At 45.6% G+C, this 72089-nt stretch overlaps 1 protein-coding gene across 1 annotated transcript; it reads left to right on the plus strand.

Moving 5' to 3' along the window:
* Nucleotides 1–29958: 29958 nt before the first annotated feature.
* On the plus strand, nucleotides 29959–31487 carry LOC119298913 (heavy metal-associated isoprenylated plant protein 35-like). Its single transcript, XM_037576218.1, has 2 exons — nucleotides 29959–30175; nucleotides 30274–31487. Exons 1-2 carry the CDS (start codon nucleotides 30088–30090, stop codon nucleotides 31197–31199), a joined length of 1014 nt encoding a protein of 337 aa, XP_037432115.1. The 5' UTR covers nucleotides 29959–30087; the 3' UTR covers nucleotides 31200–31487.
* Nucleotides 31488–72089: the final 40602 nt, after the last annotated feature.

The raw sequence follows: 72089 nt of genomic DNA on the forward strand, positions 1-72089 counted from the left end.
TTTTTTGTAGTTAAAAGTTAGCCATCGCTGCAACTTCGTGTACTTCGTTAGTGTCCAACGACTAGACCAAGACCATTATGAAACCCCACTTCTACCAATACTTCATCCATATTCGCAATATTCAGATTGCTTATTCATATTCTTGCTTGTTCTTCGATTTCTTGCAGGAATAGACCTTCGTGGTCAGGTTGATCGCGCTCTGGCATGGTCAATAACCTCTCCGAGTTGGTTTAGCGATTGCTAAGGCACAATGCCATTGCACGTTTGTAGTCGGATCGTCAAAGTTGACTCCACCAAATCGATAGTTATCATCTCATCAATAGAACTAATACCACTTGATAGAGGCGAGGGTGTCCCGATCTTTCGATGATATGATAACTATCGATTTGGTGGAGTCGACTTTGACGATCCGACTACAAACGTGCACGACATTGTGCCTTAGCAATCGCTAAACCAATCTCCTGAGGTTACTGACAATGCCAGAAGCACGATCAGCCTGACCACGAAGGCCTATTCCTGCAAGCAATCGAAGAACGAGCACTAATATGATAAAGCAATCTTAATATTATGAATATATATATATGAAGTATCGATAACGGTGGTGATCCATAAGCGGTCTTGGTCTGGTCATTGGACACAAACAAAGTACACGAAGTTGCAATGGCTAACTTTTGACTAAACAAATCTCAAGAAAAAAGCTACTAGATGGATCTACTTATATAGGAGCAAGGGAGGCAGCCAAGGAGGTGGGAGTACGTCCCAAGTCAGCCTAAAACTAACCCTAGGTCGTAAAAGGCTCATGGGCCCAAGTGGAGGTGATGCAACACCTTTGGGCTTGTAGTTTGACTCGAATTCTGCTGGAATGTCAGGTTGTTTCATCCATTACTCAACACTCCGGCGATTTGAAGGTGAATCTAACTCTGTTAGAAAGATCACGAAATCTACTCTCAAACAAAAAAAGAATCACCCAATTCGGAGTCCGTATGAAAAAGTTGTTGGCGTTTTGAGTCAGGTATATTTGTGCAGTCCGAATCTGAATCCAGAATGTGAGAGACTTGGACACTATCTTCTCTTGGCCCAAAAGTGACGTGAGAGGACTTTTTGAACAGCACATAAACTTATACTTTTCCCCTATCTTCATATGTGTATTGTATAAATGTCCCATACACCTGCAATTAGACATGGCACAAAAGTCTCTCAAGTATTTTTGTCCCGGATGACATAAATAAATTATTGCATAGTTTGCATTAGAAATCACCTCACAAATATATATGTATGCAATATTTTTGGTTGTATACAAGGTAGTCTGTCCTCATCACCATGCCGCCATCTATTTATATATATATATAAGTAGTAGTCATCCATTCGTGTGTCGGGTGCGCGTGCGACTTGGACTTAGACTTGGATCCAGCTTCACTGGATCGAGCTAGTAGATCAAGTTGGTAGGGAACAACTTTGCCGAGCACTTGTTGTCCGCTATTGTGTTGTGTTGTGATAATGGTGAGACTAAATCCAATCAAACCCACTAGTTGTGCAGATATATAGAAGATTTTCTTAATGGGGGGCACCTCACCATATTCCTCCACTCCATTCACCACGGCGGAAAGATGTACTAGGTATACCAACGAGCGGATCCAGGCAGTGGTGGAGCAGGTGCCACAACTAGCCAGTCCAATCTAACCCACAGGTGAGCAATCTGATTATTTTCATCCAATGATTTTGTTCACATCAGGCAGGAAGTAAAGAATCAGTCTCATCTCAGAAAGCAGGGGTTGTATGACTGCAAAACTCTGTATTCCTTTTGCCATATCATTTGCCATGTAGTACAAGAAGATCACACCTTAGGTGACATGCCGGCCTCTCCACAAAATTGTGAGAACCAGTACTCCTCTTCTTTTTTCGAAAAGGGGGGACTCCCGGCCTCTGCATCAGAACGATGCATACATCCATCTTATTAAACAAATAAATAGTTCCAACAATGTCTTAAAGTCTCAAAATGAAAATAAAGAAGAGCTCACACAGAGCCAAAAGTACTAGAAGACAAACTAGCCAAACGAAGGACGCCATAACCGGCTGGCAAAAGAGAGATAGGTAAACTAATTGCCTATCCTATTACATGACCGCCATCAAAACCGGTTGAAGATATCCTGTGCTACCATCTCCCAGCGGATAGATCCAGTAACCAAACGCTCCCTAGCCTCCGTCGGAGTGAGTAGCGACCACAAACGGATCAACATCGTGGCTCAGAAAATAACATGCAAAAAATGAATGTGTGTTATCCTGTTAAAAACCAAATCATTTCTGCAATTCCAGACTGCCCACAATAAAGCACAGACTCCTATGCGAATATGTCTCGCTGTTTCAGGATCTATCCCGTTAAGCCACGTTCCAAATAACGTGTTGACAGAACTCGGTGGAGTAATATTAGAAGCAATATGGACTGTCCGCCATAAAACTTTGGCTAGCGGGCAATCAAGAAAAAGGTGTTTGATCATTTCATCCTGATCACAGAAACTACACCTAGTAGGTCTTGTCCAATTACGCTTTGTCAAATTGTCCTTAGTTAATATAACTTGTTTATGGACAAACCACATAAACACTTTGATCTTCAAAGGGACTTTGACAGCCCAAACATGTTTGGTACTAGGAATCGAGCTTGAGTTGATAACATCAACATACATTGATTTAACTGTAAATACTCCAGACCTAGTAAGCTTCCCGGGTAATTCATCGGGTTGTTGAGAAAGTTGAACCTCCATCAGTCTACTTACCAAATGGAGCCATTCTTCCCAACGATTGCCCACTAGCGTCCTTCTGAACTGAATATTAAGGGGGTGGATTGAAGTACCATTTCAACGAACGCCTCACGTCGTTGAACAATATGATACAGAGACAGGTATTGAATGGCTAGGGGTGTCTCTCCGAGCCAAGTATCCTCCTAGAATCGTGTAGTAACACCGTTACCAATAATAAACTTTGTCCTGTTAAAGAAGGTTAGTTTGACTTTCATCAGCCCTTTCCAAAAAGGTGAGTCAGTCGACCTTACTGTCACCTAAGACAAAGTTTTGGTGTGAAGATACTTGCTGCGGAGGATTTGTGCCCAAGTGGCATCAGTCTCACTCGATAGCTTCCACAGCCACTTGCTGAGAAGACATCTGTTCTTGACCTCAAGATTCTCAATCCCAAGACCCCCTTGGTACTTCAGTCTATAGATGATATCCCATTTGGCAAGACGGTATTTTCTTTTTAGTTCATCACCCTGCCAGAAGAATCGTGATCGATAGAAGTCCAGTCTTTTCCTAACTCCAACTGGGACTTCGAAGAACGACAAAAGAAACATAGGCATACTCGTCAGAACCGAGTTTATCAGAATTAATCGGCCTCCATATGACATGAGCTTGCCCTTCCAGCAACTCAGTTTCTTTTCAAATCGGTCTTCGATGCACTTCCATTCTCTGTTTGTCAGCTTATGATGGTGGATTGGTATTCCTAAGTATGTGAAAGGTAAAGCCCCCAATTCACACCCAAACAATTGCCTATATGCCTCTTGTTCGTCATTGGCTCTACCAAAGCAGAACAACTCTCTTTTGTGAAAGTTAATCTTTAATCCGGTCAATTGTTCAAAGAGGCATAACACCAGCTTCATATTTCTCGCTTTGGCCAAGTCATGCTCCAGAAAGATGATTGTATCATCGGCGTACTGAAGGATGGACACGCATTCGTCAACGAGATGAGGTACCAGGCCACCCACTTGACCAGCCTCCTTAGCCCTTCCTATCATAATTGCCAACATATCAACTACAATGTTGAACAGGATAGGGGACATCGGATCCCCTTGTCTCAGGCCCTTATGTGTCTGGAAATAATGACCTATTTCGCCATTCACTTTAATTCCAACACTCCCTTTTGCGTATATGATTCAACCTGGTGGCGCTAGGCTTCATCAAAATCTTTCATACGCAATGCCTGTTGAAGGAAAGGCCATTTGACTTTATCGTACGCTTTCCTGAAATCCACCTTAAAAACAACTCCATCCAATTTTTTCGAGTGAATTTGATGGAGCGTTTCATGAAAGACTACCACCCCTTCTAGGATGTTTCTGTCCGGCATGAAAGCAGTTTGGGATTGCTGCACCACAGAATGCGCAATCTGTGTGAGCCGATTAGTCCCAACCTTGGTGAAAATTTTGAAACTAACATTGAGAAGGCAGATCGGCCTGAACTGCTCGATTCTCACAGCATCCGTTTTCTTAGGAAGCAGTGTTATTGTTCCAAAATTTAAGTGAAATAACTGAAGTTGTCCAGAGAATAGATCATGGAACATTGGTAACAAATCCCCCTTAATAATATGCCAACACTTCTTATAGAACTCCGCCGGGAATCCATTCGGCCCGGGAGCATCAAACACTTCCTTCTCCGAGAACGGGCCAACCAAAATGTCATTATCATTAGCAGTTAGTTGAGGCACATCCTCAATCCTGGACTCATCAAGGGACACACAACTATCCTCCTGAGGCCCAAATAACTGCTTATAATACTCGGTTATGTAAAGTTTTAGGTTGTCCTGTCCTAAAATAGTTCCTTCATCATGTTCAAGCTGAAAGATTCTCTTCTTTCTGTGCTTGCCATTAGCAATCAAGTGAAAGAATTAAGTGTTCACGTCCCCCTGGACAACTTTGCGGACCTTAGCCCGCAACGCCCACTTCAATTCCTCTTCACGGAGAAGTTCTTTCAACCTCATCTCCGCATCTAGTTTATCCTGAAGCTCTGTGGCTTGTAAAATCGTGAGTTCGGCTTTTATATCTAGAGACTGAATAAGTGAAAGGAGCCTTTCCTTTTCAACCTTATAAATCCCACTAAGGTGCTTAGCCCACCCCTGTAGGAAACTTCTCAAATGCCTAATCTTATTCTGTCAACGCTCAATAGAAGTCCTACCTCCTGCATCCTTAGCCCATTCCCTGGCAATCATATCCAAGAATCCTTCCCATTCAAACCATGCCAGCTCGAAAGAAAAAGTGTTTTTGTTTCCAACGTGGTTTGGCTCACCAGAGTCCACGAATAAAGGTGTCTGGTCCGAGATTTCACGCGAGAGAGCCTGAACCATTACCAAAGGGAACTTCTGTTCCCACTCGACACTCGCGAGTACTCGATCAAGCTTCTCAAACATCGGATTTGGCAAAGCATTAGCCCAAGTAAATTTTCTACCGGAAAGCTCTATCTCTCTCAGATCCAAGCTTTCAATAATGGTATTAAACATGAACGACCATCTGCCGTCAAAATTATCATTATTCTTTTCCTCTCTCCTCCTAATGATGTTGAAATCACCCCCAACTAAAATTGGGAGATGCTCGGATCCACAAAATCGAACAAGGTCCGCCAAAAACTCCGGTTTAAGCTCGAGCTGTGCGGCACCATAAACCGCCACCAGAGCCCATTTAAACCCACCAGCTTTGGACCTGACCCGAAACTTAACCGCGAAGTCACCCATCAGTACACTTCGGACTTCCAGCGAATCGAATCTCACTCCAAGCAAGATCCCACCCGATCTTCCTCGCGGAGGAAGGCAATGCCAATGGAAATCGACACCGCCCAATAAAGTGTTGAGAAACTAGGGCGCAAAATTATCTCTACCAGTTTCCGAGAGAGCAATAAAATCTAATCTATGCTCGAGAGACGCCTCTACAAGAAACCTTCTTTTAGCCAAGTCTTTCAGACCTCTGCTATTCCAAAAGATTCCTTTCATATTTCATCATGAAATTTTTTTGGTAGTCTGAATCCTAGCACTCCTATGAACCGTTGAAGCAGGATAAATCTTCCGCTTCCACTTGCGTTTGGGTTTACATTGGTCCTCCATCCAGTCCTCATAACTGGGCTCAGTGGGTCTAGCTATTGCATCCTCTAGAGTTACATCCTCTTCCTCAGACTCAGAAGTGGATGGTGCAAGATCCGCACAAAGATTATCGAGCACTCTGACCCCCAATGCATTAATCTCTGCATCGTTCATGGGTTTTACCGCCGCTAGGTTTCGAATTGTTTCTAAAGCGCGTTCCGCTTCCAAATCTAGGAGATCATTAACTGAGTTGGATATTTCACTATCATTACTCCCTAGCGAAACTCCTAATTGGTTTGCATTATTAATAATCTCCTCATTAGAAAAATGCAAGATTGAATTAGAAATGTTGACAGACATACCAGTAGTGACCTCAATGTCATGAAGCTTGGCCACCCTCATAGCGCACCTCTGTTGCATGTCATCAACCTTAGGGTGCTCCTGGATACGACAACTCATCCGTCGCCCCGCAGAGACCGGGTCTGGGATCCCACCAAAGGCAATGACCTCCTCCCGAGTAATACCTCTCGCTGAATCACACGAGGGGTCAGCCAGAGTTACCGGAGGAAGCGGCGGTGGGCTCCCAGGCCCCACAGACGAGTGCCTCAAACCGAGGTCCTGGGCCGCCGGTATGCCAGGAGATGGGAGCGCGGGGGCCGCCTGCCCGAGCACTCCTCCCGCCCCAACCCTCTGGCCAGAAGGTGACACCGGTGCCGCAGGAGACGGGCCCTTCCTGACCGCCAAAAGGGAAGGGGGGTCGAGGCCACCTGCCCCAGACCACCACCCCGCGCCACTGGAGAAGTGGCCACTCTATCCGCTGCCTGAGAAGAGGGGACCGAGGCCACCTGCCCCGGACCGCCTCCCCCACACCCGGTCGTCGTCGGTGTCGCCGGCGCCAGGATAGGAGGAGAAGAAGTTGAGGACACCCGCCCCAGACTCCCTCCCCTAGAAGCATCCTCCATAGTACATGTCATCTCCCGGAACGAGGCCGCTGGGAGAGCGGGAGAAAGAGAAGCCACCTCAGACTCCACCTCCCCTCCCCCAATCAAGGTCGTCGCCGAGGACGTCCTCCCCAAGCCTCCGATCATGGGACTATCAGCGGCAACAAACTCCAACACAGGCAGCGTGTGCTCAAACACATCATCAGATTCCACCCGGTCGCTCCAGAGTCTGGGAGGGGCAGAAGTTGGCTCAAACAACCCAAACCGCAGAGAACTCATAGGCACCGAGGATGATGGTGCAGTCCCGACCCCGGGCCCGTCCCCGGGCAGCTAAGCAACAGGGCCCGATCCGTTGGACACCTCTCGTCCAGCCTCATCAGTTGGTGCCCCCTTGGCACCCACGCTGTCATCACCCTCGTGCATATCCACATCAGTCCCATTGATCGCCTCAGCAAATAGATCTGCATCCTCAAACTCTATCTCGAGAGGAAAAACCTCTCCCATGTAAGTCCAGTTGACCACATCAAGGACGAACTCAATGTCCAGAACGCTCACTAGAAGTCGGGCCACCCCATGAGCGTGGGTAAAGGCCATATCCACTTTCTCAGTTTTTGCAACCATAATACCCAAACTAGCCACAACACGAGCATCCTGCATTGGCTCAGAGGGAGCCCCGGAAAACCCCAACCAAACCTGAGTAAGGGGCTTTCCCTTTGGCTCCACCTTCTTCCACTCGTGAAATTCCAGAATGCATTTAGTGCCAGGAACTCTGCACAACCCAAAGCTCAACAATCTCTGTAAATCATCCACAGTTGGGAAGTCAACCTTGAACAACATTGGCCTCAATACTGACAAGCTCCCACTATGAAGTCACCTGGAGCCAGTTCCTGAAGCCTCTACACAATCTGAGCCTCAGAAACCACTCCCTAGGTAACTTTCACAATCTCAGTGGTCAAACTCTGCGTCGCCACCGGAATCTCTCTCGCAGCCGGGGACTCAAAGAACATCAACTCAGCACAATATACTCCATACATTGTAAGAGCCGGAACCTGATCATGCAAAATCGGACAATCCCCCGTGGCATGTGCTGGCTTACCACAGGAATCGCAAAGCTCCGCCACACACTCAGCAATGAAGTGACCCTTCTCACAACATCGATAACATAACATCTTCTCCTTCTTACGCGCCCACTTAGACGCTCTCTCTGAATCAGTCATGTTGCCTGCCTCGGCTGTAGCCCCAGTCCCCGGTATCTCCGCATTGGCCAGCACCGTCATGACATCCATCGCCTGGCTAGGCAGGTCATATGGTCGGCAACAGCCGGTGGAGGAGGTTGTCTGTTACGGTACCGACCACGACCACCACCACGACCACCATGGGACCCACGGTAACCACCTCTCTGCCGGTAGTCCAGGCCAGAAGCTCCCTCGACAAAACCACCCAGAGGACAAAGAAAAGGTCTCTCAGTAGAACCATCACTCTGCCAGGCAAAACCACGACCACCTCCCGTGGATGACAAGCCACGGTGTTGGCCATCCCCATATGCATCGTAGCCATCATCCCCCCACTGTCCCCGGGGCGGATCATAAGTCTCTCCAGCAACTGAGTTCTGCCTCGTCTGCGTTGGGCCCGAACGTTTTTGTGCCGACCTCGCGACATAGTGAGGTGGCGGCGCGGCACGTGGCTGAACTCCGGCAAAAGCGACCTAGTTGACCACAGCCGGTCTCGGGCCATTGGCTCCGGCCCGCCCTACAGCAGTAGTCGTCGTTGTAATCGGCCCTCCCGGTCGGGGTCCACCATGCCCACCTCTACCCATCGAGGCGACGGGCGGCCTAGTCGTCACTGGCTGGGGGCTAGGAGGCATCCCGCCCCGACCTGCAGCGGGCGTTGGAGGCTGAGACCCAACGAGGCCACCCTCCCGCCCCACAATAGGAACTAGAGCGGCGGCACCACGCCCAGCACCCGCAGGCGGCGGCGGCTCAACCCCGGCACTGCCAGTCGCTACCACCGCCGGGGGCTTGTTCGCAGGAGGCAGTCCCGCCCCTCATCCCACCATAGCAACAAGGGGGAGGATACGTCGCGCACGTCCAGAACCGCAAGACGGGAACCCCGGCGTCCCGTTCCGATGAACCCTAGCAGTCGGGGCAACTTTGTACGTAGGGCAGAGACCGCTCGTGTCTATGCATGTATCGATGGACGCAATCCTGGTGGGTTTCGGAATAGCCTGGGCCTCATACCCAGCTATCTCCGGCCCATCCCGTTGCGGCCTAGAAACTGACAGATTCGACCCATCTCGGCCCAGAATCAAATTCAAACGTATGTCCAGAGCCGCCCTGATCCCGATCCCGGAGATCGATGGCACGGTCGCCGCGGCCGCCGCCGACGGTGGTCCGGCCACCTTCCAGGGAACTTGCCTCTTGTTCTTAACCTCGGCCCATGAGTCCGGACGAATTAAATCGAAACGCGTAAGATTCGGAAGACGTACCTTAGGTAGGGGGCCCTGATGACCCACAAGTATAGGGGATCTATCATAGTCCTTTTGATAAGTAAGAGTGTCGAACCCAACGAGGAGCAGAAGGAAATGATAAGCGGGTTTCAGCAAGGTATTCTCTGCAAGCACTGAAATTATAGGTAACAGATAGTTTTGTGATAAAATAATTTGTAACGAGCAACAAGTAACAGAAGTAAATAAAGTGCAGCAAGGTGGCCCAATCCTTTTTGTAGCAAAGGACAAGCCTGGACAAATTCTTATATAGAGAAAAGCGCTCCCGAGGACACATGGGAATTATCGTCAAGCTAGGTTTCATCACGATCATATGATTCGCGTTCGGTACTTTGATAATTTGGTATGTGGGTGGACCGGTGCTTGGGTGTTGTCCTTACTTGGACAAGCATCCCACTTACGATTAACCTCTATTGCAAGCATCCGCAACTACAACAAAAGTATTAAGGTAAACCTAACCATAGCATGAAACATGTGGATCCAAATCAGCCCCTTACGAAGCAACGCATAAACTAGGGTTTAAGATTCTGTCACTCTAGCAACCCATCATCTACTTATTACTTCCCAATGCCTTCCTCTAGGCCCAAATAATGGTGAAGTGTCATGTAGTTGAGTTCACATAACACCACTAGAGGAGAGACAACATACATCTCATCAAAATATCGAACGAATACCAAATTCACATGACTACTAATAGCAAGACTTCTCCCATGTCCTCAGGAACAACCGTAACTACTCACAAAGCATATTCATGTTCATAATCAGAGGAGTATTAATATGCATATAGGATCTGAACATATGATCTTCCACCAAATAAACCAACTAGCATCAACTACAAGGAGTAATTAACACTACTAGCGACCCATAGGTACCAATCCCAGACTTGGACACAAGAATTGGATACAAGAGATGAACTAGGGTTTGAGATGAGATGGTGCTGGTGAAGATGTTGATGGAGATTGGCCCCCTCCCGATGAGAGGATCGTTGGTGATGACGATGGCGATGATTTCCCCCTCCCGGAGGGAAGTTTCCCCGGCAGAATAGCTCCGCCAGAGCCCTAGATTGGTTCCGCCAAGGTTCCGCCTCGTGGCGGTGGAGTCTCGTCCCGAAAGCTTGCTTATGATTTTTTTTCCTCAACGAAGGACTCCATATAGTAGAAGATGGGCATCGGAGGGCCACAAGGGGGGCCATGAGGCAGGGGCGCGCCCAGGGGGATAGGGTGCGCCCCCCACCCTCGTGGCCAGGGTGTGGCCCCCCTGTGGAACTTCTTGCAGTCGGTATTTTTTATATATTCTGAAAATGACTTCCGTGAAGTTTCAGGAGTTTTGGAGTTGTGCAGAATAGGTCTCTAATATTTGCTCATTTTCCAGCCCAGAATCCCAGCTGCCGGCATTCCCCCTCTTTATGTAAACCTTGTAAAATAAGAGAGAATAGGCATAAGTATTGTGACATAATGTGTAATAATAGCCCATAATGCAATAAATATCGATATAAAAGCATGATGCAAAATGGACATATCAACTCCCCCAAGCTTAGACCTCGCTTGTCCTTAAGCGAAAACCGAAATCGAAAAATATTTCCACATGTTTAGAGATAGAGGTGTCGATAAAAATAAAATACGGACATGAGGGCATCATGATCATTCTTAGAACAACAACTTATATAATTCTTGTCATATGATCTCTTATGCTAGAGTAACAATTCAATCACAATTTCAAGTATGAATCATAAACTTCATTGAAAACTAACAAACTATAATCTCAGTCATTGGAGCAATTGCAATTTATCATAACATAGGAAAGAGTCAATATAAGAGCTTTTCAGCAAGTCCACATACTCAACTATCATATAGTCTTTCACAATTTCTAACACTCACGCAATACTTACGGGTATGGAGTTTTAATCGGACACAGAGAAAGATGGGGGCTTATAGTTTTGCCTCCCAACGTTTTACCTCAAGGGTAATGTCAACAATAATAGTTCATAAAAACTCACATGCAATTAGCCATATATACCAGGATCTTTCCAACATGTTGTGCTTGCCAAAAGATAAAGTGTAAAAAGGAAGGGTGAAGATCACCATGACTCTTATGCAAGGTAGGAGATAAAAGTAAAAGATAGGCCCTTCACAGAGGGAAGCAGAGGTTGTCATGCACTTTTATGGTTGGATGCACAAAATCTTAATGCGAAAGAACATCACTTTATATTGCCACTTGTGATATGGACCTTTATTATGTAGTCCGTCGCTTTTATTTCTTCTGTATCACACGATCGTATAAAGCTTATTTTCTCCCACACTAATAAGTCATACATATTTAGAGGGCAATTTTTATTGCTTGCACCGATGACAACTTACTTGAGGGATCTTACTCAATCCATATGTAGGTATGGTGGACTCTCATGGCAATACTGGTTTAAGGGTGTTTGGAAGCACAAGTAGTATCTCTACTTGGTGCAAGGAATTTGACTAGCAAGAGGGGGAAAGGCAAGCTCAATCATGTTCGATGATCCATGACAATATAATTTATCTCAGATGTAAGAAAACATAACACATTACATTGTCTTCCTTGTCCAACGTCAACTCTTTAGCTTGTCATATTTTAATGAGTGCTCACAATCATAAAAGATGTCCAAGATAGTGTATTTATATGTGAAGACCTCTCTTTCTTTATTAATTCCTATTAATTGCAACAATGACCAAAACTATGTTTGTCAACTCTCAACAATTTTTATTCATCATACTCTTTCTATGTGAGCTCATTACTCTCCATAAGATCCATATGATCTCTTTGTTTCTTTTTATTTCTTTCTCTTTTCTTTTATTCACTCAAGATTATGGCAAAATAATCAAGCCCTTGACTCAACACTAATCTTTATTATATATAGCTCACGGACTCGATTACATAGAAGGATCATAAAGCAAAACTCACAACTAGATCATACTAAAAATTTATGCTACTAGATCAAGATATTACCAAAAGGATCAAACTAAGAAAAATGATAAAGATAGAGATGTGATGGTGATACAATACGATACCGGGGCACCTCCCCCAAGCTTGGCAGTTGCCTAGGGGAGTGCCCATACCCATATGATTATGTCTCCTTTGTTGGTGAAGAAGATGGTGGTGATGATGAAGTAGGCTTGTCGTCCATCTTCCAAGGCATAGGCTCACCATCATAGAAGGATGAACGAGTCTCCGGGATCCTCAAATCTGCAGCGAAACTCATCCTCTTGAATCTATATTCATACTCACAGTTTTGGTTTTGCGGGTCATAGATTTGGGCTTGGAGGTGCTCAATCTTCTCGTGATGCTTGAAGATGGTCTCCCCAATGTTCTTGGCATCCAGCTTGTGGTTGTTAGTGAACTCCGCGATCATCATATGGTTGGCGTTGAGTCCGCGTTCCACCATCTCCTGGCACTTGAAAACTTGTTGCTCCATTGCCTCGAGCCTTGTCCACGCTTCCGGTCCTCCTTGGTCCCTCAACATCGCGGATGTGCAGCACCCCCTCATGCATCTCAATAGTTTGAGGGTGTTGCAGCACTTCCGTGAGGTAGGGGTTGATGACCTTCTCGAAAAACTTGTCCTTGGGGGCACTTGGAGACGTCATGATGATCTAGATCTGTCAGAAAAACAGCTCGAAACAAGAATAGAGGACAATTGCATGATACAGGAGTCAAAACCTTTGGGATATTATATAATCAATTTTTACCGACCAAAATACGGAACGTGCAAGAAAACGGAGTCCAGAGAGCGCACGAGGTGCCCACGAGGCAGGGGGCACGCCCAGAGGGTGGGGCGTGCCCTCCACCCTCGTGGAGTCCTCGTGTCCTTTCCGGGCTGCTTCTTATTTTTCTATTTTTCTAAATATTCCAAAATGGAGAAAAATTGCCATTAGAACTGTTTTGGAGTCGGTTTACTTACCGTACCACATACCTCATTTCGGAGTCTGAAACATTTCGGAAAGTGTCCCTTATGTATTCCTCCAGGGTTACGGTTTCAATAACATTGGTTTCAACATTTATAGGATTACCTGAGATATAATGTCTGATTCATTAACCGTTCACCACCTTCGGATTTGTGCCTTCGAAGTTGTTGATTTTTATGGCACCGGAACGATAGACCTCCTCGATAACGTAAGGACCTTCCCATTTAGAGTGAAGTTTTCATGCAAAAAATCTTAAACGAGAGTTGTATAGCAATACATAATCACCTACATTAAACTCACACTTTTGTATCCTTTTGTCATGCCATCTTTTAACTTTTTCTTTAAACAATTTGGCATTCTCATAGGCTTGGGTTCTCCATTCATCAAGTGAGCTAATGTCAAATAACCTTTTCTCACCGGCAAATTTGAAATCATAATTGAGCTCTTTAATAGCCCAATAAGCCTTATGTTCTAGTTCAAGAGGTAAGTGACATGCTTTTCCATAAACCATTTTATACGGAGACATACCCATAGTATTTTTATATGCAGTTCTATAGGCCCATAATGCATCATCAAGTTTCTTGGACCAATTCTTTCTAGATCTATTAACAGTCTTTTGCAAAATTAATTTGAGTTCTCTATTACTCAATTCTACTTGACCACTAGACTGTGGGTGATAAGGCGATGCAATTCTATGATTAACATCATACTTAGCAAGCATTTTACGGAAAGCACCATGAATAAAATGTGAACCACCATCAGTCATTAAATATCTAGGGATTCCAAACCTCGGAAAAATAACTTCTTTAAGCATCTTAATAGAGGTGTTATGATCAGCACTACTAGTTGGAATAGCTTCTAGCCACTTAGTAACATAATCAACAGCAACTAAAATATGTGTATATCCATTAGAGGCAGGAAATGGTCCCATATAATCAAAGCCCCAAACATCAAATGGTTCAATAACAAGTGAATAATTCATAGGCATTTCTTGACGTGTACTAATATTACCAATTCTTTGACATTCATCACAAGATAAGACAAACTTACGGGCATCCTTGAAGAGAGTAGGCCAATAAAAACCGGATTGCAATACCTTATGTGCAGTTCTATCTCCAGCGTCGTGTCCTCCATAAGCTTCGGAGTGACACTTGCATAGGATTTGTTCATGTTCATGCTCAGGTACACAACGCCTAATAACACCATCTACTCCCTCTTTATAAAGATGTGGGTCATCCCAAAAGTAATGTCTTAAATCATAGAAAAACTTTTTCTTTTGCTAGTATGTGAAACTGGGTGGTATAAATTTAGCAACAATGTAATTAGCATAATCAGCATACCATGGAGCAGTATGAGAAGCATTTATGACATTTAATTGTTCATCAGGAAAGCTATCATCAATAGGTAGTGGGTCATCAAGAACATTTTCTAACCTAGACAAGTTGTCTACAACGGGGTTCTCAGCTCCCTTTCTATCAATAATATGTAAATCAAATTCTTGTAGCAAGAGAACCCATCTAATAAGTCTAGGTTTAGCATCTTTCTTTTCCATAAGATATTTAATAGCAGCATGATTCGTGTGAATAGTTACTTTAGAATCAACAATATAAGGTCTGAACTTATCACAAGCAAATACAACTGCTAAGAATTCTTTTTCAGTAGTAGCATAATGTCTCTGGGCATTGTCTAGAGTTTTATTAGCATATTGAATAACATTTAATTTCTTATCAACTCTTTGCCCTAGAACAGCTCCTACAGCATAATCACTAGCATCACACATAATTTCAAAAGGTAAATTCCAATCAGGTAGCTGAACAATAGTTGCAGAGATTAATGCTTTCTTAAGTATTTCAAAGGCTTCTACACAATCATCATCAAAGACGAATGGTATATCTTTTTGTAATAAATTAGTCAGAGGCCGAGAAATTTTTGAGAAGTCCTTAATGAACCTCCTATAAAATCCGGCATGACCAAGGAAGCTTCTTATACCTTTGATGTCCTTGGGACACGGCATCTTTTCAATAGCATCAAATTTAGCTTTATCAACTTCAATGCCTCTTTCAGAAATTTTGTGCCCCAAGACAATACCTTCATTAACCATAAAGTGGCATTTCTCCCAATTCAAGACAAGGTTAGTTTCTTCACATCTCTGCAAAACTCGATCAAGGTTGCTTAAGCAATCATCAAAAGAGGATCCATAAGCGGAGAAATCATCCATGAATACCTCACATATCTTTTCACAAAAATCAGAAAATATAGCCATCATGCATCTTTGAAAGGTAGCAGTTGCATTATATAAACCAAAAGGCATACATCTATGAGCAAAAGTACCGAAAGGGCAAGTAAAAGTGGTCTTAGATTGATCATCAGCTGACACAGGTATTTGGGAGAAACCAGAATAACCATCTAGAAAGCAAAAATGTGTATGTTTGGATAATCTTTCTAGCATTTGATCAATAAAAGGTAAGGGGTGATGATCTTTTTAGTAGCCTTATTTAATTTGCAGAAATCAATTACCATCCTATAACCTGTAATAATTCTTTGCAGAATCAATTCATCTTTATCATTAGGAACGACAGTAATACCTCCCTTCTTAGGAACACAATGGACGGGACTTACCCACTGACTATCAGCAACGGGATAAATTATACCTGCCTCAAAGAGCTTTAGTATTTCTTTTCTTACCACTTCTTTAATATTAGGATTTAGTCGTCGTTGGTCATCAATAACTGGTTTGGCATCTTTCTTCAAATTTATTTTGGTGTTGACATAGAGTGGGACTAATGCCCTTAAGATCATCAAGAGTATATCCAATAGCAGCACGGTGCTTCTTCAGAGTTTTCAATAATTTTTCTTCCTCATTCTCTGAAAGGTTAGCACTAATAATAACATGATATATCTTATTTTCACCAAGATAAGCATATTTAAGAGTATTAGACAATTGTTTAAGCTCAAACACAGGATCACCCTTGGGTGGAGGAGGATCCCCTAAGATTTCAACAGGCAAGTTGTGTTTCAGAATAGGTCCCTGTTTAAAGAATACTTCATCTATTTCCCTTCTTTCATTCATAAACATATCATTTTCATGATCTAGCAAATATTGTTCTAAAGGATCACTAGGAGGTACGGCAATAGAAGCAAGACCAATAATTTCATCTTTACTAGGCAATTCCTCTTCACGGTGTTGTCTACAAAATTTAGAAAAGTTGAACTCATGAGACATATCACCTAAACCAATAGTAACAACATCCTTTTTAAGAAGGGTCTACCAAATATAATGGGACAAAAGCTATCTTGTGGGGAACCAAGAACAAGAAAATCAGCAGGATATTTAGTTTTCCCACACAAGACTTCAACATCTCTAACAATCCCAATTGGTGAAATAGTATCTCTATTGGCAAGTTTAATTGTGACATCAATATCTTCTAACTCAGCAGGTGCAATATCATGCATAATTTCTTTGTATAAGTCAATAGGTATTGCACTGGCACTAGAACCCATATCACACAAGCCATGATAACAATGATCTCCTATTTTAACAGAAATAACAGGCATACCTACCACATGTCTATGTTTATCTTTAGCACAAGGTTTAGCAATTCTAGCAGTTTCATCACAGAAATAAATAACATGCCCATCAATATTATCATCCAAGAGATCCTTAACAATAGCAATATTAGGTTCAACTTTAACTTGCTCAGGAGGTGTATAGGTTCTAATATTGCTTTTACGAACAACAGTTGAAGCTTTAGCATGATCTTTTATCCTAACAGGAAAAAGTGGTTTCTCAACATAAGCAGTAGGAATAATAGAATCATTATAAGTGATAGTCTTTCCTTCAACTTTAATAGGTGCAGCTACTTTTACTTGAATGGGAGGATGATATTTAAACCACTTCTTAGGGAGGTCAACATGAGTAGCAAAAGATTCACAGAAAGAAGCTACTATCTCAGAGTCAAGTCCATATTTAGTGCTAAATTTACAGAAAACATCGGTATCCATAAAAGATTTAACAAAATCAAACTTAGGTGTCATACCTGACTTCTTACCTTCGTCGAGATCCCAATATTCAGAGTTGCATTTAATTCTTTCCAATAAATCACATTTGAATTCAATAGTCTTCATCATAAAAGAGCCAGCACAAGAAGTATCGAGCATGATGCGATTGTTATCAGAAAGCCGAGCATAAAATTTTTGGATAATCATTTCTCTTGAGAGCTCATCATTGGGGCATGAATATAACATTGATTTAAGCCTCCCCCAAGCTTGAGTGATGCTTTATCCTTTGCGAGGCCAAAAATTATATATATAATTACGATCACGATGAACAAGATGCATAGGATAAAACTTCTGATGAAATTCCAATTTCAACCGTTTGTAGTTCCATGATCCCATATCATCACATAGCCTATACCATGTCAATGCGTCTCCCTTCAAAGATAAAGGGAAGACCTTCTTCTTGATAACATCATCGGGCATACCTGTAAGCTTGAATAATCCACAAACTTCATCCACATATATTAGGTGCTCATCAGGATGTAATGTCCCATCTCCTGAAAAAGGATTAGCTAGCAGTTTTTCTATCATACCCGAAGGAATTTCAAAGCAGACATTTTCATTTTTAGTAGGTTCAATAGGTTCAGTAGGTTGGGGAGCAACTCTTTGCTCTACTGGTTGAGGTGAAGTTACCCCGAACAAGCCCCTCAAAGGATTAATTTCCATAGTAACAAGTGACAGTAAATTTCAGCACACTATATAAATTTTTCCTTACCAAATTTCACCTACCAAAGACGCTTCACTCCCCGGCAACGGCGCCAGAAAAGAGTCTTGATGACCCACAAGTATAGGGGATCTATCGTAGTCCTTTCGATAAGTAAGAGTGTCGAACCCAACGAGGAGCAGAAGGAAATGATAAGCGGTTTTCAGCAAGGTATTCTCTGCAAGCACTGAAATTATAGGTAACAGATAGTTTTGTGATAAAATAATTTGTAACGAGCAACAAGTAACAACAGTAAATAAAATGCAGCAAGGTGGCCCAATCCTTTTTGTAGCAAAGGACAAGCCTGGACAAATTCTTATATAGAGAAAAGCGCTCCCGAGGACACATGGGAATTATCGTCAAGCTAGGTTTCATCACGATTATATGATTCGCGTTCGGTACTTTGATAATTTGGTATGTGGATGGACCAGTGCTTGGGTGTTATCCTTACTTGGACAAGCATCCCACTTATGATTAACCTCTATTGCAAGCATCCGCAACTACAACAAAAGTATTAAGGTAAACCTAACCATAGCATGAAACATGTGGATCCAAATCAGCCCCTTACGAAGCAACGCATAAAGTAGGGTTTAAGATTCTATCACTCTAGCAACCCATCATCTACTTATTACTTCCCAATGCCTTTCTCTAGGCCCAAATAATGGTAAAGTGTCATGTAGTCGACGTTCACATAACACCACTAGAGGAGAGACAACATACATCTAATCAAAATATCGAACGAATACCAAATTCACATGACTACTAATAGCAAGACTTCTCCCATGTCCTCAGGAACAAACGTAACTACTCACAAAGCATATTCATGTTCATAATCAGAGGAGTATTAATATGCATATAGGATCTGAACATATGATCTTCCACCAAATAAACCAACTAGCATCAACTACAAGGAGTAATTAACACTACTAGCGACCAACAGGTACCAATCCCAGACTTGGAGACAAGAATTGGATACAAGAGATGAACTAGGGTTTGAGAGGAGATGGTGCTGGTGAATATGTTGATGGATATTAACCCCCTTCCGATGAGAGGATCGTTGGTGATGATGATGGCAATGATTTCCCCCTCCCGGGGGGAAGTTTCCCTGGCAGAACAGCTCCGCCAGAGCCCTGGATTGGTTCCGCCTCGTGGCGGTGGAGTCTCGTCCCGAAAGCTTGCTTATGATTTTTTCCTTAACGAAGGAATCCATATAGTATAAGATGGGCATCGGAGGGCCACCAGGGGGCCCACGAGGCAGGGGGCGTGCCCAGGGGGTAGGGCCCCCCCCACCCTCGTGGCCAGAGTGTGGCCCCCCTCTGGAACTTCTTGCACTCAGTATTTTTTATATATTCTGAAAATGACATCCGTGAAGTTTCAGGACTTTTGGAGCTATGCAGAATAGGTCTCTAATATTTGCTCCTTTTCCAGCCCTGAATCTCAGCTGCCGGCATTCTCCCTCTTTATGTAAACCTTGTAAAATAAGAGAGAATAGGCATAAGTATTGCGACATAATGTATAATAATAGCCCATAATGCAATAAATATCGATATAAAAGCATGATGCAAAATGGACGTATCAGGCCCTTCCATGGCCTGATCGGCGTCGCCGCCGTTCTCCGGTGAACAACGCGACGGACCATCTCCTTCCTCTCGCCCGCGTGAAGCCCAACCCTCGCTTGATCGTCCACCGGCAAGACCTTATCGACCATCGTGGCTACCCCGTCTTCGTCATAACCAGAGTTGAAAAAGTCACAAATCAGATCTGACGGAGTCGGCGACGTAAGTGAGGCCGACGGATCCTCTCCGTCACCGTCCACATCCTCCTCATCCGATCCGGCCAACGCCCAGAACCGGCCGCCGACGCACGAGCAAGCCATAGTTGTCAAGGGCAGCGTCCCGGCGATCGCCGCCCTGGTCGCCCACGGAGTCGCCTGCGTCCGCGCCCCCATCCAGTTAGCCACGGTGTGCGCGGCGGTGCTGTTCCTGGCTCACTAAGTGAGGTCCTGACAATTGGTTATCTGATAGGAGTAATGACGATAAAGAATGACAATATCCTATCTGAGGTGGAATGCTTCCAGTAAATTGATTGCTACTTAGATCCAGATGTGACGGAAGAACAAAAGATCCTACTTCGAGAAGGTTGAAGGGATAGAACCACTTATTTGATTGTTGACTCCTCTTCTGTCCTGGCAAATTCTTGAAAAAAGCAGCAAGACCCAATCCGGTCAAGAATTCTTACCGTGACTGCTCCGAGGAGGTTCTTGTTCCACCGGTACCCACAAGTACAAAAATATGTGGTACCCACAAGTACAAAAATTGGCAATTCCGGTGGCATTTCCACCCTTGTGCAGTTTTTGCTTTTGTCTTCAGTTGTAGTTTTCCTACTCTGGGTTTTTATTTGCTTGTGCAGATGGAGGCTTTTGCATCGCTTGATGCAAACCTGCAGAGTTGATTCACCCACTCGCAGCTAGTGAGTGTCGAACCTTTGATCTCCATGCGACTTGGACTTGGGACGCCGGGCGACGGGAGGAGGAAATGATTTCCCTGTGACCGTTGTGAGGAGGTTTGTGTCTGAGACAAGCATATGAACACATCGATGCCTCCCTTGGTAAACAATTTTGGTTCCAGATTTCGGTTGTCTTCCCGTCACCAACCCTGATCAAGCCTTGCAGCAAAACATCTCTACCCTCAACGACACATCGCCAAATCTGGGATGGGCCACTTCCAAGTTGTGCATGTAAGGTATTTGTATTAGGATAGTATTTTGCTTTCAATATTTTGGCACTCAAAGTATCTGGTTGCTGCAAAAGGCGCCATGCCTATCTTGCAAGGAGAGAGAGGTTGAACAATTATATATCCTGAAATCCTGGACCAACGTGTTGCCTAATGAGACCGAGATATAGATACTTATTGTTTTTGAGCTAGAGAGTTACATGGGCAGGCCCCTTGTAGCTCCTCACCTTGTTTTTCTGGCTTGTGTCTTTGTTTTTTTTTACTTCGGTTTTGTTTGCCCGGTTTTCTTAGGGTTTTCTATGTATTTGTTTGACCGGTTTTTCTTAGTTTTTATTTTTTTTGTTTTCTTTTTCATATTTTTCTCGTTTCTGTTTTCTCCCTTTTCGTTTTTATTTTTCCTTTTTGTTTTTAAATCTATGAACTTTTTTCTGAATTCATGAAATGAGCGTACCTTTCTCAAATTCATGAATGTCTTTCAAAGCCGTGATTTTTTTCCATGAACTTTGTATGAATCCGTATTTTTTTCTCAAATTCACGGTTGTTTTTCAAAGCTACAAACTTTTTCCAAATTAGTGGGCATTATTTTTATTGGAGGGGACGGTGTTGAGGTAACATACTTTTGCATTAATTTTATTTCTCATGCTATTGTAAACGACTTGTCCATCATTTGAGGAATAAAATGTTATTGCTAGCTGTAAAAAAGACATACTTTTTGCGTTGGAAATCATGTGGGTTCGACATATTGCCAGGACACAGGTACCCAAAATATGGTGCGGTACAAACAGGTCACGAACACAAAGCATTCCGCTGAAACGTGTCACGTATGAGTTGACGCCACGTCCATCAGACTTTAATAAACACATTAAATCAATAAAGTTGCAGTTGGGATAATCATGTGCACTTTGGTCACTGCTCCCTGATAATGAAAATCACACACACGGGATGAGGTATGAGGTAAGAAGTGGAGGGCAGGCAAACAGTGTGATAATAAGCTAGCGGCTAGCGAGCTAGGCCGTCAGGTGTGCAGATATAAAATTACCTGACGGAGGTACATGACAGCCGACCTTCAGATATCACGACTGGATCTCATGTCTCACCCATCCATCCATCCAGTGGTACGTGTTTAAGTAATTTGTCAAACCCTAGCTATGCTATGCTTAGCCTAGGCATCAAGGCGAGCGAATTACCGTGCCTAATTAGACGATCGATGGACGAGACGGATAAGATTCATGTGTCGTAAAAGCTGGCGACAGGGACAAACGGGCAGGTCAAATCTCCACATATCCTAGTCAACTCGGCGCCCTTTTGGCCAAACTCTGAAAATACCGGCTGGATGTGCGCCGCAAACAGTAACAGTTGGAAGCTTATATTAATCAATGGGCGGTCTAAAAACACCAGAGGTTATCTAGCTAAGGGCCTGTTTGGTTTTAAATAAATCACCAATTTATAAGTCAAAAAGTAAAAAAAAAAAGTGACTTATTTTATCAAACAGATCCAACTTATAAGCACCCCAAATTATAAGTCATAAGTTGCTCCACTCCAACTTAAAACTTATAAGTCACCCTCTTTTGCATGGGTCCCATCATCTTTACATAAAAAAGCAAGGTGGGAAGGTGTGCTCAGATGACTTATAAATCAGGTGACAACCAAACAGGCATGACTTATAAGTCACTAGTTTTAAGTCACCTGACTTATAAATCAGATGACTTATTGAAACCAAACAAATCCTAAATGTCGCAATTACTATATTACCGCGGGTGATATTATGAGTGGATGGATGTGGCTCCCAAGTCCCAAGTGCCGCCGCTGACCCTCTGCTGGGGACAAGTCTGCGTGCGGGCACTGTGGTTAAAGTTCCGTCCGTAATAGCTATAGGAATATGATCTGACCTTCTTTTCTTCTAGAATGCGCATTGATGTGTGTATCATATAGTATTAAAAAAGAAGAGGGGTCAATCGATTAGAGCAACTCCAACGCGGCGATCCATTTCATCCGTCGCCGTCCGTTTAAATCGCCGCGGACAAACGTGATGGCCCAACCCGCCGACTCATTCTCAAATGGCGTCCGCACAGAGCCATTTTCAGCCCAAAATTGGGGCTAAAATGCATCGACGCGGATGCGCCGCGCATCCTCTCAGTGTCCATCCTCTGCTCCCCCGTCGGCGACAACCCTAGCCACCATGGGGATCTTCTCCGGCAAGAACAAGGGCAAGAATATGGTGCGTTCTCTCGGTGTCCACAGCGTCCCCATCTGGCGGCCGGCCAACTACCTCCCACATCTTTATTAATGACACGGGATGACCGCGGGCCCATGCGTCAGCAATGGCGGGCGGCCTTTTTTAATCCTAGTGTGCGGGATGAGGGGAGGGGGGCGTGCTCATCCTATTCCAGACGCCCGTCCCCAACTAGCCACCCTCTGCTCTCTCGTCGGCGACAACCCTAGCCACCATGGGGTTCTTCTCCGGCAAGAACAAGGGCAAGGCCCCCGTCGGCCCTTTGCGCGCGCTCCCCCAGCCTCCGACGGCGTCTTCCCGCCAGCCACAGCATCGCATTAGTGTCAAAGTGCACCAGGCGAAGTGGCACTGGGAGCACTGCATCCCCCTCCCCTACCCCGACGCCACGCTGCCACACGACTTGCACTTGGATCTGAAGAGGATTCCAGTGCCGGCGGTGCCACGGGCGGCGCGGGCGCACGCTGAGGAGGTATGGCGTGGCACCAGCGGCAGCAGCTGACGCCGGAGCAGCGCCTCAACCCCACGTACGCATAAAACTCTCCTGATTGGGAGGTCTAGTTCGCGTTGGAGCATGAGGAGCAGCGTCGGTGTGGCGTCCGCGACGTGAAGGTTGGCACCCTGCCTCCCCTCGTCGTGCGCGACGAGGACCAGGAGGTGGAGGACCAAAGGAAGGAGTGGTCTGGTCTCTAGATGTTGGGCTTCAGCGCGGGGCCGACAAATTCACTGTTTTGATCATTTTGGTTAACTTGAGCATAATATGATCCTATGTGCAAAAGTTTTTTGGAGCTGATCATTTTATGCCGTCATTGTCTTTGGCGGTAAGATAGCACATCCTACCACCAATGCTTTTGACAGTAGGACTTACTTACATTGTCACGTCCATTCGATGTGAAAAGACCCTACAACCATGGTCTTTGTCGGTAGGCACATGCATGCAATGATAATAGAGGCACGCATGCAATAAAACAGAGATGAAGACCCTACTGACATAGGCTATGGCGGTAGGGTAACACATCGTACCGCCATAAGGCATGGCGGTAGGATCTTTTTACGCATAAAATGGATGTGACAGGTAAGTCCTACCGTCAAAGGCCTTGACGGTATGATACATTACCCAATTGTCAAAGACAACGGCGATAGAAAAAAAAATCAGATCTGAAATAATTTTGCACCTAGAGTCAGATGCTGCTAAACCAATGAAAAAGGGTCTAAACAGTGAATTTGGCTGCGCGGGGCACTCCCCTTGTGTGTCCCAACAGAACTAGCTAGGTTCCAACTCACAACAGAAAGAAAACAGAACTACTAGCTAGGTGAGCAACAAGCTGCGGTTGCGAGAGTCGAGAGGCAGGCAGGCAGATGAGATCCACTGCTAGCCAACGACTTGGCGCGCAAATGCTAGCGTCAAGGCCGCAATCTCTGCGGCGAGCAATCCTCTCTTTTGGCTGCTGCTACTAGCTGGCTCCTACGTAGGACGTAGCTAGGACTAGTAACCGCACTATGTAAGGCGCAGCCCGCAGCGTGGTGTCTGTTGGCGCTGACGCCGACGCCGCGGGGCGTGGAAGCGCAAACAGTCGAGAGGAGACCATCCATTCCATGGATCCTATGGGCACTGTCAGACACGTGTTTCTCCCCTGGATCGATCATTACTGCAAGAACAGGAAAAAACTTGACAAGAATTTGTGATGGTGCCGAATTGTATTCGATAGCTCGTTGCGTACAGGTGCTTGCTTGAAGCTTGGTCCGTCGTGATCGGCGAGCTGCACCATCAGATCACGGTGATTGAAGCTTGCGTGCATGGCAATGGTTGTGTTTTTACCTGCTTTGCAGATGCCTGGCTAGGTCATGCTGCATCCGCGTTTGGGACAAGTGCATGCATGATTGATGCACGAAGGCCGCGATCAAAACCCTCGGTTTCAGATCAAGAGCTCACGGTGAAGTCCCCGATCCATCGAGAGTACGTCTACCCGGCTAGCATTTGGCGTTGCAATGCGTCTGCCAAGCGCGCATCTCTGACGGAGACATGCATCAATAGTCGATAACATCATATTATCACGGAGGAAATAAGATCGATTGTTCGATCAATAATATGATATAAAAGACAAAAATGAGGTAATAATTGATCCGGCCGGGCGGGCGGCCCATGCAGCACCGCTGCACGGGCACGGTATGGGGACGACGTGGCGTCGACGTGGAACGTACATACAGCACCTAGAAACAATTAAAGCTATGAGATGACATATGTACGTGCATGAACCCGATCGGTCGGCATGCCGTCCATACACGCAGCAACACATGGAAGTATGCATGTATACTCAATGACGAACCGCATGCATGTATACGCAATGACGCGAGTACGTACGTATGGCTGCCGCCTTGTTCGGTGTTGCATCCCGGACGATTTGTTTAACGTTATCCTGCCGCGCCGTCTCTGCTTCAATTTTGGCGGTTTCATTTCTACTTCTATTCTACGTGCGGTTTCTTTCTTTGACCACCAACATCAACATGGTTGCTGCTTTTCACCAGTCAGGATGTAAAAAAACACAAGTCGTATGGTGCAGTGAGTGCGTGGTCCTTGGCGACAAAACCGTAGCTGCTCCTCCCACGTGGCCGGCACACGAGCGTGGGGCCCAAACGTACCACTGCTGCTGCACCATCCGGCGTGGTTTCCCTTCCCTTGGCCAAGGGTGGCCCAAGGCCAAGGGAGGTGCATGGGACTGGGAGGGAAAGGAAAGGACACACATGCATCTCGTTTTACATTCCCCGTCTCCGTCCGCCAACCGCACGCACGGCCGCCGGCTGACTCACTTAATTTTGACCCGGCAAAGCACGAGGAGGTCCGGCACATATCAAGCATGTCATCATGTCGTCATGTCATCTATATATCCGGCTTGGTCTGCTTTTTGTTTTCTGTTTTCGAACAAAGCTTGGTCACGCATGAATGCGAGGAGAGGGAGACGTGCCCTTCTCCCCCTTTGAACAAAAACTCCAACTAACAAAACAAGAGCCGCAAGTCCAACAGTCATTAATTTCCTAAGCACCCCAGTCCACCACAGAATGCTACGTGCCCATCGGAGCCACAAAAGGGGAAGCGATAGAGTGCAACAAGTTGCTGATGAGTGTGTAACACTAATGCTACGACTGAGTGCACCTCATGAATCATTCATCTGCATCCTGATGCTGGTGTTTCAAGAAAAAATACTACTCCCTTCGTTCCTAAACATAAGTCTTTGCAGAGATTCCACTACGAACCACATACGAATATATGTGGATGCATTTTAGAGTGTAGATTCACTCAGTTTGCTTCGCATGTCGTCTATAGTGAAATCTTTAGAAATACTTATATTTAGGAACGAAGGGACTACTACGTAACAATCATGCAGGCGGAGGCAGGCGGCTGCTCGTCACGCAACACATGAGTCCAACAAGACGTAGTACAAAGAAAGAGACCAAAGAGATGGACAGTTTATTATCTATCTGTCAGATAAGAAAGAAAGAAAACATGTGGCTGGCTCCCCAGTCTCCAAAGGCCAGGATAGAAAGCTTGCGGCTGTGAAAATAACTCTGCGCCACCATGGATGGGATCCACCGAAAACGCCCTCCCGGTCCAGGCCGGCCTTGGAAGTTGGAACTTCTCGCCGTCACGGATGGCAATCAGCGCTGTCCGTCCGTCTTGCTTGCGCTGATGCTGCTAGCACAGCACCAGTACTGCCGCTCCTCCATACTAGCTGAGGCCGTATGTACATCTGTCTCGGCCTCATCGAAATCGCAGGGCCCAAGGATAAGCAAAGCCTTTTTCCTTCCTCATGAAAAATGTGCATGTAGTAGTGCGGCCTAGCCATGGTGCAGTCCAACGTCTCATCATGTTTCTCCAAAGCTACTAGCACTAATATTTCAAAAGCTAATAATTCTTCCAAGGTCGTACTACCTTCGTCCTGGTTTATTCGTCCTCATTATACCATGTGTCAAATTTTGATCATATATTTAACCAACAAAATGTTTATGCGCGTCATAAGAAAGTATATCTTTGAAAACTATGTTCAAATATGAATCCAACAACATAATTTTTGTTGACATGCATTAATATTTTGTTAGCTTCATATTTACTCAAAATTTGTTACAAATTACGGAAGGGGCCAATAAACCAAAACGGATGTAGTACTACCATTTCTATGCTCCTGCCAAAGGTGGACCTGCGTCCTCCACCACGAGTCTCGCACCAGCGCGGATGACGTAATCGACAGCCAGTCTACCATTTCTCTACCAAGCAAAAAACAAAGGTAGCAATAATTCAGGGATGAACCTTTCCACTTTTAAAAAATAAAAAATTCGAGAGTACGTCAATGGCGCAGGCTTACGGCAGATTCCACTTCCATCTTTTCACTTCATATTCATGTGCATAACCATGCGGCTATCTTTTTTATTTAGAGCCTTGAGATTCCACGAAATCAGCTTCTAGTCAACTATTCAACCTCTCCCGCGCCCTTAATTTAAGTATGCATTTAATTTTGACTCCATTTCCGACCGAGCGTCAAATTTTACGACCAGAGGAAACCCAGCCCATCAACGTGATTGTGCCAGTTGCCCCACAAAAAGCTCAATTTTCACTAGGACACACTAGCCCATCAACGTGATGTATTTTGAAACAAAAAGATTATAATACCAGAAAATGTCATACATGAACTTTCACAAAATGGCCATGCATTAGAAGTAAACTTGTCATATCATGAAACAAAACAAGGAAACTTTACAAATTATTCTACAAAAGCACCGGAAATCTAATTCGGCTCTTGGGAGTATATGCTCCCGCGCATCAAAAATGCTTTTTGCAAATGTCAAAAGAATTTGAGTAAACATGGATGGGCATCACTCAAATGCTACCTGCAATTTTAGGGGAAAGCTTAAGCATCTTGTACTGTGCAAAAAAAAAAAGTCAAACGCCAAATGTTACCTCCAAGTGTTGCACTTAATTTTCTTTAAACACTGCTATCCCGCTTCACATGAAAATTATGAAGCACCCTTGGTATACTAACAAGAACATCTAGAGAAATAATCATGATTTTTAAATTTAAGGGAAAGCTTAGGCATTTTGCACTGTGCAAAAAAAGTCAAACGCCAAATGTTATCTTCAAGTGTTGCACTTAATTTTGTTTAAACACTGTTATCCCGCTTCGCATGAAAATTGTCAAGCACCCTTGGTATACTATAATAGGATGAAACAATAAAAAATTATTGATACGTTGCAGATGTATCATGTATCGCTCTAGGTTGTGGCAGTTACATACTGAATCTCATCTAAACATCCATCGCTACTCCATGCCTACACTTTAATACAATTGCCTTTGTTCAAGTTACTCTGCTTGCTACAAAAGTGCTACTTGTACCGTTACTATTGCTATCATTGCTACCATATTGTTGTGCTACTACTAAACTGCTGCAAGGAAGTGATTCACAGGTGTGGTTGAATTGACAACTGAGCTGCTAAGGCTTATAAATATTCTTTGTCTTACCTTGTGTCGAATCAATTAATTTGAATCAAATACTTCCCTCAAAGACTATTTTGACCCCTATACTTGTGGGGTCATCAATGAAGTACCGAGCTTAGGGACATGGTGTTTTTTAGCTCAAGCTCAAATGAGCTCGAGTGAACAGTAAAATCCGAAAAAATTTAAAAAAACTTCTGACTTTTTTAGTGCAAGCATTGACAAAAGTTCTCAGTGCTCACAAAATTTCATCACGAAATAACATTCGTGGAAGTCATACAAAAAAATGATCCTCCAAAAGTGTTATTTTCGAAAACATTTTGTGAATGTTTCCACCAAAAATGTTCACATTTTTTTGAAATATTTTACATTTTTTTGGATTTTACTATTCATCGCGAGCTCAAATGAGCTCGCGAGCAGAAGATGACTTCCACTAGCTTAGTTGTTAATGTTATATGCTTAGCTAATTTTTATATGCACAATATGAAATTGGTGGTGTTGCGCCAACATGGCATGTCATTGGTGATATATATTTCTAGTTGTGTTGGACACGTGGCACGCCATTAGCACATAGTTATTGCTCATGTGCGCACAAACGCCATCAGTAAAAATTATCACTCACGCTATATTGGTGGTGTTGGGTGCCAACGCCACCAAGGCTCTTTTTGCCACACCACTACTAGGCTTTTTCTGCACCAGTGCTACATGAAACTCATGTGAAATATACCCAAGATAATTGTCTTTAGGGATGGAAGAGTTTAGAACAAATGGGGAGGTTTGTGATGTGAGAATTTGTGCACATTGTGCATTGTACGGTAAATCGTAAAGTAGAAAAGAAATTGCAATTCAGTTAGAAGATTTCTTTTTGGAAAATTTAAGTATGAAAAGTTCTAAAACAAAGAAGAATTGCATGCATTTTGATGTTTCTGTGTATGATGCATTGTAAATCGTGAAGTAAAAAAGAGTGTCATTTCATTCAGAAGAGAAATATATGGATAGTTAAAGCATGAAAGGTTTTAGAACAAACGAGAAACCCTTGTGTTTTGGGGTTTGTTTATTGTGATTAAGCTCAACCATGAAATATTTTCAATAGTACATGTGGCAGAATTTGTTGTTGTGCAGATGATATCCAACGGTCAATAGTGTCCGAATTTGCTATATTTGCACTGGCAGATTGGCTTCATCCAAAGACCTATTTTAAAAATTATACATATGCTACAGAGCGATCATAATCATTGAAGAGCGTTTTGATGGCAACTTTAGTTATCGCGTGGATGTCAGTACGATAAATTTTGATGAAAAACAGAAGTGCAGTGGAGTTGCCGTGCTCGACCGACCAACATAAATTGTCATCAAAATCACTCTCAAATATCATGCTCCCAACAATACGGCCGCCGGAACGGATACCTAGGAACGGAACGGATACGCCGCCGCCGCCTGTGTACTAACAATACGGCCGCCGCAGCAGAGCACCCGGCCGGCCCACATGTCAGCGGCCCATGTGGTCGTACTCCATCCCCGCGTCCACCTCTATAAGTTGAGCACCGCATCTGCTGCCTCCCCTGAGCTCCCAGCGTCCTGAGAGGAGAGCCACAGACTCGAGCGCCCCCCCATCCTCATCCTGCTCCCTAACCAAGAAGCGAGACGACGGTGACCAGTCCCCAGAGCGCACTCCCACACCATGGATCTCCAGACCTTCGTGCTGAGGGTGACCATCCACTGCCATGGCTGCAAGAAGAAGGTCCGGAAGGTGCTCAAGAGCGTCGAAGGTACCAGCGTCGCCCTCCTTAATTCTCCTCCCGCCGCTGCATTTTCGGCTTAATTAGCTTACTAAGTGGTCGTCGCGCGTTTTGGTTGGGGTGCTCAGGCGTGCAGGACGTGAAGGTGGATGCCCAGCTGCACAAGGTGATGGTGACCGGCACCGTGGACGCCGAGACGCTCATCAAGCGGCTGCACAAGTCGGGCAAGCAGGCCCTGCCATGGCAACACACGCCTGCCAAGAATCCCGACCCTGCGCCGCCAGCCCCAGCCGACGCCCCCGCGCCGGCCGAGGACGGCAGCAAGGATGCTGCTGTAGCGGAGAAGAAGCCGGCGGAGCCTGTGAAGGAGCCGCAGGCCGACAGCTCGGACAAGAAGCCGGAGCAGGAGACGGCCCCGGAGAAGAAGCCTGAGGCGGAGAAGGAAGCAGAATCTGAGAAGAAGGCTGACAAGGAGGAGGAGGCGAAACCAAGCGACGAGGCAAAGCAAGACGGCGGCGAGGGCGAGCCCAAGGCAAAGGGCGCCGAGCCCGCGAGTGAGCCCGCTGCCGCCGCAAAGGAGGCCGGCGGCAATGACGAGGCCGAGGCGAAGAAGAAACAGAGCAAGCCCAAGGACGCCGATAGGTCCCTGTCCCATGCGCCGATGCACGCGCGCCACGAATTCAACCCATACGGCGCGCCGCAGCCGGTGATGAGCTACAACATGGCGCAGCCGAGAGCGAGCGTGTCCCACTACGCGCCGCGGCCGGAGCAGGGCTACTCGCTGCAGCAGCAGCAGGCCGGGTACTCCTCCTCCTCCATGATGCAGCACCCACCGGCGCCGGCGCAGCAGGCCTACTCCCAGCAGGCGCAGCCAATGCAGCAATGGTCGCCGTCCTACCTCTACATGCCGTACCCGCACGCGTCGCCGGAGTCCTACTACCAGGACTACTACAGCCCGCCCGGGACGCACGCGGCGCCGCCACCCCTGCCGCCGCTCCAGGACTCGTACCGCCTGTTCGACGACGAGAACCCCAACTCGTGCAGCGTCATGTGATCGATGGCGGCTCCGGCCACCGCCGGAAAAGTAGCCAGAGGCGGCCTCATAATCGTATCGTAATAGAGACCTCTCTGGTTGTAGGTAGAGACAGTAGCTTGTTACTCTCTTCGATTGGGAGGTCAAAGCTCTCCTTGACCAATCCTTTTTCTTTTTCTTCTTCTTCCTCTTTAATTTCTTCTTCTATTATTGCTACTATTACTGTTCTAAATAGAGCATGTAATTGTAATGAGAGAACCTTTACATGTAGTAGTAGCATCAATGAGATCTTCCACCCTACTAGTACCACTAGCATTTTGTATAATCTAAAAAGACATGAGAGAGAGAAACATAAAAGAAAACACGGATTATATATTATACAGCTAAAGAATCTTCTCTAGAGAAATTAATTACTCAGTCCCGTAATATGCGTTTTTGACACTATTGTAGTGTCAAAAAACGCTCTTATATCACGGGACGGACGGAGGGAGTAGTAGAAAGGTTGTGGTCTGTGCTCCAATCCAATCATGCATGTCTAGAGGATATCCTTGCCGATTCTTGTGGCCAGCTCCCGAGCAGCCTCTGACGATCACCTTCCCTTTGCCACCGATCAAGTTAGCACGATAATGATGTTTAATTAATTAGTGTGATGGCTCAGCAGCCCAACTTGTTTAGGTTGGTGCTCGGGGTGAGGCCAAGCTGGCCGGTTTGTCTGAAGCCTTTTCATATAGCTAATCGGTCGCTCATGCCGAATGGTGTGGTGCTGGCCGGTTTGTTTGAAGGCTCTTGAATATAAGCAAGAGGGCTGTGCTTGCCCACATGTTAATGATTTGATTTACCCATGCTGATCTCAGCCTGGGTGATCATGCATGATTTATATATAATGCTGGTACAGTAATAAGATACTGTTATGCTCATTAGAGTCAGCTAATCTGGTTTCATTATTGTGGGTTGCGGGGGTACCATATATATAATAATGGAAAGGTGGTGGACAAATCGTGCCTTGCTTCGTTGTTAGTTAGCCACTGGGGACGGATTAGGACAATGCATGGAGGTATAGAGAGAGAGATGCAGGACAGATGGTGCACATGGCATGCCGAGCACCGAACAGCTAGCGAAAGGTCCCTCACATTTCGCAAGTTTTGATATATTTTTCTGCATTTTATTTTGGGGCGAAATAAAATGTGATATGCGAAATGTCTTGCACGAAGATGCTCTCCATCCATCTAATAGTACAAATAGCGCCAAAACATTGCATACATAATGCCTGGACAGCGGTTCAGGTAGCGAAAGAGCGTCCACCGCTACCCACCCAGTTCATCATCATCATCGTCGTCCACGAGCATCGTTCGGTTCATTGCCGTCTGGATTCTGATCGTGGCACGCGGACAAGCGCAAATCCGAGCCATGGGGCCACTGAATCCATCCCGTTTCGGTGCACATTCGGCACGCATCACTGCTTCCTTCCTTCCTTCCACAGCGTTTATCTGCTCGTCGTCACTGGCGCTGAATGGGTGTGGGTGTGGGTGCACAGCGAGTGGTTGGCGCAATAGGCTCGGCCACCATGCATGTTTCCTGGGATGGAATGGACGCAACTTTCTTTCCAATTTCACCTCTCCGTCTTCTTTTTCTGCGCGCGCTCCCCTTGATTTTTCTCTCACTGTCACACCCATGGAAAATGGACGCTCTCGTGTATATATGTACGTACAACACTCTACGTGTCATAGCGTCAGTTTCCTTGGGCCGCCCGCGCAAACGAGTCAGGTCAAATCCGCTCCCCGAGAAACTCGAAAAATGTTGAAGCTGCTGCTGGAATGGCAAAGAAGATCCTTGGAAGCAATCTCATTCTTTTTCTTCACTTTCCGTGGCTTGCATCATGCCAGCCACCACATGCTCGTGAGTCGATGTGGTTGAATGGTTAGAGGTATTGTGGTATTCTCAGCCCATCAGGGATTAAATCCTGATGCTCGCATTTATTTCTCGATTTATTTAGAATTTTTGGTGATGCGCATTCAATGAAAGGAGACGTTTCCGTCTACGACGAGGTGCCTACTGCGATTTTATAAATTTCGAGATGATATGCCGGCTCAGTCTTTCGAAGGTGCTCACAGAGGTAGGGTGTGCATTCATAGGAATGAGTGTATGCGCGTGTATGTGAGCGCTTGCGTCTGTACCGTGTTAAAAAAACCATCACATGCTCCATCGGCGCCATTCCGGGCCTCCGATGCACGAATCATCTTGGTTTCGGTTAGAGCATCTACATCCGCCAGACGCTAAGAAAAACTGAGATGGACGGGCTCCTCAAGTCGCTCCTACACACTCGAAGCAACCGACACCTCTCATATCCAATCCAAATCTGAAACAGATATGGGATGGCTGGGCGCGCCAGGTGGGTCCACCATGTTGGGTTGACAGCGGGTTCCCACACAGAAACCCATCAGTTTGACGGGCTTCTCCTCCGGGGCGGGTGTGGACGTATTCATGCCTCCGCGTGGCACCGTTCCAGCTCACCGTTCGAGGGCCAAAGTCCGGCTATTTAAGCCGGACAGCGACCCCCAACCCTAGCCGCATCCATTTCCATCCATCTCCTCTTCATGTCGTCACCCCTATATTCACTCGCCGTCCGCCGATAGCTATGACCCGACAGAAGGCGACGACATACGCCATGCTCACGTCGGAAGCGGCGCCTTGAGCTATTTGAGAAGATTCAGGCGTGGCACGAAGCTCGAATCAAAACCGGCCTGCCTCTGGACTCGCTGGAGTCGGGCAAGGAGGAGGCGGAGGCAGAGGTCGAGGCAAAGCAGGATGCGGTGCCGGAGGAGGGCGAGGACAACGACGCAGGAGAAGCATATCCGGCGCCTCCGGCTGCGAGCTTTGCCATGGCAGAGTACGAGGTGGCCCAGGCGGAGGATGCAACGGAGCAGTAGGCCATCCTCGACTCCATCCAGTCGGAGGCTGAGGTGGAGGCCAACCGCCGCTTCCTCTGCCAGCGGGGCGCAAAGTTCCATGAAATCTTCGCCGGGATAGTGTCCGACGAGGAGCTGAAGATGCGGCAGGAGGCCATCCACCCAGAGATAGGGCCATGCAACATTGCCGGCATGGAGGCCGTTGGCATCTTTGACGATGGCGAGTACTGTAGGCTAGCTTAGATTACCTATGTAGTACATAGATTTTATTTTGCATGCTTTGTATGGATTTTAGGTATCTAATATGAGGTAGTTGAATGCAGCGAATTTTTTTTAGGGATGACTGGTTACTGCCCGCGGCTGGGTCTGCGCATGCATTGTATAGGGGTCAGATTTGCCAAGTCCGGCTCTAGGTGCTCAGAGCATCTAAAACCGGGCGCCTCAAACCCACCTCATACGTGAGCCGCCCGGTCACTGGTAGACCATGTTTTTTTTACCTAGACGCCCCCCCTCAAACGGGCCTCATACGCTCGGTCTGACCGGCACCCCTCATATCCAGCCCAAAAATGGGGCAGATATGGGGGCGCCCGGGTGCGCCCGGGCACACCCGCCACGTCGGACCCGGCCCATGCTACCCCCCGACCCACATAAATTCCTCTTCATTCGCTCGTCGGACCAAACCGTGGCCACTTCACTCCCCTCCACTCCACTCCTCTCCGCCACCTAAGCTCGTCTCAGGCTCCTTTCACTCGTCTCCGACATGGCGGGCAGCGCATCTGAGTCCCTCACCTCCAGATCCGTCAACCCCGAGCTCATCCCACGCGGGAAAATTTCTAGTGCTACAGGAGCACCTAAGTTTAGGTGCTCCAGGAGTTCTCCAACCGTTGATTTCAGATCCAATGGTCATCTATGGATGTGTTGGAGCTGGACCAAATAATTGGACTTCTGAGGGTTTTTTGGCAAATATGTGTCAGGTCGCACTGTGGCCTTTAGATCTCTGATCCAATGGCTGAAAAGCTCATGGAGCACCTCCCGTAGCACTGGATACTTCCCCCATCCCACACGGCCTTGAGGAGAAGACGGTCGTCCGGCTTGCGCTCTGTCGCGCCCGGGGGGAGGCCCGTGCACGTCACCGGTCGAATTCCTTTCATCGGGAATCCATTGCGTCCACCCAAATGGTGCACGGATTTGGCGATAGGCCAGCCGTAGATGCCTTGCCGGAGGTCGTGCGTTTTGTGTAGCGTCTGAACACGTTGGGGGACGCACAACCTTTCGTTGGCTCTCCGAGTATGGGGATGCACCATGGGCGGGCCCGCCGTGCAAGGCACCAGGCGCGGGAGGTGGTGGTAGACGTCGGCGAGGCGAAGTCGCATTCTCTGTCGTCCCGTATGGCGCATCAGTCCGGACGCCGCAACCGCATCGTCGTCAACATCCGCGGTTCGTCCCAAGACGGACCTGTCATCGATCTGACGTCCACCGACACCGTTCGGGTTCTGGGCCCCCACGAGGAAGAGTAGGACATGGGAGACGGCGGCCCTTGAGTCCCGTGAGCCGGCCCGTGTCCCATGCCCTACTCTACCTTGCCGGCTACCAGACCAACACTCTGAGGAGCGTAGCGGCTGCCGTACATGGCCAGGGCGGAGCCGGACGAGGGGGAGCATAATAGGGCGAGTTCCGCTTAGATTAGGTTTTATGTTGCATGTAATAATATGGATTTGAGAGTTCTAATTTGAGGTATTTGGATGTGAAATGCATTTTTTAAGAAGTGACCGGTCAGTATCCACGTCCGCGGACATTTGAGAGATTGGATTTGACAAGTCCGGTAGTCGTAGCAACCAATAAAAAAAAGAATATACAACGAGGAACAATAGCATCATCATCATCATCCAAGGTATTAGACCTCTTCCAATGCATGGGTGCTTAGATGAGGTGCTAAGTGCATTAAAAAACTTAGAACTAGTCCCCCAATGCATAGGTGCTTAGTTTTTGTAGCTAAGCTTCCCTCATAGAATTGTTTAATAATTAATCTCCTTCATATATTGGTTGATAGTCACTTTACATAGGTTCACATGCTTAGCACCGTTTTTTTTGGGGTCACCATAATGCTCTCTCTCCTCTTTAATTGCTTTGCCACATCACTATTTTGCCTATGTGGCATCCTTAGCACCTGTATACCTTAGAGCATTGGGAAGGGCCTTAGCGGTTTGGGCTAGTTTCGCCTCATGACTGTTAGTTGGCGCACGCCTTTTCCGGGGCTCCGTGGCCGTCCAGTCCAATAACTAGCTAGCTACTAGTAGTTTGGAATCATGAAAAATATGCGTTGGGAGTTGGAACCAGGCCAAAGTTCACGTGTCTCATGATACTGTCTTGCGTGGAAATGGAAATGGGGCAAGAGAGTAGCCGTAGCAAATGGAAGAATCTCTCGCAACTTTCTTTTATATTTCTGATGATTGAAACAAATCTCTCACAGCTTTCATGATTAAGTTTCATGACTTCCTTTTGATTCAGCCGGAGTTATCTCCTAGCCGTGGCGCGCCAAACAACACCCCCTCAAAATATGACTCCCAACTCCCAAGTGAGTACCAAACGCTGAAATCACATGATTTTGGACCTGTGCTGGTCTACTAGCTGCCAAGGAGAAGAAGAAAGAGGAAGAGTTTTGGTGCGTAGGGACATCGGCCAGAATGATTTGCCACATACTTAACCGGCTGGTCCCTCCCAAATGCACATACTTAGCTTTCTGCACCGGCTTTTATTTGTACTAAGTACTCTCTCCGTTTTTATTTAGTTCGCGTATTAGCTTTGGTCAAAGTCAAGCTTTGTAAACTTTGATCAATTTTATAAACAAAAATATTAACATATACGATAACAAATCAACATCATTAGATTTATTATTGAATGTACTTTCACATGATATAAATTTGTTATGGTAAATGTTTATATTATTTTCTATAAACTTGGTCAAACTTTACGAAGTTTGACTTCAGTCAACTATAATATACGGAGTAAATAAAAACAGAGGGAGTACTATAGTAACTAAAGCGATGATCACTCGCAATTCAAGTACTATACTAACTAAAGCGATGATCACTCGCAATTCTCTGGCTCCGAAAAAAGCCGAAACCTCGCAATCTGCTAGAAGAAGACCCGTACGTGGCATCCCTGTCGTAGACGCCTTGCACGCCACAAATGTTTCCGCTGTCTTTAGCATGTGCGGAATATTTCCATCAGTGTAATTTTCCGTGATTTGGCTTTCAGAATCGTTCGTGATGTTGAGAACACCCTAACAATAGGTTGTGCGTGTAACATCGGGATGATTGGTCGATCACGATGTCTGAGTAGGAACTCTGTTTCAGATTACTACTGTAGCAGAAATGCTTGGAGTGGAGGTGGAGCTGAATTTTGTATGACAGTTTTTTCTGTGTGTACGTCTATAACGGTTAGAGCAGCAATTCTAGCGGAGTTTGTCATGCTTGCAATCGCCATATTGGATATGAAAAACGTTTCATATGTATATGTATGTGAAGGCCATGACGGTTGTGTGCAAACACATAGTCGCCATAATGTGGCTTCCATATCTTTTTTCTGCGCATCAACTCGATAGTTCCACACTCGACTTAAGAGGTTAAAGCAGAAATGCAAAATAACATTGCATCATGAAGTTGTTACACATGGGCAGAAAATTCGATTAACGGCATTTTCATACAAGTAAACTGATAACTCTTCACATCTTGGGAGAAGCACTGGTTTCCTCCATCAATTTCTCTTCTTCTTCTTTCTTTCCGAAAGAAACCGTCGGTTCTCTCGTCTTTTTCTTTCTGAAACAGGTATATATAACTCAAGTCTTTCCTAACCAAGCACTACAGAGGTCATAGAGATGAAGCAGCAGGTAAGATGTACTCCCTCCGTCCGGAAATATTTGTCATCAAAATAGATAAAAAAGATATATTTAAAACTAAAATACATTTAGATACATCCCCTTTTATTCATCTTGATGACAAGTATTTTCGGATGGAGGAAGTACTTATCTATTTCCCGAATGAAAAATAGAAGACGAAGACGAACGAGGAGAATGAGAAAGAGTTTGGGGGCTGGAAGTTTTGGTAGGAGATCCTTTCAGGGATGAATCTTGAGATGGACGGGCGTGCATGCATATTCCAGAACAAGAAGTGGTATGGTAGGTGGCGACTTTACGCCTGATGAAAAGAGGCACAGGGCTGACATGGAGCCGTGTAGGCAGCGATAGCGAACCACCGGCCTCCGATCCATGACTGGCGGCCACGATGGACGGGAATGGAATAGATGGACCTTACTTTCTTCTCCCTGCCTTAACAATTAAATTTGCAAAAGGACCTTTTAGAAAGAGATCTTGCCGGGGTTTTGGCCGATCGGAGCCCTCTGTTTTGTGAGCCTGCTCCCTTCTTCCTGGCTGTCTTCACGAGTCTTAGTCCAGAAGTAAAGCAAGATCAGAAACTGATGGGAAGATTTTACTACTATCATTATGCATTTTTTACGTTGGGCCTAGAAAGCCACGACTTGATCAACGAGCGAGATGTGTCGACTTTTGAATTCTTCGCTTTTCAAAACTTCACAACCTTTTTAAAGAAAAGTCAACAACTAGTGCTCAATGCCTGCGACTCAGCTCACCTGGGTTTTTTTTTACAGAAAGTGACCTGGCTTTAGTGAGCTAGAAAGGAAAAATGGCCACACGGGCGAACAACCAAAAGCGAACTATTATTGGGCCGCGGGCCGCGTAAGCACGCGAGCGTCAGCGTGCAATCGGGCACTGAAGGCACTGCATAGGTGCTCCCACGGTAGGTCGAGAGCTCCTCTTTGGCGAAATCATTAATTAAGGAGCACTTTTTATAAAAATGCCACTTCCACCTCCCTGGGTTGTGACAAGTGGTGTATTACATGTGCGCCATTTGTCGCAACTTAGGAGATTTTTTTTTCATAGATTCGTTTATTCAAAATATTTTATCTCTTAACCCATGTATCCAAATTTCAAACCATTTTCATCATTGGATTCCTCGCGCCGAGATCTTCACAACTAGATCCCATGTTTGATAGATTTTGATGAACTTTTTCTTCATGAAAAAAACCAGACAAAAAACCAAACACTTTTCAATCATATAGCTCATCGCTCATGCCGAATGGTACTGGCCGGTTTGTTTGAAGGCTTTTGAGTATAAGCAAGGAGGTTGTGCTTGTCCACATGTTAATGATTTAGTTTACCCCCGCATGCATGCTCATCTCAGCTTGGGCGATCATGTACGTATGATTTAAATATAATACTAGTACAGTAATAAGATATCAGTATGCTCATTAAGCTAATCTGGTTTCCTTATTGTGGGTTGCGGGGTACTATAATAATGGAAAAGTGGTGGACAAATCATGCTTTGCTTAGTCGTTGGTTAGCCATTGGGGACGGATTATAGGACAATGCATGGAGGTAGGGCAGACTCCACTGGAGGTAAGGCAGTCTCTGCTAGCAGTAGTAACATTTTGTATAAGCTAAAACATGAGAGAAACATTTATTAAATAGTCAAAAAATTTGGTTTAGTATTTCTCCAGTGGACGTACGTAGTCCTACTGCTCAAGAGGAGGGAGAGATAGATGCACAGACAGATGGTGCACATGGCATGCCGAGCACCGAACAGTGAAATGTCAGGAACATCTTGCACGAAGATGCTCTCCATCCATCTAATACTAATAGCGCCAAAACATTGCATAGATAATGCCTAGACAGCGTTCAGGTTGTGAAAGAGCGTCCACCGCTACCCACCCACACCAGGTTCTTCTTCGCCTCGCCCTCGTCATTCACGAGCATCGTTCGTTCATTGCCGTCTCGGTTCTGATCGTGGCACGCGGACAAGTGCAAATCCAAGCCATGGGGCCACTGAGTCCATCCCATTTCGGTGTACATTCCGCACGCATCACTGCTTCCTTCCACAGTGTTTTCTCTGCTCGTCACTGGCGCTGAATGGGTGTGGGTGTGGGTGCACAGCGAGTGGTTGGCGCAATAGGCTCGTGCACGGATACATGTTTCCTGGGAAGGAATGGATGCAACTTTCTTTCCATTTTCACCTCTCCGTCTTCTTTTTCTGCGCTCCCCTTGATTTTTCACATGTGGTTACCCTGTCACACCCATGCAAAATGGACGCTCTCGTGTATATATGTACATACAACACTCACCGCGTCAGTTTCATTGGGCCTCCCGCGCAAACGGGTTAGGTCAAACCCGCTCCCCAAGAAACTCGAAAAATGCTGAAGCTGCTGCTGGAATGGCAAAGAAGATCTTTGAAGCAATGCCATTCTTTTTCTTCACATTCCGTGGCTTGCATCATGCCAAGCACCACTTGCTCCATCGGCGTCATTCCCGGCCTCTCGTGCACGAATCATCTTGGTTTCCGTTAAAGCATCTACAGCCGCCCGACCGGTAAGAAAAGCTGAGATGGACGGGCTCGTCATTGTCAGCGCCCAGAAGGACAGAGCGAGTCATCCAGAAGCGCGAGGTGACAAGGACTCGACTCGTGGGCCAGCAGCCTCGTGGCCCACTCGCGATTGACGACTTCCCCAGTGGCTTGCAGGCCCAGAATGGGCCCGTTAAGGGTGTACGCTGATATATGCGGTGTGTGTGCGTTGCGTGGGGATTGGGAAAGGAGTTGGTGGCTTCGGCCATGGCTAGTGTGTGGCGTGCGTGAGCTTGTGCATACATTCATGGTGAATTAGCTACAGATCTGAGATCAAATACAAGTTATATCCTCACATCTGGTATCAGAGCCGTTCCATCCTGGAGATTCCCCACCACCCACACCGCACCAGATTCAGCAAATTGCGATGGCGGCAGGTCATGGAGGGGTTGTCGGCAGAGGGGCGCAACATCCACGAGCTCGTCAAATCCGCCATCTCCGATGATCTTGATCAGCGCCTCAAGGTACACAACGAAGACCTCCTCAAATCCATGACCAAATTGCTCCAGGAATCGACCAAAACCTTGGATGGCCTTATCACGGCACGCGTTGATGGTGCCCGCTCCGAGCTCCTCCTCGATATCGACCAGATCCGCGTGGAATTGGAGCGAGGGGACAAGGCCGACGGTGACGGTGACGGCCGGATTGGAAGGCCCCCCTTATCAAGCAGAGATGCCGGAGAAGGCCGGGACACGTTCCTTCCTGGAAGGCCCCCCTCATCAAGCAGAGACGCCGGAGAAGGTCGGGACACGCTTCTTCCTGATTCTCATGGAGCTGAAAGGTTCAATAAGTCCAAGGCCCACATCATCTACGTTCCACCTCCGGCCAGGAACGGACGTGAATTACCTTCTCCTCGTGAGTTTCAGTCTCCTCGTGATCTCATTACACTGGATCAGGGTGAGCAGTACAGTTCAGGGCCGAGAGTTGAGCTGCCGCGTTTCGATGGCTCGAATCCCAGATTGTGGCAAGCGAGATGCGAGCACTATTTCAAGCTATGGGGCACGCACCACAGCCGGTGGATTTCGTATGCCACAGCTCAATTCGAGGGGGCAGCTGCTCGCTGGTTGGAGTCTGTACAGAGGAGAACAACGGGGTTACAGTGGACTGAATTTTGCAATCTCCTGCAATCGAGATTTGGCCGCAACCAACACCAGAATTTGCTGAGGAAAATGTTCAGAATCGGTTAGACTGGAACTGTCAAAGAATATGTAGATCAATTCTCTGAACTATATGACCAACTCACTGCTTATGAGATCAATCCCGACCCACTGCATTATACCACCAGGTTTATTGATGGGTTGAAACCAGGAGTCCGTATGGCCATTGCAATGCAAAAACCCAGAGATTTGGACACTACATATGAACTAGCTCTGCTACACGAAGAGTTGGGGGAAGTGTCATATCACCAAGCCAGTCCTATGACAAGGAGGAGTTCTGCATCAGCCGGACAGTATGCTTATAAGTCCAAGAATGCAGAAGAGCGACGACCATCTGATACTCACTAACCAGCAACAACTGAAGATAAGTGGGTATCCTTGAGGAACTTTAGGAAAGCAAAGGGGTTGTGCTTCATTTCTGGTGAAAAATGGTCCAAGGACCATCAGTGCAAGTCTACTGTACAGCTACAAGTTGTTCAGGAACTCATTGAGCAACTACAAAGCCCTGGTACCTCCCTGGATGAATCTGACAGTGATACTGACAATTTGATGATGCTATCAGCAGCTGCTGTAAGTAACAGTGCGTCGAAGTTGTCTGTCACCTTACCAGTACTTCTACAAGGTGTTGAGCTCAGGTTCCTAGTTGACTCTGGAAGCACTCACTCATTCTTGGACAATTCTCATCAGCATGTGCTTCCAACCGTAACTGCAATTAAGGCCGTCTCTGTCAAGATTGCAGGAGGAGGGAAGTTGAGCTGTACACAGCAAGCTAAACACTGCCAATGGAGTTGTCAGAGTCAAAACTTTATGCACAATTTCAAAATCCTAACTCTTGGGGGCTATGATGGTATTCTGGGCCTCGACTGGCTAGCCAAGCATAGCCCAATGTACATCGATTGGGAACAGAAATGGCTCTCCTTCCAGTATAAAGGCACTGTTGTTACCCTACAAGGTGAATTACCTGAAGAGTGTGCATTCAATGTCATGGCAATTTTCCAAAACAGCACTGCTGGGAACAGTGAGCAGTTACTAGAGATACAAGCTCTATTGGACAAATATGCTGAGGTTTTTGTTCCACCAACTAGTTTACCTCCCAGAAGACAATATGACCACAATATTCCCCTGATACCTAGAGCTCAGCCAGTGTCCATTCAGCCATACAGAATTGCTCCTCACCTGAAGGTTGAAATGGAAAAACAGGTAGCAGAAATGTTGCAGGGAGGGTTAATTCAAGTGCGTAACAGCCCTTTCTCTTCTCCAGCACTAATGGTCAAAAAGAAGGAAGAAGGATCTTGGAGGTTGGTCATAGACTTCAGACATGTCAATGCACTCACAATGAAAAGCAAATACCCTATCACTGTTATTGATGAGCTCCTAGATCAACTTGTTGGTGCTTGTTGGTTTTCTAAATTGGACCTCAAAGCAGGATACCATCAGATCAGACTTGCACCAAGAGAAGAGTTTAAAACTGCTTTCCAGACACACACTGGTCACTATGAATTCACGGTTGTGGCCATGGGGCTGACTGGAGCTCCTAATACATTCCAAGGGGCAATGAACACAGATCTAGCTCCAGTCCTGAGAGGTGAGGATCCCTGTGTTGTATGTTTCTTTGATGATATCCTAGTTTTCAGCAAAACTCTCAAGCAACATCTCCTACACTTGGACAAGGTCTTGTGTATTCTGCTAGAGAAACAATGGAAGGTGAAACTCAGTAAGTGTGATTTTGCCAAGCAAGAGATTGCTTACCTTGGTTATGTCATAAGTGACAAGGGGGTTTCCACTGATGCCAGTAAAATCACAGCTGTTAAGAACTGGCCAACTCCTACTGATGTGAAGCAGGTTAGAGGATTCTTGGGATTAAATGGGTACTACAAAAAGTTTATCAAAAACTATGGTGTGATTAGCAGACCCCTGACTGAATTGTTGAAAAAGGGGGCTATATTTGTGTGGACTCCTGCTACTGAATTAGCTTTTCAAACACTGAAGCAAGCTATGATTCATGCTCCTGTATTAGCTCTTCCAGATTACTCCAAGCAGTTTGTGGTGGAAACAGATGCATGTGAAGTGGGTATTGGGGCTGTTCTCATGCAGCAGGATCATCCAATTGCATTTGTCAGCAGAGCCCTAGGTCCTAAGAACAGAGGTCTTTCTGTATATGAGAAGGAATACATGACAATATTACTAGCCATTGAACAGTGGAGACCATACTTGCAATTTCAGGAGTTCATTATTAAGACAGATCAAAAGAGTTTGGTTCATCTGTCTGATCAAAGATTACACACCCCTTGGCAGCAAAAAGCACTCACCAAAATGATGGGCCTCAACTATAAGATCATGTATAAGAAAGGATCTGACAATTCAGCAGCAGATGCTCTTTCTAGAAGGCCTCATGCAGATTCTCAGCTGCTAACAATATCATGTGCTCAACCCAGTTGGATAGATGAAGTTGTTAGGAGTTACACAAATGATCCTAAAGCACAAGAGTTACAGTGCCAACTGACCCTGCAACCGGGCTCCAAAGATAAAATTCAGCTGGTCAATGGGTTAATAAAGTACAAAGGTTGCATCTGGGTGGGTAATGACAACACCTTGCATATCAGAATTTGCCGAGCTTTTCATAACACACCTTTGGGAGGGCACTCTGGTTTCCCAGTTACGTATAAGAGAATTCGTGCTATCTTTAAGTGGGTTGGTATGAAGAAGGTTATTCAGCAGTTTGTGCAATCTTGCTTAGTGTGTCAGCAAGCGAAACCTGAGCGTGTGGCTTACCCGGGACTGCTATCACCATTGCCAGTACCTGCCAAGGCCTGGGAAACGGTGACAATGGACTTTATCTCAGGATTACCTCCTTCAGGCCAGTTTGACTGCATTATGGTCATCATCGACAAATTTACAAAGTATGGCCACTTTGTTCCTATCAAACACCCCTACACGGCCCAGAAAATTGCCGATCTCTTCCTGGACAATGTCTATAAGCTTCATGGCATGCCGCTGTACATTGTGTCAGACCGGGACCCTGTCTTTACCAACAATTTTTGGCAAATTTTGGTCAAGAAGACTGGAGCTGTCCTTAACATGAGCACTGCATACCATCCAGAGACTGACGGTCAGACCGAGCGAGTGAATCAACAGGTTGAGTGTTTCCTGAGATGCTTTATCAGTGCCCACCCCAGCAAGTGGTCCAAGTGGCTTCCCCTGTGTGAGTTCTGGTACAATACTAACTGGCATTCAGCTCTCAACAAATCACCGTTTGAAGTTCTTTATGGACATAGCCCCAGGTATTTTGGGATATCAGCTTCAGATACGGTTGCTCCAATTGATTTGCAGTAGTGGTTGGAAGCCAGGGAGGTTGTGCAACAATCAGTTCGAGAACACTTGTTACGTGTTCAGCAGCGAATGAAATGCCAGGCTGACAAACATCGCACGGAGAAGACATTTGAGGTGGGTGACAAGGTGTTTCTCAAGATCCAGCCGTATGTGCAATCGTTAGTGGCGCACCGGGCGAATCATAAACTTGCATTCAAATACTTTGCTCATCCTGGAGAAAATTAGAGAGGTGGATTACCGGTTGCAATTGCCAGCAGCTAGTAGGATCCACCCCGTCTTTCATGTCTCACAACTGAAGCGCTTTGTGCAACCACAGTACGAGGTACTTGATTCGCTCCCTGGTGCTGATGCTCATCTCCAAGTCCCTGTTAGATCCAGCAGGAGCGCATTCGGCGATCGGACAATCGTTCCGTGGCTCAAGCCTTCATCCAGTGGAGTGGTGGAGATGCATCTACAGCAACCTGGGAGGACAAGGACTCGCTTCACCAGTTGTTTCTGCGTGCCCTGGCTTGGGGTCAAGCCGGTTCTGAAGGAGAGGGGGATGTCAGCGCCCACAAGGACAGAGCCAGTCATCCAGAAGCGCGATGTGACGAGGACTCGACTCGTGGGCCAGCAGCCTCGCGGCCCACTCATGATCGACGACTTCCCCAGTGGCTTGCAGGCCCAGACTGGGCCCGTTAAGGGTGTATGCTGATATATGCGGTGTGTGTGCGTTGCGTGGGGATTGGGAAAGGAGTTGGTGGCTTCGGCCATGGCTAGTGTGTGGCGTGCGTGAGCTTGTGCATACATTCATGGTGAATTAGCCACAGATCTGAGATCAAATACAAGTTATATCCTCACAGTCATGTCTGTAACACCCACAATGCGGCTATATCTCTCACATGTCAGAGCACGACTTAGAGGCATACCCGCATGATAGTTTTGTCGCAAGAGGGGTAATCTTCACACAATCCCATGTACTGAATAAGAAAGGGATAAAGAGTTGGCTTAGAATCACCACTTCACATAATACATAAATAATTCATACATCATCCAAATACACTCAAAGACCGACTACGGCCAAATCCGAATAAAAAGAAAGATACACCCCAAATGCTATATCCCTGATTGTCCCAACTGGGCTCCACTACCGATCATCAGGAAACGACACGTAGTAACGACCCAGATCCTCGTCGAACTCCCACTTGAGTTCGCTAGCATCACCTGCACTGGTATCCTCGGCACCTACAACTATTTAGAAGTATCCGTGAGTCATGAAGACTCAGCAATCTCACACCTGCGAGATCAAGACTATTTAAGCTTATGGGTAGGAGAACGTAATGAGGTGGAGCTGCAGCAAGCACTAAGCATATATGGTGGGTAACATACGCAAATGAGAGCGAGAAGAGAAGCAACACAACGGTCGAGAAGCTAGAAGTGATCAAGAAGTGATCCTGAAACTACTTACGTTCAAGCATAACACAAGGCCATGCTCACTTCCCGGACTCCGCCGAAAAGAGACCATCGCGGCTACACACGTGGTTGATTAATTTTAATTAAGTGTCAAGTTCTCTACAACCGGATATTAACAAATTCCCACCTTCCACATAACCGCAGGCACGACTCTTGAAAGTTTATATCCTACATGGGTGTCCCAACTTAGCCCATCACAAGCTCTCGCGGTCAACGAAGGATATTCCTTCTCCCGGGAAAATCCGATCAGTCTCGGAATCCCGGTTACAAGACATTTCGACAATGGTAAAACAAGACCAGCAAAGCCGCCCGATGTGCCGACAAATCCCGACAGGAGTCGCACGTATCTCGTTCTCAGGACACACCGGATGAGCACTCTATACAACTAAAACCAGCTCTCGATTTTCCCCGAGGTGGCGCTGCAAAGGACTCTAGTTCGGACCAACAGTCAGAGGAGCACTGGCCCCCGGGGGAGGGGGGGGTTAAAATAAATACGACCCTTGAGTCTGCATAACCCAAGGGAAAGGTATAAGTGTTAGGTAGGAAAATGGTAAAACCAAGGTTGGGCCTTGCTGGAGGAGTTTTATTCAAAGCGAACTGTCAAGGGGTTCCCATAACACCCAACCGCGTAAGGAACGTAAAATCAAGGAACATAACACCGGTATGACGAAAACTAAGACGGCAAGAGTGGAACAAAACACCAGGCATAAGGCCGAGCCTTCCATCCTTTACCAAGTATATAGATGCATTAAAGTAAATAAGAGATAATAATGATATCCCAACAAAGTCTGTCGTGGTTTTTTCACGACAGATGTCCTCGTGAAAGGACTTAGTCGTGGAGCCATCGCGACGGGTTAGCTTAAAGGGGTTAAAGCAGACAAGGGACGCGGGGAGTTATACGGGTTCGGCCCCTTACAATGAAGGTAAAAGCCTACGTCCAGTTTGTGACGAAATTGCTAGGGTTTCGATGTCCAGGGAGCGGATCCGCTTTTCCTGGCTTTTGAGTTATCGTTTTTTGTCCCTAAACCGCCACCGGGTCATCCCCTTATATACACAGGTTGACGCCTGACAGTTTACAGAATCCCGAGGCCGGTTCATAAACGTGCATGGCTCGGTTTCTACCTTTTCTTGCCTTACAACATAAGTTACATATCATATGACAATTTATGTATATGGGCCCTAATCCACTTTTGGGCCCTGGTGTTAAATCTCCTCCATAAAGCGCCATACTTCTTGTCTTCATGGGCTTCAAACATGACTAACTCATTGTGGGCATAACCGGCCCCTCATGGCCGGTTTATACCTACTAGTAATATCTCCAACATTAGGCCCCAGATTGATTTGAACTTGTTCATGTCAATCTTCAACACTTAGAAAAATTCCTCCTTCCGCACCTTCGCATAAATCTTGTAAACCGCCACGACATCATCTTCCAGGTTCGTAATAAACCGCCATGACATCGCTTGCTATTAAAAATTAAATATACCTCACCTTTATTAATGAGCCTCCGACAATCGAGGCGACCGCTCTGTCACATATCCAACTTTTGGGCTCCTCGATTTTCGCGTCTGTCACTTATCCTTTCACCTTATAAATAAGACCGCGGGGTGGGGGGATCCTTTTCATTTTTCCCGTCTTGCCTCCTCGCTTCTTCTTCCTTGTGCCGACCTGACCCTTACGCGCAACCGTCATCGTCAAGCTCCGCCCTCGTCTTCACCTCCGGCCGCTGCATCAACCTGATCGTTCCAGAAAAATGCGGCGCGCCTCCGCTGCTTCAACAGCTTCGGTAAGTTTCTCTTCCCTTCCTATGTAGATCCGCTAGGGTTTGCAAGCTCTTCTGTGTTCTTCGCTATTCCTTACGGATTCTTCATAGTTTCTCCACTACATCCTCTTTTGATATAAAAGAAGTATGAACTCACGCGGTAGATGTTTCGTAACCATTTCAGATGCCAGCAGATCCCCTTTACCAGTACAAAGGCCTCCTTTAAAACTGATGAACTCCTCTGTACTAGTTTTTTTAGGTCTAGACTTATTTTCCTTTTCCTGACATGTGGTAGATCCAAAAATTCCAATGTGAAACTTGTTGTTCCTCACTTAGTCATTTTTGCTTCAGATCTGTACTTTCATTGTCTGTGTGGGCGGTTTATCCTTTAGAAAATAATCTGCCATATGCCATTAGTCCCCTTGTAAACCGCCAATCGCTTTATTATTTATAATAGCATCAACCTCTGGTTTAACAATCTTGCATGCTTGAATACCTTTCCCTTAATCTGCTATGCTTTATGCCTGTCTATCATGAACCTTAAACCGGCATTTGATCTTTTTCTAGCTTTTCATTTGAAATGGCCAAACAATTTTATGCCTATAAGTGGGTCCCTTCCCGGGTTACCGAGGAGCAACTAGATGGATGCGTCAGAACTGGCGTTTTATCAAAACAAAGCGAAATCCACTGGTGAGTTCCCGGTCCAGAAAATCCTCCTACCCCCAAGGATGGCGAGGTAGTGGTATTCGTTGATCACATGAACCATGGTTTTAAACCGCTCGGATCCAAGTTTTTCCGTGATGTGCTTGCCAGCTTCCAGATCCACCCTCAAGATATTGGACCCAACTCCGTGTCCAATATTTGCGACTTTCAAGTGTTTTGTGAAGCCTATCTGCAAGAAGAGCCAACTGTTGAATTGTTCCGGGATTTTTTCTATTTGAACCATCGTACTGAATTCGTAGACGGGCCCAACACTGAACTTGGCGGTGTCTCCATTCAGAAAAGGAAGGATGTCAGCTTCCCTCACGCCAAACTTCACAGTCATCCTAAGGATTGGAACTAGACTTGGTTCTACTGTATGGATACTTCTCCTGAAGATGAGAACCCTCTGCCGGGTTATCGTGCTACCGGCTTACCAACACACACCCATTTCCGCAACGGCTGACTACCAAGGAACGGGCCACATACGCACCACAACTCACCAAGCTCAGAGCTTTCATGGCTAACAGTTTAACAGGAGTGGACTTTGTTCGTTGCTGGATATCTTGGAGTATTTTACCGTTAAGCTGCCGCCCCAGTTTAATGTTTGAGTACACAGGGGACTCAAAAGACTCTCAACGTCATATTGATATTCAGCTAACAGAGGCTGAAGTTACTGAGTCTGTTAAGAAGATGCTGAATGAATCGGAAGCTGTCTGCAGTAGGACCGGGTTAAGTCCCTTTTGTACATTGAATAAACCGCCAGCTATAAGAATTGCCTCACTCTTGCTTTGTACTTGATATTCTTAACTGTGCAATCGTTTATATCCTCTGTCAATCTTTTAACAGGGTGACGACCCATCTTGGAAGAAGAAACCTCAAGATAAACCGGCCAAGACCCCTCGACCTAAGACGAAGGTTGTCAAGAGACCTGCCAAGAAGAAGGCAGTTGAATCCACCGGTTTGAACCTCGATGGTGATCTTGATAATCCGGCCTCAGAGGTAGAACTTGACTCTCTTGGTTCGTTTTTCATACACCTCATTGACAATGATTATTATCAGGATGACGCTGAAGGAAGCCAAGCCAATGACGTAGAGGTAATTATCCTTTCCTCTGGTTCAGACCCTCTGCCAACACAAAAAATCCGTCAAGCAATCCGGAAAGTAAGATTTTCTCACCCCTAGCTCACTTGGACCCACACTTTCTTTTGAAGAAGCAGCAACACGAAGCTCGCCGCACAATCGGCACACCGGCCAAGTAGTCACTTCAGCCAATTTACCGAACACTCTGGTTCGGAAGCGTCAATATGAGGTCTCACCCACTTCCGATCCTTCTTATCCCAAGGCAAGTTATTTCCGACAACCCTATAATTCGTCTGATTCCAATTATCAGGGAACACCTCATTCATCATCTGGCGAGTCAACGTCCACACAGCTCCCTCCTCTTAAGACTGTTCCTCGGTAAAAAAAATTTAAACTTAATCTTTTGACGCTTCATAGTTGCATGTTATAGTGACCTTTATATCTTTTCCTTTCAGGGCCAAGGCCAGACCCAGCAAGAAAGCTCGGGTGAATAAACCGTCTGATGACCATGTGGTTGTGGACCTGGAGAGAACTCCAGAACCGGAATGAACAAATGCTGACGCCATGTTTGATGATCCGCCCCCTCCAGACCATGATTTTGTTAAACAAGCAGAAGTTGATGCAACAGGCTATGCTGATAAACCGGCAAGCCCGGTCCGAACTGATGATAAACCGTCAAGTCTAGCTAAGGCCGCTGATAAACTGTCAACTCCAGTAAAAGCTGCTGGTGATAAGGAAGATGATATTATCATTACTGGCGTTGGCCACACCACCCCTGACAATCCTGTTGCGTTATCAAAGCATAGTGCCAAGGAGGAAATCTCTGCTATGGGTAAAGGCAAATGGAGCACAGACTTGTCAAGCTATGCCCACCTCAACGCCCAAGAACTTCATTCTGGTTTTTTAAACCGTCTGTACACAAACCGTGACTACGAAGCCGGTTTAGTGAATATGATGAAGGAGCGTTATGAGGTAACTACATAACCTTTTGTCTCTTATGTCCAATTTCAAGTACCAACTCCAGTAGCCCCCAAGGGCTGATTTATGATGCCAATCTAAACCAGGACTTTGCAATATCTCAACTCTGCATGCTTATCCTCCAAGGGTCGGTTGATCTTTTTAAGATGAACCGGTGCTTTCACATTGTAATCCTGTAACTTTCGCCTGTGTAGCTCCCAAGGGCCGGTTTATCTTTCCAAGCTAAACCGGGACTTTAACCAATGTTACTTTGAGCAAACGTACATTAGCCCCCAAGTGTCAAGAATAATACTTGTATTGTGCTAGGGACTTGTAAAAAAATTCTGATAATCAATCAAATAGACATTAGCCCCCAAGTGCCAAGTGTATAACTTGTTATGTGCTTGGTACTTAGAATATTCATTGCCACTTCATAATATGTCCTTCTCTTATAGGCTGAGCTGAGCAAAAAGGAATCCCAAACCACTGACCTTCAAGAAAATATCAAATCCTAGCAAGCAGAAACCTCCAAAGCCAAAGAGGAACTGACCAGTGTCTTAGCAGCCATGGAGAAGCTGAAGGAAACTTTTAATAAGGAACAGGTGGATTGGGGCATAGAGAAAACCGCATTGCAAAAGAGGGCTGAAGACGCAGAAACAACCCTTAAACCGGTGGTTGAAGAGCTGACCGGTTTAAAGCGGCAGATAAATGCCATGACCGCTGCTGTGTTTGGTACGTCTCTGAAGGAAATATGCCCTAGAGGCAATAATAAAGTTATTATTTCCTTATATCATGATAAATGTTTATAATTCATGCTAGAGTTATATTAACCGGAAACATAATACATGTGTGAATACATAGACAAACAGAGTGTCACTAGTATGCCTCTACTTGACTAGCTCGTTAATCGAAGATGGTTATGTTTCCTAACCATGAACAAAAGAGTTGTTATTTGATTAACGGGATCACATTATTAGAAGAATGATGTGATTGACCTGACCCATTCAATTAGCTTAGCACCCGATCGTTTAGTATGTTGCTATTGCTTTCTTCATGACTTATACATGTTCCTATGACTATGAGATTATGCAACTTCCGTTTGCCGGAGGAACACTTTGTGTGCTATCAAACGTCACAACGTAACTGGGTGATTATAAAGGAGCTCTACAGGTATCTCCAAAGGTACATGTTGGGTTGGCGTATTTCAAGATTAGGATTTGTCAGTCCGATTGTCGGAGAGGTATCTCTGGGCCCTCTCGGTAATGCACATCACATAAGCCTTGCAAGCATTGCAACTAATGAGTTAGTTGTGAGATGATGTATTACGGAACGAGTAAAGAGACTTGCCGGTAACGAGATTGAACTAGGTATTGAGATACCGACGATCGAATCTCGGGCAAGTAACATACCGATGACAAAGGGAACAATGTATGTTGTTATGCGGTCTGACCGATAAAGATCTTCGTAGAATATGTAGGAACCAATATGAGCATCCAGGTTTCGCTATTGGTTATTGACCGGAGACGTGTCTCGGTCATGTCTACATTGTTCTCGAACCGTAGGGTCCGCACGCTTAACGTTACGATGACAGTTTCATTATGAGTTTATGTATTTTGATGTATCGAAGGTTGTTCGGAGTCCCGGATGTGATCATGGACATGACAAGGAGTCTCGAAATGATCGAGACATAAAGATCGATATATTGGAAGCCTATATTTGGATATCGGAATTGTTCCGGGTGAAATCGGGATTTTACCGGAGTATTGGGGGGTTACCGGAACCCCCCGGGGGTTATTGGGCCTACATGGGCCCGAAGGGAGAAGAGGAAAGGAGGCAAGAGGTGGCCGCACGCCCCTCCCGTTCCTAGTCCGAATAGGACAAGGAGAGGGCGCGGCGCCCCCCCTTTCCTTTCCCTCTTCCTCCTCTTTCCCACTTCTCCTTCTCCAACTAGGAAAGAAGGGAGTCCTACTCCCGGTGGGAGTAGGACTCCCCCTTGGCGTGCCCTCCTTGGCCGGCCGCCCCCTCCCCTTGGCTCCTTTATATACGGGGGCAGGGGGGCACCCTAGAACACACAAGTTGATCTTCGTGATCGTTCCTTAGCCGTGTGCAGTGCCCCCCTCCACCATATTCCACCTCGGTCATATTGTAGCGGTGCTTAGGCGAAGCCCTGCGACGGTTGAACATCAAGATCGTCACCACGCCGTCGTGCTAATGGAACTCCTCCTCGAAGCTTTGCTGGATCAGAGCCCGGGGAGCATCATCGAGCTGAACGTGTGCCAAGAACTCGGAGGTGCCGAAGTAACGGTGCTTGGATCGGTTGGACCGGGAAGACTTACGACTACTTCCTCTACGTTGCGTCAATGCTTCCGCTTTGGTCTACGAGGGTACGTAGACAACACTCTCCCCTCTCGTTCCTATGCATCACCATGATCTTGCGTGTGCGTAGGAATTTTTTTGAAATTACTACGTTCCCCAACAGTGGCATCCGAGCCTAGGTTTTAATGGTTTGATGTTATATGCACGAGTAGAACACAAGTGAGTTGTGGGCGATATAAGTCATACTGCTTACCAGCATGTCATACTTTGGTTCCGCGGTATTGTTGGATGAAGCGGCCCGGACCGACATTACGTGTACGCTTACGCGAGACTAGTTCTACCGCCGTGCTTTGCACACAGGTGGCTGGCGGGTGTCAGTTTCTCCAACTTTAGTTGAACCGAGTATGGCTACGCCCGGTCCTTTGAAGGTTAAAACAACACCAACTTGACAAACTATCGTTGTGGTTTTGATGCATAGGTAAGATTGGTTCTTGCTTAAGCCTGTAGCAGCCACGTAAAACTTGCAACAAACAAAGTAGAGGATGTCTAACTTGTTTTTGCAGGGCATGTTGTGATGTGATATGGTCAAGGCATGATGCTGAATTTTATTGTATGAGATGATCATGTTTTGTAACCAAGTTATCGGCAACTGGCAGGAGCCATATGGTTGTCGCTTTATTGTATGCAATGCAATCGCCCTGTAATGCTTTACTTTATCACTAAGCGGTAGCGATAGTCGTAGAAGCATAAGATTGGCAAGACGATAACGATGCTACGATGGAGATCAAGGTGTCGCGCCGGTGACGATGGTGATCATGACGGTGCTTCGGAGATGGAGATCACAAGCACAAGATGATGATGGCCATATCATATCACTTATATTGATTGCATGTGATGTTTATCTTTTATGCATCTTATCTTGCTTTGATTATCGGTAGCATTATAAGATGATCTCTCACTAAATTTCAAGATAAAAAGTGTTCTCCCTGAGTATGCACCATTGCCAAAGTTCGTCGTGCCCAGACACCACGTGATGATCGGGTGTGATAAGCTCTATGTCCATCTACAACGGGTGCAAGCCAGTTTTGCACAAGTAGAATACTCAGGTTAAACTTGACGAGCCTAGCATATGCAGATATGGCCTCGAAACACTGAGACCGAAAGGTCGAGCGTGAATCATATAGTAGATATGATCAACATAGCGATGTTCACCATTGAAAACTACTCCATTTCACGTGATGATCGGTTATGGTTTAGTTGATTTGGATCACGTGATCACTTGGAGGATTAGAGGGATGTCTATCTAAGTGGGAGTTCTTAAGTAATATGATTAATTGAACTTAAATTTATCATGAACTTAGTCCTAGTAGTATTTTGCAAATCATGTTGTAGATCAATAGCTCGCGTTGTTGCTTCCCTGTGTTTATTTTGATATGTTCCTAGAGAAAATTGTGTTGAAAGATGTTTGTAGCAATGACGCGGATTGGATCCGTGATCTGAGGTTTATCCTCATTGCTGCACAGAAAAATTATGTCTTTGATGCACTGCTAGGTGACAAACCTATTGCAGGAGCAGATGCAGATGTTATGAACATTTGGCTAGCTCAATATGATGACTACTTGATAGTTTAGTGCACCATGCTTAAACGGCTTAGAATCGGGACTTCAAAGACGTTTTGAACGTCATGGACCATATGAGATGTTCGAGGAGTTGAAGTTAATATTTCAAGCAAATACCCGAGTTGAGAGATATGAAGTCTCCAACAAGTTCTATAGCTAAAAGATGGAGGAGAATCGCTCAACTAGTGAGCATGTGCTCAGATTGTCTGGGTACTACAATCGCTTGAATCAAGTGGGAGTTAATCTTCCAGATAAGATAGTGATTGACAAAATTCTCTAGTCACCATCACCAAGTTAGTAGAACTTTGTGATGAACTATGATATGCAAGGGATAACAGAAACGATTCCCAAGCTCTTCGTAATGCTGAAATTGACGAAGGTAGAAATCGAGAAAAACATCAAGTGTTGATGGTAGACAAGACCACTAGTTTCAAGAAAAGGGCAGAGGGAAGAAGGGGAACTTCAAGAAGAACAGCAAGAAAGTTGCTGCTCAAGTGAAGAAGCCCAAGTCTGGTCCTAAGCCTGAGACTAAGTGTTTCTACTGCAAAGGGACTGGTCACTGGAAGCGGAACTACCCCAAGTGATTGGCGGATAAGAAGGATGGCAAAGTGAACATAAGTATATTTGATATACATGTTATTGATGTGTACTTTACTAATGTTTATAGCAACCCCTCAGTATTTGATACTAGTTCAGTTGCTAAGATTAGTAACTCGAAACGGGAGTTGCAGAATAAACAGAGACTAGTGAAGGGTGAAGTGACGATGTGTGTTGGAAGTGGTTCCAAGATTGATATGATCATCATCGCACACTCTCTATACTTTCGGGATTAATGTTGAACCTAAATAAGTGTTATTTGGTCTTTGCGTTGAGCATGAATATGATTTGATCATTTTTATTGTAATACGGTTATTCATTTAAGTAAGAGAATAAATTGTTGTTCTGTTTACATGAATAAAACCTTATATGGTTACACACCCAATGACAGTAGTTCGTTGGATCTCGATCGTAGTGATACACATATTCATAATATTGAAACCAAAAGATGCAAAGTTAATAATGATAGTGCAACTTATTTGTGGCACTGCCGTTTATGTCATATTGGTGTAAAGCGCATGAAGAAACTCCATGATGATGGGCTTTTGGAATCACTTGATTATGAATCAGTTGATGCTTGCGAACCATGCCTCATGGGCAAGATGACTAAGACTCTGTTCTCCGGAACAATGGATCGAGCAACAGATTTGTTGGAAATCATACATACTGATGTATGTGGTCCGATGAATATTGAGGCTCGCGGCAGGTATCATTATTTTCTGGTCTTCACAGATGATTTGAGCAGATATGAGTATATCTACTTGATGAAACACAAGTCTGAAACATTTAAAAAGTTCAAAGAATTTCAGAGTGAAGTGGAGAATCATCCTAACAAAAATAAAAGTTTCTACGATATGATCGCAGAAGTAAAATATTTGAGTTATGAGTTTGGCCTTCAGTTAAAAACAATGTGAAATAGTTTCACTACTCATGCCACCTGGAACACCACAGTGTAATGGTGTGTCCGAACGTCGTAACCGTACTTTATTAGATATGGTGCGATCTATGATGTCTCTTACCGATTTACCACTATCGTTTTGGGGTTACGCATTAGAGACAGCTACATTCACATTAAATAGGGCACCATCTAAATCCGTTGAGACGACACCGTATGAACTATGGTTTGGCAAGAAACCTAAGCTGTCATTTCTTAAAGTTTGGGGTTGCAATGCTTATGTGAAAAAGTTTCAACCTGATAAGCTCAAACCCAAATCGGAGAAGTGCATCTTCATAGGATACCCAAAAGAAAATGTTGGGTACACCTTCTATCACAGATCTGAAGGCAAGATATTCATTGCTGAGAATGGATCCTTTCTAGAGAAGGAGTTTCTCTCGAAAGAAGTGAGTGGGAGGAAAGTAGAACTTGATGAGGTAACTGTACCTGCTCCCTTATTGGAAAGTAGTTCATCACAAAAATCTATTCCTGTGACTACTAGACCGATTAGTGAGGAAGCTAATGATGATGATCATGTAACTTTAGATCAAGTTACTACCGAACCTCGTAGGTAAACCAGAGTGAGATCCGCACCAGAGTGGTACGGTAATCCAGTTCTAGAGGTCATGTTACTTGACCATGACGAGCCTACGAATTATGAGGAAGCGATGATGAGCCCACATTCCGCGAAATGGCTTGAGGCCATGAAATCTGAGATGAGATCCATGTATGAGAACAAAGTATGGACTTTGATTGACTTGCCGAATGATCGGCGAGCCATTGAGATTAAATGGATCTTCAAGAGGAAGACGAACGCTGATAGTAGTGTTACTATCTACAAAGCTAGAATTGTCGCAAAAAGGTTTTCGACATGTTCAAGGTGTTGACTACGATGAGAGTTTCTCACTCGTATCTATGCTTAAGTCTGTCCGAATCATGTTAGCAATTACCGCATTTTATGAAATCCAGCAAATGGATGTCAAAATTGCATTCCTGAATGGATTTCTGGAAGAAGAGTTGTATATGATGCAGCTGGAAGGTTTTGTCGACCCAAAAGGAGCTAACAAAGTGTGCAAGCTCCAGCGATCCATTTATGGACTGGTGCAAGCCTCTCGGAGTTGGAATAAACGCTTTGATAGTATGATCAAAGCATATAGTTTTATACAGACTTGCGGTGAAGCCTGTATTTACAAGAAAGTGAGTGGGAGCACTACAACATTTCTGATAAGTATATGTGAATGACATATTGTTGATCGGAAATAATGTAGAATTATTCTGCAAAGCATAAAGGAGTGTTTTGAAAGAAGTTTTTCAAAGAAAGACCTCGGTGAAGCTGCTTACATATTAAGCATCAAGATCTATAGGGATAGATCAAGACGCTTGATAAGTTTTTTCAATGAGTACATACCTTGACAATATTTTGAAGTAGTTCAAAAATAGGAACAGTCAAAGAGAGAGTTCTTGGCTGTGTTACAAGGTGTGAAATTGAGTAAGACTCAAAGCCCGACCACGGTAGAAGATAGAAAGAGAATGAAAGTCATTCCCTATGCCTCAGCCATAGGTTCTATAAAGTATGCCATGCTGTGTACCAGATCTATTATATACCCTACACTGTGTTAAGCAAGGGAGTACAATAGTGATCTAAGAGTAGATTACTGGACAGCGGTCAAAATTATCCTTAGTGGAATAAGGAAATATTTCTCAATTATGGAGGTGACAAAAGGTTTGTCATAAAAAGTTACGTCGATGCAAGTTTTGACACAGATCTGGATGACTCTAAGTCTCGTTCTAGATACATATTGAAAGTGGGAGCAATTAGCTAGAGTAGCTCCGTGCAGAGCATTGTAGACATAGAATTCGCAAAATACATACGGATATGTATGTGACAGACCCGTTGACTAAAATTATCTCGCAAGAAAAACATGATCACACCTTAGTACTCTTTGGGTGTTAATCACATAAACGATGTGAACTAGATTACTGACTCTAGTAAACCCTTTGGGTATAGGTCACATGACGATGTGAACTATGGGTGTTAATCACATGGTGATGTGAACTATTAGTGTTGAATCACATGGCGATGTGAACTAGATTATTGACTCTAGTGCAAGTGGGAGACTGAAGGAAATATGCCCTAGAGGCAATAATAAAGTTATTATTTCCTTATATCATGATAAATGTTTATTATTCATGCTAGAATTGTATTAACCGGAAACATAATACATGTGTGAATACATAGACAAACAGAGTGTCACTAGTATGCCTCTACTTGACTAGCTCGTTAATCGAAGATGGTTATGTTTCCTAACCATGAACAAAAGAGTTGTTATTTGATTAACGGGATCACATTATTAGAAGATTGATGTGATTGACATGACCCATTCAATTAGATTAGCACCCGATCGTTTAGTATGTTGCTATTGCTTTCTTCATGACTTATACATGTTCCTATGACTATGAGATTATGCAACTCCCGTTTGCCAGAGGAACACTTTGTGTGCTACCAAACGTCACAACGTAACTGGGTGATTATAAAGGAGCTCTACAGGTATCTCCAAAGGTACATGTTGGGTTGGCGTATTTCGAGATTAGGATTTGTCAGTCCGATTGTCGGAGAGGTATCTCTGGGCCCTCTCGGTAATGCACATCACATAAGCCTTGCAAGCATTGCAACTAATGAGTTAGTTGTGAGATGATGTATTACGGAACGAGTAAAGAGACTTGCCGGTAACGAGATTGAACTAGGTATTGAGATACCGACGACCGAATCTCGGGCAAGTAACATACCGATGACAAAGGGAACAACGTATGTTGTTATGCGGTCTGACCGATAAAGATCTTCGTAGAATATGTAGGAACCAATATGATCATCCAGGTTCCGCTATTGGTTATTGACCGGAGACGTGTCTCGGTCATGTCTACATTGTTCTCGAACCGTAGGGTCCGCACGCTTAACGTTACGATGACAGTTTCATTATGAGTTTATGTATTTTTATGTACCGAAGGTTGTTCGGAGTCCCGGATGTGATCATGGACATGACGAGGAGTCTCAAAATGGTTGAGACATAAAGATCGATATATTGGAAGCCTATATTTGGATATCGGAATCGTTCCGGGTGAAATCGGGATTTTACCGGAGTACCGGGGGGTTACCGGAACCCACCCGGGGGTTATTGGGCCTACATGGGCCCTAAGGGAGAAGAGGAAAGGAGGTAAGAGGTGGCCGCGCGCCCCTCCCCTCCCTAGTCCGAATAGGACAAGGAGAGGGGGCGGCACCCCCTTTCCTTTCCCTCTTCCTCCTCTTTCCCACTTCTCCTTCTCCAACTAGGAAAGAAGGGAGTCCTACTCCCGGTGGGAGTAGGACTCCCCCTTGGCGCGCCCTCCTTGGCCGGCCGCCCCTTCCCTTGGCTCCTTTATATACGGGGCAAGGGGGCACCCTAGAACACACAAGTTGATCTTTGTGATCGTTCCTTAGCCGTGTGCGGTGCCCCCCTCCACCATATTCCACCTCGGTCATATTGTAGCGGTGCTTAGGCGAAGCCCTGCGACGGTTGAACATCAAGATCGTCACCACGCCGTCGTGCTGACGGAACTCCTCCCCGAAGCTTTGTTGGATCAGAGCCCGGGGAGCGTCATCGAGCTGAACGTGTGCCAAGAACTCGGAGGTGCCGAAGTAACGGTGCTTGGATCGGTTGGACCGGGAAGACGTACGACTACTTCCTCTACGTTGCGTCAACGCTTCCGCTTCGGTCTACGAGGGTACGTAGACAACACTCTCCCCTCTCGTTGCTATGCATCACCATGATCTTGCGTGTGCGTAGGAATTTTTTTGAAATTACTACGTTCCCCAACAGTCTCCTCATCTAAAGTTGTCAATATATATTATCTCATCAGTTTACCGGTTTATTATGCTTGCAATGACACATGAACCCTCATTACCCATCTGGGCTCTGACATGCGGATGAAGCCGAAGGCTGCCTATACTCTGATAGCGCAATTATATTCCGGAGCTCAACGGGCCATCTGCACTGCTGCGCATAACAAACCACCTCCAACTTTGATAAAGGAAACCATTGAGAAACTGTCAATGTTGCCTGCCCGTTTGGACGAGTTAAAGAGATCAGGTGCAAGGTCAGGTGCGCTGACTGCACTAATGCGGGCTAAGGCATGGATACCAGATCTTGACTCGTCAGATATCAGCAGCGGCTATCCTAGCATAAAAGAGGATGGCTCAGAGTTTAACAATGATGATCTTCGAAGGCTGACAAAGGAAATGCGCCCCATAGCGAGCAAATTGGCTGCAGAAACAGATCTCTATCACTATCAGCCGGTTTATGACTCTAATCATAAAAGACTTCCTGCACCAACACATGATGTAGAAGATCTTATTCCGCCAATCTTTAAGCACACCTATGCCCCTGATGTTGACCCCTCAAACCTTATAAGTGATGAAGCTGTGTTCCAAGCCTGAACTGGAATCGATTGGGCAACCATTGACTTCCAGCCATTGGGTAGACAAGAGGAAGATGTACCAGCGCAAGACGATCCACAGCCTTCAAGTCAGCCTGGTGACAAGTCATGATCCGGAGGCTGGATTAGCCTTCTGCGTACTGCCACACTTTGCCGAAAACAATTATTCTTTTGGGCATTAAAGCGCCTTGTAATAGGCTAGTTTAAAACACTTGGTCTGCTATGCCATCGTGCATACTTAGGCCCTGTTCGGAACTTCCCCGCTCCGCGAAGTTGGGGAGCTGGCTTTTAGCAGCTCCGTCAAATTGAGCTAAAGTCTTGTCCGCTCCCAGAGTGGAGTTAAAGGAGTAGAGAGAAACCGAATGCAGCCTTATTTTGCCTGATACTGTGAATCCACCATGCTTTAGGATATATTATGTTTCATAACCCGTAGCGGTGTTATTCACATTGTTCCTGCATACAAGAAGTTTGAAAGTGTCCTGGCGGTTTACCGCTGGACGGGTCATGATGCCCAAATATATATAGCCGGGGTTTATAACCAAGGCTGTACTTTGAAAATAATCAAAGACGAAAGAAATGATACCTGTGATATTGAATCACACTGTTGGTTTACCAACCTTTGTATATTTAGGGTGATAACCCCAATCTTAAGTATTGATAACTCCTACCATGTTTTGTCGGTTTATGATAAAACTGTACCAGGTTATATTAAACACCGGTGTATCCATATATAATACTGGTGACTTGTAGTCAAAACCAGACCGGGTCAATAAACGCCGGATTATAATTGATCATGTGCTGACAACTTATCATTGAAAGCCAACCTGGGTCAATGAATGCCGGTTTATCATAAGATATTAAAAATCTCACTAGAGGGGAAAAACTTGTCAAATAAAAAAAACACAAAAAGAACATGCAAGGCTTTTCATGGGCTGCCAGGCCCTAAATCAAGGCTTTTCATGTGCTGCCAGGCCACTGAGTTAAACCATTTTTTGAAGCCTTTTAAGATGGACCTCACATTAACCAATCGTCGTTTTAACTTTGACAAGTTCAGGGTCTATGAGATTGACTTGTCAAACGTTCGGCGGGTCATACCAGGATTACCTGGACGGAGTGGCTTACTTGAAAAGGCAGGATAACCCAGGGTTTTAGGTGAATACACCTAGCTTCCAAGGCTGGCTTGATAGCCTATTGCAAGGGTGTAAGCTTCTTTGTTCTTTGAGAAGCAAAGAGCCCCCAAGCAACATTTGAGCTGTGCTCGATGGGTGCCTATGTTTGAGCTGTGCTGTGGCAACACTCTCTTTGGCCCCACATGATGTCCTTTTGGCCTTAAGCCGATCAAGAGGTGTAGCTATGGTTCAAATACAACCAAGCCCCCAAGTGATTCCCTAGTGGCCTTATGCCAATCAAGAGGTGTAGCTATGGTTCGAATACGACTGAGCCCCCTAGTGATTTCCTTTGATATATGTGGCTTTATAAGCCGGATCAATGGGAAATAGAACTCCGCTTTATAAACAGAAGCCCCCATGTAACCACTCATGATGTAATAAAAACAACAGAGACCCCGCTTTAGCTGAGGCTCCGATTTATTATATTGATCATAATATATACATCATCATAAATATGTACATAAGTAGAGCCTGTGGCTCAAGTATAGTAAGGCCGAAGATGAGCTATATTCCACGGCCGTTGGGTCTTCTCCTCCGATTTACGTGAGTCTTTGTGCTCTCGAACATCGATAAGGTAGTGTGATCCATTATGCAGATTTTTGCTGACCACAAAAGGTCCTTTCCAAGGTGGGGACAACTTGTGCATATCAGTCTGATCCTGGATGAGCCGGAGAACCAGATCGCCTTCTTGAAAAGTTATGGTTTTAACCCAGCGGCTGTGATAAGGACGTAGGTCTTGTTGCTAAATCGCCGAATGAGCCGCTGTGAGATCACGCTCCTCATCTAACAGGTCCAGTGATTCATGATGTGCTTTCTCATTATCAGCTTCAACATAAGCCGCCACACGGGGCGAGTCATGACGGATGCCACTAGGGAGAATCGCCTCTGCTCTGTAAGCCATGAAGAAAGGCGTGTAAACTGTAGATCTGTTCGTTGTGGTGTTGATACTCCATAGCACGGAAGGTAACTCCTCCACCCAACAACCCGGCGTCCGCTTTAAAGGAACCATAAGCCAGGGCTTGATGCCTCTCAAAATCTTTTGATTGGCTCTCTCTGCTTGACCATTAGATTGGGGGTGAGCCACTAACGACACGTCAAGCCGGATGTGCTCACGTTGACAAAATTCTTCCATAGCACCCTTGGACAAATTAGTACCATTATTGGTTATGATGCTGTGTGCGAAACCAAAACGGAAGATCACCTTTTTTTGATGAATTGAACCTCCATGGCTGCATCACACTTACTGACTGGCTCTGCCTCTACCCACTTGGTGAACTTATCAACCGCCACCAGCAGGTGGGTCTTCTTGTCCTTGGACCTCTTAAAGGGCCCAACCATATCCAGCCCTAAGTTGCAAAACGGCCAAGTGATTGGAATCATCCTTAATTCTTGAGCCAGAACATGAGCGCGGCGTGTAAACTTCTGACAACTGTCACACCTCTTTACCAAATCCTCAGCATTAGCATGAGCCGTCAACCAATAGAAGCCGTGACGAAAGGCCTTAGCTACCAATGACTTTGAACCGGCATGGTGACCACAATCTCCTTCGTGGATCTCACGCAAAATCTCACAACCTTCTTGAGGAGACACACAACACTGAAATGCCCCTATTACGCTGCAATGATGCAACTCCCCATTGATAATGGTCATTGATTTGGATCGCCAGATTATCTGCCTGGCTAAGTCTTCATCCTCTGGTAACTCGCCCCAGTTCATGTACGCCAGGTATGGGACTGTCCAATCCGGGATAACGTGAAGAGCTGCCACCAATTGAGCCTCTAGGTCAGGAACAGCCAAATCCTCCTCTGTGGGTATCTTGACCGACGGATTATGTAGCACATCCAGAAAGACATTGGGCGTCACTGGTTTACGTTGAGAGCCTAAGCGCTTAAAGCGTCCACCGCTTCATTCTTTTGCCAATCTATATGGTCAACCTAATAACCCTTGAAATGGCCAGCCACTATGTCCACCTCTCGTCGATACGCCGCCATGAGTGGATCCTTGGAATCCCAAGTGCCAGACACCTGTTGAGCTACCAGGTCTGAGTCACCAAAACACTTAACCCAGCTTAAATTCATCTATTTAGCCATCCGAAGACCATGGAGCAAGGTCTCATATTCAGCTGCATTGTTAGTGCTAGGGAACATTAAACGGAGAACATAACAAAACTTATCACCTCGTGGGGAAGTTAATATGACTCCAGCCCCCGCGCCCTCCAATTGTCTGGACCCATCAAAATGAATAGTCCAATAAATGTTATCTGGCTTTTCCTCCGATGCCTGCAACTCTGTTCAGTCATTGATGAAGTCCACAAGTGCTTTGGACTTGATTGCTGTGCGAGGCGTATATTTTAACCCGCGAGGTCCAAGCTCAATAGCCCATTTGACAATCCAGCCAGTTGCTTATCTATTTTGGATGATATCCCCCAAGGGGGAAGAACTGACCACAGTGATAGGATGACCCTGAAAATAGTGCTTGAGCTTCCGGCATGCCATGAAAACTCCATACACCAGCTTCTGCCAATGTGGGTACCTCTTCTTGGACTCAATAAGCACCTCACTGATATAATAAACCGGCCGTTGAACCGGATACTCTTTTCCGGCCTCCTTGCACTCCACAACAATAGCCACACTAACAGCCCGGGCATTACCAGCCACATATAACAACAAAGGCTCTTTATCAACAGGAGCAGCAAGGACATGCGTCTCAGCTAGCTGCCGCTTGAGACTCTCAAATGCTTCATTGGCAGCCTCACTTCAAACAAAGTCATCCGTCTTCTTCAGCATCTGATACAAAGGGATGGCCTTCTCCCCTAACCAACTGATAAACCGGCTCAATGCTGCAATATGACCCGCTAGACGCTGAACATCGTTAGTACATGCCGGTTTAGCCAGAGACGTAATAGCTTTGATCTTCTCCGGATTAGCTTCAATGCCCCTATTAGACACCAGAAAACCTAAGAGCTTGCCTGCTGGTACACCAAAGACACATTTGACCGGATTAAGCGTCATCTTATAAGCCTGGAGGTTATCAAAAGTCTCCTTCAAATCATCTATCAATGTTTCCTCCTTTCTGTACTTTACCACAATATCATCCACATAAGCATGAACGTTGCGCCCAATATGATTATGAAGACAATTTTGTACACAGTGCTAATAAGTCGCCTGGGAACTCTTGAGCCCAAAAGGCATTGATACATAGGAGAAGGCTCCAAAAGAAGTTATAAAAGCTGTCTTCTCCTGGTCCTTAACTGCCATTTTGATCTGATGATAACCAGAATAAGCATCCAGAAAACACAAACGGTCACAAACCCGCCGTAGCATCAATGATTTGATCAATACGAGGGAGAGCAAAGGGATCAGCTAGACAAGCCTTGTTCAGATCTATGTAGTCCACACACATATGCCAAGTGTCGTTCTTCTTAAGTACCATCACCGGATTAGCTAGCCACTCAGGGTAAAAGACCTCCACAATAAACCCCGCTGCCAAGAGCCGGGCTACCTCTTCTCCAATAGCCTTGCGCCTTTCTTCATTGAAGCGGTGGAGAAACTGCCTGACCGGTTTAAATTTAGGATCTATATTAAGAGTGTGCTCAGCGAGTTCCCTTGGTACACCTGGCATGTTAGAAGGCTTCCATGCAAAGATGTCCCGGTTCTCATGGATGAAGTCGATGAGTGCGCTTTCCTATTTTGGATCCCGGTTAGTGCTGATGTTGAACTGCCTGGATGAATCGCCGGGAACAAAGTCAACTAGCTTTGTCTCCTCGGCCGATTTAAACTTCAAAGCCGGATCATGCTCTGTAGTTGGTTTTTTCAAAGAGGTCATATCTGCCGAATCAACATTGTCTTTGTAAAACTTCAACTCCTCTGTTGCACAAACTGACTCAGCATAGGCCGCATCACCTTCTTCACATTCCAAAGCAATCTTCCGGCTCCCATGCACTGTGATGGTCCCTTCATGACTCGACATCTTAAGCTGCAGATAAACATAACAGGGCCTTGCCATGAACTTAGCATAAGCCAGCCGTCCAAACAGGGCATGATACGGGCTCTTGATTTTCACCACTTTAGAAGTCAATGTTTCTGATCTTGAATCATGAGCATCTCCAAAAGCAACCTCTAGAGCAATCTTACCAACTGGATACGCCGATTTACCAGGCACCACACCATGAAAGACGGTGTTTGATGGTTTAAGATTCTTATCTATCAACCCCATGCGACGGAAGGTTTCATAATAAAGGATATTAATACTGCTCCCTCCATTCATGAGTACCTTGGTGAACTTGTACCCTCCAATCTGAGGTGCCACCACTAACGCCAGATGGCCCGGATTATCAACCCGGGGTGGATGATCCTCTCGACTCCACAAAATGGGTTGTTCAGACCAGCGCAGATAACGGGGCACCGCCGGTTCAACGGAATTTACTGCCCTCTTATGCAGCTTCTGATCACGCTTACATAGGCTAGTGGTGAAGACATGATACTGCCCACTATTCAACTGCTTCGGATTACTCTGATAACCCGATTGTTGTTGCTGCTGACCCCCCTGATGATTGTAACCGCCCTGGTTACCCTGATTGCCTTGATTGCCATGTCCATTTTGATTGCCTTGAAATCCTAAACCGGAGCTGCCTCTGTCATAACCCAGGCCATGAGAACCTCCTCCTAAACCACTGGGCGGTCCCTGGTCGTATTGGAAAGAACTTGAATTTTTAAACTCCCGCATGATGAAACAATCCTTCCAAAGGTGCGTGGCTGGCCTCTCTCGCGACCCGTGCTTTGGGCAAGGCTCATTTAACAGTCGTTCAAGATTGGGACCTGAACCTCTAGCTCGCTGGGGCGGTTTACCCTTATGGCGCTGACATTATCCTGGGTGTTGGTGTTAGCTACAAAATCCAAACTGTTATCCGCCTTGATCTTACCGTTGTTCCCATGACCCGCCGGGTTATGCTGCTGCCCCTTGGCACTGCCATTCTTCTTTCCCTTCCCCGTCTTTTCATCCTCAGATTCAAGGTCCTTGGTACTATCTAAATCGGCATATTTAACCAGAGCTGCCATAAGCATGGCCATGTCATTGCAGTGACGCTTGAGCCTTCCCAATTTCAGCTTCAAAGGCATAAACCGGCAGTTGCCTTCCAATGTCAAGACTGCCGTGTCAGCATTGATGCGGTCTGATGAATGCAGAATGGCTGATACCCGCTTCACCCAATGGGTTGTAGACTCCCCCTCCTCTTGAACACATGCGGCTAAGTCCACAATTGACATGGGCTGTTTGTAGGTAGCTTTGAAATTTTGGATAAACCGGCTTTTTAACTCGGCCCATGATCTATTGGAGTTAGCTGGTAAACTTTTTAACCAAGTACGAGCTGTCCCTTCCAACATCATGGTGAAGTACTTAGCACATGCCGCATCATCCACGTCCAGCATCTCCATCGCCATCTCATAGCTCTCAATCCATGACTCAGGGGGTAAATCGGCAGTGTAATTGGGCACCTTACGAGGTCCTTGGTCAGCCGCACGTTACGTATGGCCGGGGTAAGACACAACACCCCCAAAGAACTGAAAACCACACCTGGTTCCACCGAAGTAGTTGGACGAACTAGAGTAAGCTGACGGGCTGCATACTGCGCTGCTAACTCGGCTTCTCGACGTGCTCTACCGTGATCCACTACATCTTGGGCATTAGCACCGCCGCCCGCCGGGTTATGACCTCACGGTGGGTCATCGTTTCACGCACTGCTTGATATGGCCGGTTCATCAATATGCCTGCTGCTGAGTCAAAGCTGTCTGAAGGAGCTCCCTAGCCCGTCGTGTTTCAACTGCTACTAGAGACTCGCCATCGATCGGGAGAGTTACCAATCGTGAAGCGGCGGCAACGATGTTATCCAACGGGTTAGAGTAATGACCCGGAGGCGTTGAGACGTGCTGTGATGGGAAATTGTTCTGACGAGGTGGATCCATCATGCGAGGCTGAACCGGTGCCCCTGTTCCAGGTGCCTCCAGCCGGTTTACCACTAGCTGGTTGCTGGTGCCTGCTCCTGGTGTGTGATACGTCCATTTTGCGTCATGCTTTTATGTCGATATTTATTGCATTATGGGCTATTATTACACATTATGTCACAATACTTATGCCTATTCTCTCTTATTTTACAAGGTTTACATAAAGAGGGAGAATGCCGGCAGCTGGGATTCTGGGCTGGAAAAGGAGCAAATTTTAGAGACCTATTCTACACAGCTCCAAAAGTCCTGAAACTCCACGGAAGACATTTTCCAAATATATAAAAAATACTGAGAGCAAGAATTTCACCAGGGGGGCCACACCCTGCCCACGAGGATGGGGGGCGCGCCCTACCTGAAGGAAATATTCCCTAGAGGAAATAATATAGTTATTATTTATTTCCTTATTTCATGATAAATGTTTATTATTCATGCTAGAATTGTATTAACCGGAAACATAATACATGTGTGAATACATAGACAAACAGAGTGTCACTAGTATGCCTCTACTTGACTAGCTCGTTGAATCAAAGATTGTTAAGTTTCCTAGCCATAAACATGAGTTGTCATTTGATTAACGAGGTCACATCATTAGAGAATGATGTGATTGACTTGACCCATTCCGTTAGCATAGCACTTGATCGTTTAGTTTGTTGCTATTGCTTTCTTCATGACTTATACATGTTCCTATGACTATGAGATTATGCAACTCCCGTTTACCGAAGGAATACTTTGTGTGCTACCAAACGTCACAACGTAACTGGGTGATTATAAAGGTGCTTTACAGGTGTCGCCAAAGGTACTTGTCGGGTTGGCATATTTTGAGATTAGGATTTGTCACTCCGATTGTCGGAGAGGTATCTCTGGGCCCTCTCGGTAATGCACATCACTTAAAGCCTTGCAAGCATTGCAACTAATGATTTAGTTGCGGGATGATGTATTAAGGAACGAGTAAAGAGACTTGCCGGTAACGAGATTGAACGAGGTATTGAGATACCGACGATCGAATCTCTGGCAAGTAACATACCGATGACAAAGGGAACAACGTATATTGTTATGCGGTTTGACCGATAAAGATCTTCGTAGAATATGTGGGAGCCAATATGAGCATCCAGGTTCTGCTATTGGTTATTGGCCGGAGACGTGTCTCGGTCATGTCTACATAGTTCTCGAACCCGTAGGGTCCGCATGCTTAAAGTTTCGGTGACGATTGTATTATGAGTTTATGTCATTTGATGCACCGAAGGTAGTTAGGGGTCCCGGATGAGATCGGGGACATGACGAGGAGTCTCGAAATGGTCGAGACGTAAAGATCGATATATTGGACGACTATATTCGGACATCGGAAAGGTTCCGAGTGATTCGGGTATTTTCAGGGGTACCGGGGAGTTACGGGAATACGAGGAAGAAGTAATGGGCCTCATGAGCCAAGTGGTGGAAGAGAGGAGGCAGGGCGCGCGGCCCCCCTAGCCCAAATCGAATTGGACTAGGGGGCCAGCCCCCCTTTCCTCCTTTTCCTCCATCTCCTTCCTTCTCCTTCTCCTCCTTCCTTTCCTCCTCCTAGTAGGAGTAGGAAAGGGGAGTCCTACTCCTACTAGGAGGTGGACTCCTCCTCCTGGCGCGCCCATAGAGGGCCGGCCGGCCTCCCCCCTTCCTCCTTTATATACGGGGGTAGGGGGACACCTCTAGACACACAAGTTGATCTGTTGATCTCTCCCAGCCGTGTGCGGTGCCCCCCTCCACCATATTCCACCTCGTTCATATCGTAGCGGTGCTTAGGCGAAGCCCTGCATCGGTAGCAACATCATCACCATCATCACGCCTCGTGCTAACGGGACTCTCCCGTGAAGCTCTGCTGGATCGGAGTTCGCGGGACGTCATCGAGCTGAACATGTGCTGAACTCGGAGGTGCCGTGCGTTCGGTACTTGGATCGGTCGGATCGTGAAGACGTACGACTACATCAACCGCGTTGTGCTAACGCTTCCGCTTTCGGTCTACGAGGGTACATGGACAACACTCTCCCCTCTCGTTGCTGTGCATCACCATGATCTTGCGTGTGCTTAGGAAATTTTTGAAATTACTACGTTCCCCAACAGTGGCATCCGAGCCAGGATTTATGCGTAGATGTCATATGCACGAGTAGAACACAAGTGAGTTATGGGCGATATAAGTCATACTGCTTACCAGCATGTCACACTTTGGTTCGGCGGTATTGTTGGATGAAGCGGCCCGGACCAACATTACGTGTATGCTTACGCGAGACTGGTTTTACCGCCGTGCTATGCACACAGGTGACTAGCGGGTGTCAGTTTCTCCAAATTTAGTTGAACCGAGTGTGGTTTTGATGCCTAGGTAAGAACGGTTCTTGCTAAGCCCGTAGCAGCCACGTAAAACTTGCAACAACAAAGTAGATGACGTCTAACTTGTTTTTGCAGGGCATGTTGTGATGTGATATGGTCAAGACGTGATGAGATATAAGTTGTTGTATGAGATGATCATGTTTTGTTGAAGTTATCGGCAAGTGGCAAAAGCCTTATGGTTATCTCTCTATTGCATAAGATGCAAGCGCCAAATAATTGCTTTACTTCATCGCTATGCGATAGCAATAGTTGCAAGAGCAATTGTTGGCGAGACAACCATGTGACGACACATTGATATAGATCAAGATGATGGAGATCATGGTGTCATGCCGGTGACGATGCAGATCATGTCGATGCTTTGGAGATGGAGATCAAACACACAAGATAATGATGGCCATATCAGGTCACATGTTATGATTGCATGTGATGTTTATCTTTTATACATCTTATTTTGCTTAGTTCGGAGGTAGCTCTATAAGATAATCTCTCACTAAATTATCAAGGTATAAGTGTTCTCCCTGAGTATGCACCGTTGCGAAAGTTCTTCGTGCTGAGACACCACGTGATGATCGGGTGTGATAGGCTCTACGTTCAAATACAACGGGTGCAAAATAGTTGCACACACGGAATACTCAGGTTAAACTTGACGAGCCTAGCATATAACAGACATGGCCTCAGAACACGGAGACCGAAAGGTCGAGCGTGAATCATATAGTAGATATGATCAACATAGTGATGTTCACCATTGAAACTACTCCATCTCACGTGATGATCGGACATGGTTTAGTTGATATGGATCACGTGATCACTTAGATGATTAGAGGGATGTCTATCTAAGTGGGAGTTCTTAAGTAATATGATTAATTGAACTTTAATTTATCATGAACTGAGTCCTGGTAGTATTAGCATATCTATGTTGTAGATCAATAGCTCGCGATGTTGCTCCCCGTTTAATTTTTATATGTTCCTAGAGAAAACTAAGTTGAAAAATGTTAGTAGCAATGCTGCGGATTGGATCCGTGATCTGAGGATTATCCTCATTGCTGCACAAAAGAATTATGTCCTTGATGCACCGCTAGGTGACAGACCTATGGCAAGAGCAGATGCAGACGTTCTGAATGTTTGGCTAGCTCAATATGATGACTACTTGATAGTTTAGTGCACCATGCTTAACGGCTTAGAATCGGGACTTCAAAGACGTTTTGAACGTCATGGAACATATGAGATGTTCCAGGAGTTGAAGTTAATATTTCAAGCAAATACCGAGTTGAGAGATATGAAGTCTCCAAAAAGTTCTATAGCTAAAAGATGGAGGAGAATAGCTCAAGCAGTGAGCATGTGCTCAGATTGTCTGGGTACTACAATCGCTTGAATCAAGTGGGAGTTAATCTTCCAGATAAAATAGTGATTGACAGAATTCTCTAGTCACCATCACCAAGTTAGTAGAACTTCGTGATGAACTATAATATGCAAGGGATAACGGAAATGATTCTGAAGCTCTTCATGATGCTGAAACCGACGAAGGTAGAAATCAAGAAAAGCATCAAGTGTTGATGGTAAACAAAACCACTAGTTTCAAGTAAAGGGACAAAGAGAAGAAAGGGGAACTTCAAGAAGAATGGCAAGCAAG

The sequence above is a fragment of the Triticum dicoccoides genome, chromosome 5A (genome assembly GCF_002162155.2).
Source record: "Triticum dicoccoides isolate Atlit2015 ecotype Zavitan chromosome 5A, WEW_v2.0, whole genome shotgun sequence".
NCBI lineage: Eukaryota > Viridiplantae > Streptophyta > Magnoliopsida > Poales > Poaceae > Triticum > Triticum dicoccoides.

Coding starts and splice junctions, on each gene's coding strand:
- LOC119298913 (XM_037576218.1), top strand. CDS start 30,088: ATGGATCTCCAGACCTTCGTGCTGAGGGTGACCATCCACTGCCATGGC. Junction 30,176..30,273: donor GGTGCTCAAGAGCGTCGAAG/GTACCAGCGTCG, acceptor TGGGGTGCTCAG/GCGTGCAGGACGTGAAGGTG.